This window comes from Lactuca virosa, chromosome 6, assembly GCF_052849685.1.
Source record: "Lactuca virosa cultivar CGN04683 chromosome 6, Lactuca_virosa_CGN04683_v6, whole genome shotgun sequence".
NCBI lineage: Eukaryota > Viridiplantae > Streptophyta > Magnoliopsida > Asterales > Asteraceae > Lactuca > Lactuca virosa.
Window position 1 is genome coordinate 59,774,062 of NC_136431.1, and position 71,772 is coordinate 59,845,833.

Genomic DNA, 71,772 nt, shown 5'->3' on the forward strand with positions numbered 1-71,772 from the left:
ATGATTATGAATTTAATTCCATGTCTTTGTCCACACAATATTTATAGAACATAGGGTTATATGATCACTTATCTAATTGACACATCAGAGTTCGACAACGGCTTTTGAGAGCTACGATTGCTAATCGGATTCTAAGTTACATTGGCAATTACAGTTATTATATTTATCCAAGTGGGAGATTGTTGAAAAGGTGTCTAAGCCCATAACTATAATTGGCATGTACTTGACCCGATAGTAGCATGGTCCATTTGGGTTGCATCTATCAAAGAAATATGTTAGGAATGATATTTGAGTAAGAGGTTATTTATGATTTATTAATATATTATAAGTATAATATATTAATTGAGGAATCATGTTATTTAATTAGTATTGATCAAAGAAATAATTTAGTGATCAAAAGAGACTAATTAAAATGATACATATGAGTTGGGCTAAAGATCCATGGTTTGATTTGTGATGGGCTTCTTGATTAATCCATGAAGTATTTATCCAAATCAAATGGATGGGTCATGGGCTAATGTGTATGGATTAGGGTTACACATGACCCTTGATATTCTACATGTATATATATATATATATATATATATATATATATATATATATATATATAAGTCCAAAATCAACCACTTCTGTTTTAAAAGAGTGTGAGTCCATTTTAGAGTCTCCATAACCTCTCCATATCCATCCTAATTGTTCTTGGTGTTTTGTGATTCCATTTGAGGCATCACACTTGGGGTGTTAAGCTTTCTTGAGGCCAAGTTATTCAAGCTACTACACAAGGTAATATTCTAACTTGGCTCTTTAAAAAAAAGGTAATATTCTAACTAGTTTTTATGATTCAAATATCACCTTGCATGCTAGTTTAGGCTTCATGCTTTGGAAAATGTTTATTGCATGTATAATTAGAGAAAACATAGATCCAAAGCATTAGGGTTCTATGTACACCATAGGAATGTTAGAGTACATAAAACCCAACAATGTGATAGTGGTAGTAGGGTGAATAGTCCCCGTGTCACGGTCGTAAGGACCGAAGGGAAGGTCGGGCACCCCAGAATTGCCCGGCAGTATGTTTGTTATATAGTATGAGGTATGATAGGGGAACTCACTAAGCTTTGTGCTTACAGTTTACATTTTTTGTTTCAGGTCCTTCTTCTTCGAAGGGAAAGGAGCCAGCACGGTAGCAGCGCATCGTACCACTATCTTCTGCACTATGATGTTCTTGGGATTATACTTGACATTGTTATTTGATTATGACATACTTTTGAGAATTATGATCTATGGATTTGATGATATGAAATAACTTGATGATCTTTTCTCTAAAATGTTTTATGAATCGTTATACTAAAAATGAAATTTTTGGTCATGATTTTTGGGATGTTACAAGTTGGTATGAGAGCCTTGGTTTGAGGGATTCGGACACACCTTCGGGGGTGTCTGGACTCAAATTGAGGGTTTGAAAGATTTTTACAAGAAAATAATTTCCCAAGTTTTTAAAATAAAATGGTTTTGAGAAAGAACAAGGTGTGTGATGCGTGCAACCGGCCGAGCTCAAGTAAGTTTTCCCCAAGATACCCATACATGTTATGTTATGATATGATATGATTATGAGAACTACATGCTAGATTAGGACTAAGGATCTAGGAATGATGCCTTATATGCCTATTGTATGTCTATGAGAACTGCATGCTAGATTAGGGCTAAGTATCTAGGAAGATGCCTTATGAGCTTGCTATATGTGCTTATTGAGTTACATGCTAGAACTGATTAGTCAGTAATATGATGAACTGAATAGGATATTGTCACACCCCCAAACCAGAACGGCGAAAACGTTCGGGGGCAGAGGACGTCATGTACAGTATCATAACAATGCATAATAGTAAAACAAGCAACAACATCATCCATTGCATTAATAATATAATTCAATACAAGTGTGTTCTGTATAGTTTATAAGACACCAAAATATGAATCAAAATAAAAGACGAGTCTTGAACGTGCTCCGTCTTCTCAAAACCTGGTCATCGGTACCTGTCTACTGGTGACTTGAGAATACAAGTTATTTTGAAAGCGTAGATCAGCATTAAAGCTGGTGAGTTTATAAGTATTTTAGTGTCATTGTTTGTATAAGTTTGATGAAAGTGTTTTTAAATGTTTGATGTAAATGTTTGTAAGTTTTTGTTGTAAATGTTTGAATACTTCCTAGAAAATCCTATATTTTGTACTAAAGTAGCCTTCTACCAAGACTCGACTGTTTTGTAAGTTTGTTCTTTTGTAAAAGTGAGTGTTTTTCCCAAGTATGACTATCATTACCAAAATATAGTTTACATTACCGTTTATGTGAGAAGATCACAATATGAATGTAATGGAAAAATAAGGATGTACTGTAGTATTGTATATAAGTAACTACCGATGTACTAACTACCTTAAACCTATTTGTTTAATTAAGGTATAATGTGATGAGATTATAACCATACTTGATTGACTAGTAAAACACGACGTTCGAGACGTCGAAATGGTATGACATTCGTCACCCGTAGACCTGCAAGTCCCACTGTAGCTAGCAGCAAGGTGTAGAATGGTCAATCCCGTATAGATCTATACACAAATTCATGCTCTCCCTCCAGGAGACTCTGGTTACAAAACGTGACACGGCAGTATATTGTCGTGTCATGAAGTAGTGGCTCACATAAATGTTATAGTATTCTTGTATTTGTATACTATGTTCTCTCTGTTCTAGCGTATAGTATGTTCTCTAGTGTATAGTATGTTCTCTCTGTATAGTATGTTATCTCTGTTTCTCATTATAGTATGTTTGAACTGACTCATGTATGAACTGACTCTTGTAAGTTTCATTTTTCTAGAAATAGTAAGTAGTGACTTCCTAAACTATACCTATTATAGTTTACTAGTAATGTTGTTTAAATGACTGATTTATGTTTGAACACCGTTGCTACCCAAGGGTATTGAACTGAAAGGAAGAACTTTTATATCTATATACATATACATAATATATAACAAAGATTCAAACGACCTTCGGACAAACAACCGATACCCTAAGTCCACAACCAAACAAGGAACAGGAAATAAGGCGAGTTATCAGTCCTAAGCCCTTTCAACCTTATTTATATAACTATATCTATATAGACATGATTTGGACAATACATAAGTTTAAAAAGAGTTTTGTAAAGTGATAAAGAGTTTAAAATATAAAAGATATTATAAACCGATTTGAAGCAGTTTGTTTGATAACACAGTTTTGAAGAATAAGAAATCTACTTGATTGACAGTTATTAATCACATGTGATTGATATAATAACTATAATGTTTTCTACTTGTATTCTCCCCCATAAAAGCATTTAAAATCATTGAAAAGATAAGTTAGGGGTATGAACTCACCTGTAATGAGTGATTCGAATGTAAGATCGATATAGGGTGCTAACTGTTAAGTGAAGCCTCAAGCACAAACGAATCCTATTAAGCATATAAAGACACATATATGGATATAATTAGTGTATATAACAACTAATCATGAAAGGGAAACACCTTAGGGACTAGGAAACACTTAGAATGAAGTGTTACAATCACATATGATTGCACTAAAGGGGTTTACGGCCACACACAAGGGTGTGTTTACGGCCTAGGCGTGTTTACGGCTAAGGGAGTTTACGGCCAACACAAGAAGAAGCTAGGGTTTACGGCTTATGATGTTCACGGCCATTGATGTTCTTGAGAAGGGTTTACGGCCAAAGGAGATGCTATGGCCATAAACTCTTGATGATTAAGCTAAAGGGGTTGATTTCAAGGGTGTAATTCAAGAGCTTCTAATGGGAAACTAGTACATGGAAAGGATACTTACGTTTTGAAGCTTGAAGGGGTGTTCACGGCCCAAAGAACTAGTGTGTGTCCTTGGTGTTCTTGGTGTTCTTGAAGATCTAACCCAAAAGAGATGAGTTCAAGGATGAAATCAATGGACTTTACTAGATTATGAAAGGTATCAACTAATAAATGGAAGAATCACTTACAATTTGTCGGGAAATAGACGTGATCTTGATGATACTTGAGATAGAAATGAAAGTTCTTGAGTTGAAAGTGTAAGAAATGAAGAATAATGAAGGAATATCCTACATAAGGGAGGAGTTCATGACCACCTTGAGTTTACGGCCGTACACTCATGTTTACGGCCGTAAACTCCTCTTGATGGAGTTCTTGGCTCGAAAGCAACATGATGAACTTAATTTAACTCATCCCTAAACCCAAACCTTGAATGTACTAGGCTTAGAACACTCAAAAAGACCCTAAACAATGCTAAAAGATAGCAGAAGCGAGTCTGACTGTGATTGAATTGAATGACTATACAAGATAGAAATTTCGGGTTGTCACAGATATGCTTGGTATGGTTACTCAATGGTCGAATGCTGCTTGCTTTGTGCTTTTAGGAGTTCTAGTTATCTTTAACTAACTAGTAAATGAATACGTTAAGTTACATATTGCAAGGACTAAATAATTTCAGAAGGTTAGGTATAGCCCTATTGCGCAGCTCTTGTTTGAGTCCAACCGTTATAGGGTAGGATCTCTCATTCGAAGAATTATCTGGTCTTAGTGATATGTAATGGTATTCGCAAGCTAGTTAGGTAAAGATACCAGGGATTCCTTATGCAGCTGATGGAGGAGAGTAGGTCGGAGAGTTACCCTAGGGTAAGCCTAGGATGAGAATAGTGCAGTGATCGGTAGTAGTAGAAGGGACTTGGTGAAGTCAAGGCAATCCTTAAGGAAAGTACGGATAGATGTGGAAGGTAGTATGGGCCCGTACTACTGAAAGTATAGGATCCGTACTCGAGTCATGGAGGGCTGAGATAGACCCAAGAAACTTGTAGTATGTGAGACCACTCGAGGTTATGTATGACCCTGACAATTATGTGTTTTGTTTCAGAATGGCGGTGATTACGCATCACAGAGCAGGAGGTTCAAGGTCTGTGTCAGGATCAGGTTCATGATCGGGTACCGAGCCAGTCGATGAGGGACTACGTGAGTTCATTGCTTCTGAGATCACGAGAGGCATCCTTGAGTCGACCCCGGTGATTTTCGGGTCGATCAAGGAAGGGATTATCGAGATGATGGAGGATCGCCTTAGGGCATTTTGGAGTGACATGGCGGCCACTCAGTCAGGGACACACACACTCTCCTTCCAGGACTTCAGGGGATGTGGTGCGCCAGACTTCCACGGGGTGAAGGACCCCATTGTTTGCCAGGAGGTGGATTATAGACATGGATTCTGCTCAGTTGACTAGCTTCTGCCCTGAGGGGTCGAAGGTCCGGTATGTTGCAGGTTGTTTGAGAGACCGAGCTCGAGATTAGTGGGAGGCGGTTAGTGATTCTTTGGGTACTGGGGTTTCAGGGAGAGGGAGATTGACATAGAGCACATCAGGAAGAGGAAGGCGGAGACTGAGCAGGGTACTGGGGTTTCAGGGAAGAAACCCAAGGGAGTCGACTCGAGGTCGAAGGGTCAGCCGGACCAGAGCCGCTATAGGAAATACGACAGGCCACATGAGGGGGTTTGTAGGCTAGCGTCATCGGGTTGCTATAAGTGCGGCAAAACTGGGCACTTGGGCAGGGATTGTACTGCCCCTACCCCCACCTTCCAGACATCAGACCTGATTTTATTTCATTGCAATCAGAAGGGCCATAAAAAGGCCAACTGCCTTAGATTGACAGCAGCAGCGCCAGTGGCGGCGCCAGCTCCAGCGACCCTGCGGATCACAGATGGCCGCCAGGGCAAGACAGATGCTCCAGTGGTGAGGAGCGGAGCTTTCCAGCTGACCACCGAGGAGGCGCGTTCCGCACCTGACGTGGTGACGGGTATGTTTCTTCTCCCTAGCTATTATTACACGTCGATTATGATATTTATGTACTGTGTTTATGTGTTATATTTAGGATCGTTCCATGTGAACGGCATCCCAGTTTAGGTGTTATTTGACTCGGGGGCTACCCGATCGTTTGTATCTCTTGCACTTAGCAAGAGGTTTTTTGAGTCTTCCGTCATGTTAGACTATCCGTTAGAGGTTGAGATTGCTGACGAACAATCTGTCCGAGCATCAGAGGTTTTCAGAGACTGCGCGTTGAGGTTATATGACGAGCGTTACCTCGTAGATTTGGTTCCCATTCCGCTACGTGGCAACAAGGTTATCATAGGTATGGACTGGTTGAGCCCTAATGGAGCGATGATCGAATATGCGCAACAACTGGTGTGTATCAGGACCCCAAGTGGGGGAGAGCTGGTGATTCAGGGTGAGAGGCCGCAGCGAGGACCAGCTTTGTGCTCAACAACGAGGGCTAGGTGCTACCTTCAACAGGGTTGCGCAGGGTACGTCGCCTACGTTATGGATACCCGAGAAACGGGTAAGGCGACCGTGAGTGATGTGCCAGTGGTGCGAGAGTACCTGGACATATTTCCAGAGGAGTTGCCTAGGATACCTCCGCAGAGGCAGGTGGAGTTTCGGATCGACCTAGTCCCCGTTGCGGCTCCGATAGCCAAGTCACCATATTGGTTGGCTCCTCCTGAGATGTAGAAGTTGTCTACACAGCTGCAGAAGCTGCTAGACAATGGATTTATCAGGCCGAGCAGTTCGCCTTGGGGAGCCCCGATCCTGTTTGTGAAGAAGAAGGACGGGTCACATCGGATGTGTATAGATTACCGGGAGTTGAACAAGGTAACGGTGAAGAACCGTTACCCACTACCGAGGATTGATGATCTCTTCGATTAGCTTCAGGGGGCATCTTGGTTTTCCAAGATAGATTTGCGTTCAAGCTACCACCAGATGCAAGTCAGAGAGGAGGATGTGCAGAAGACTGCTTTTCGGACTCACTATGGCCACTACGAGTTCGTGGTGATGCTCTTCGGGCTCACCAATGCTCCTGCCGCATTCATAGACCTCATGAACCGCATATGCAGACCGATGTTGGATCGGTCTGTGATAGTCTTTATTAATGATATCTTGGTTTACTCCAAGATGCAGGAGCAGCATAAGGATCACTTACGGGAGGTGTTGGATACCCTGAGGAGGGAAAACTTGTACGCCAAGTTCTCCAAGTGCGAGTTTTGGTTGCGCGAGGTGCAGTTCCTGGGGCACCTTGTCAACTAGAACAGGATTTTGGTCGACCCGGCCAAAGCGGAGGCCGTGATGAGATGGGAGGTTCCGAAGTCTCCATATGAGATTCGGAGTTTCCTAGGCTTAGCATGCTATTACCGGAGATTCATTCAGGACTTCTCCAAGATAGCAGTACCCTTGACCCGGCTGACGAAGAAGGTCGTTGTATTTCGCTGGGGGCCTGAGCAGGAGACAACGTTCGAGACACTGAGACAGAGGTTATGCGAGTCACCGATCTTAGCCCTGCCAGAGGGCGTGGAGGATGTTGTAGTATACCGCGATGCGTCTATTTCGCGTTTGGGCGCAGTATTGATGCAGAGAGGGCATGTCATCGCTTACGCCTCGATGCAGCTGAAGCCTCACGAGGCGAACTACCCGACGCACGATCTGGAGTTTGGGGCGGTTGTTTTCGCCCTCAATATTTGGCAACGTTACCTCTATGCGGTCCGTTGTACCATTTACACGGATCACAAGAGTCTGAGGTACCTTATGGATCAGCCGAATCTGAACATGAGGCAGCGTCGGTGGCTAGATGTTGTGAAGGATTACGACTATGAGATTCTCTACCACCCGGGGAAGGCCAATGTTGTGGCCGATGCTCTTAGCCGCAAGGCAGCCCCTATCAGAGATATTTGCTTGCGGATGACAGTGGTGACTCCGCTTCTGGAGCAGATCCGAGAGGCCCAGCAGGAGGCTATGAAGGAGGAACATCGGAAGAGTGAGCGTATTGTGGGTCAGGTTTCCTCCTTCGACTATGACAGTCGTGGGTTGTTGAAACTACACCGTAGAGTGTGGGTTCCATATCATGGAGGTGTGCGCCAGGTATTGATGGAGGTGGCGCATAAATCCAGATCTTCTATTCATCCCGGGGCGACGAAGATGTACAAAGATCTTCGTCGTGACTACTGGTGGCCATGCATGAAGCAGGATGTAGTCTGGTACATCGAGAGATGCCTGAACTGCAGGAAGGTCAAGGCCGAGCACCAGAGGCCTCACGGAAAGACACAACCGTTAGATATCACTATGTGGAAGTGAGAAGATATTGTTGGGTTTTGAGCATTCTAACACTCCTATGGTGTACATGCAACCCTATAAACCTTGGATCTATGTTTTCTCTATTATACATGCAAATATTAAATATTCCAAGGTTTCATCCTAACTAGCATATTATGAAGCACCTATACTACAAAGTTCTAGTTAGATGACATACCTTTTGATGTAGCTTGATGTCTTCAAGCTTTAAGAGCTTAGCCCCAATAGTGTGGAAGCCTCAAGCGGAATCACAAATCACCAAAACACCTTCGAAAACCTTTAGAGAATATGGATACTTGGCTCACACTATGAAATCGGTTATTGCCCTCTTTAGTGTATCCACACTAGCCACTAACATAATTTCATGAACCATAAGACCCTTTATATAGTGTGGAGGATTAGGGTTAAACCCTAATACCCATGACCTTTCATTTCCTAGGATCCATGGGTTAAAGCTACATGGACTATCCATGAGGACTTAGCCCAACCTAAATGAACTTGGCCCACTACACATATATATATCTAAGAGTCCATATTTAATTAGTTCCTTTTGATCACTTAATTAATTATAAATCAATTCTTGATCAATACTAAGTAAATAATATGATTATATATTAATATATTAGAACTTATAATATATTAATATAAATCATAAATATACTATTCTCAAAAGACTATCCATATAAATTGTGTCGGTGAAGTGCAACCCAAATGGACCATGCCGGGTCGGGTCAAGTACATACCAAATATAGTTATGGACTTAGACATTAATCCAACAGTCTCCCACTTGGATAAGTCTAAAACTATTATTGAGTATGACTTCAAAAACCAACTGGCAATCGTAGCTCTTAAGCCGCTGTCGAACTCTGATCTTGTCAATGAACTCTGACCTTTGTCAATGACTTGTCCATTAGATAAGGGATCATATATTCCTCCATTCTAGATATCATATGGACTGAGACATGGATTATAATCATTCTCTCTGTCCATTTGTTGTTTCCCGATTTTCGATTTATGATGACTGACTGATTGAACAAATCAAATCAGTCCTGGCTTGGCCAAGCACTCACATGTGTCATCGCTAAATCATCGAGGGGCCCACAGATATCGCTTTTATCCCGAAGGTAAAAGGAATGGATAAACTTCGACTCATATGGCTTGTTCTACTACTTGTTGAACCATACACAAAGGCACGTTTTATAACATCGAGTTACCAATGCGTTTTCGTGCAATCAATGTATAACCAACTCATAGTAGCAACTCATATCTCTAGGTTTGAAGAATATAAGATATTATCGTCTCATGATCACTCGTGATAAAATCCATGAAGTGATTCAAATGAGCGCGGGTTGAATCCAATACTCAGAACTTATGAGCACTCATGAGTGTTGTAGCACCACTTTGTCCACCAACTTGGACCTCTACAAACCAACCCATGACAGTCTTGATTCATATCTACTTCCAACATATGACCGACTGTGGATGGTTTGAATAACTTAATCATTCAGGAAGAGTGACTTAGTTATTCTGGAAGTCAAAACATGCAAAGTGAAACACAAGAATAAATGAATCAAATATGGTATCAAACCCTATGAATATAAATAAACACTTTTATTTATCACCATACTGATTACTCATTAATCATTGTTTTGGTTTTATCAACTTTATACTTGAATTAAAAACACTAGTTGTCCCATGCTCCAAGCATGTACACTATGTTTTTCTTAAACAATAGCTTTTCCATACACCAAGTATGCACTCTATGTTTGTCTATGATCCTTACTTTGTGAAATAAACCAATTGAACATAATTTCAATGATTCTAATTTCACACTCCCAAATCCTTATCGAAAAATATGAGAATTTCAAATTCCTATCATTTATCGAAATCTGTGTAGATTTTAAACTTATATGCACTGACCCTACTGTAATGAATATGTACAAAGTCACAAAGACTTGTCAACAGTCATTATAAGGTATTCCAATGGAGATCAACTCCATGGAAACTAAGTCTCATATTCAAAGTACATTGCTTTGGACATGCTTCTTGCATTAAGTTTTCTAATCTTACACATATAACTTCCACCTATGGAGACAACTCCATATTCTCATTTTGACTACCACTTCTGAATAAGAGATGCCTATTTTCAGAATATGTCAATATGGTCCTTCCAAAATTAGCACTATACTTCCAACTGTCCCTGAGCAACCAATCTTTGGTAAACCTCAGATTGTCCTCGACAATTGCTTAATCATTTTAGTCATATCCAATTCTAGACCTTTTCCCTTCTTAATGCCTCTGGGCATTTGGAAAAATTTAGAAATGACAAATATTATAGCACATGCAATCGGTCATGTACCCAAAGCAAATGGTACACGGTTCATGATGTCTCACATAAAGACATGATTCTAGACCAGTCTTTTGCTACAATATTTTTATTTGCCATGTTTTCAAAATTTGACTATGAAGAGGGATGCCGTAATCATAATCGAATTTTGAGAACGCAATATATAGAATTTCCTTAAGTTGAACCAATCCAACATGAAATTCATATATATATTCTTGACTAAGGATGATTAAGGTCTCAATCTAAGCCTTTAGAACTGAAATGAAGTATATCCTCTCCCTTAATTATAGCAAAACAACTTTTTCAATCCCTGCAGCCTCACGAATTGAAACTTTTGTTTTCTATAATTAACATTGCTAACTTGCAACACTAACAATAATTATCATGCTCCCACTAGCTTTGACATGTACTCAGAAATCAGCTGGACTTCTAGAAATCAATACTTTATTGACTTTCTTACCAAAGTTCAGATTTCTGATACGAGATGCTTTGATAAAACTTTATCAAAATCATACACCTTTCCTTAGATAGCATGCATGTGTGTCTAAACAATTTCAGAACTATGAAAAGGGATGTCGTAATCATAGTCTCAATTGTTTAGACCTTTTGCCATCTGGTTCAAATCTACTTGGTGGAAGTTTTTCCTCACCATCATTTTCATGAATCGGAGAGAAACCTTATGACCCTTAGATTTTATGGTGTATGTGTTCTTATCCATGTGAATCGTCAAAACCATAGTCACAAGACAAGGATAATGACAAATCCAAACTCATATGGACTGAACTTATGCAATCTTAACTTCTTGCCACCTGACAGTACAGGGCCTGCCATTGCTTCCAAGTTGTTATGCAACCAATTGAGAACTTTCAGAACTCCTATGCAAAGCCAACTTTAACTGGAATGGGCACAGAATATGTCAACACGATAGGTTATAAACCTCAAGTCGTGTGCTAGTGAAGAACCTCGGGTTTTATTCTTGATTAGTTCTTGAAATTCTTTTTAGGATCTTTAAGACTCCCACTATCCTCTTGACATATACTATCTTGCCAAATATTCAAGAGATAGTGCGGATTCTTTATCAAGACAAACACTTCACACAATTGGCCTTAGTTGGTCTTTGTTTTATCCAAAACATCACAACTTACCAATTTCAAATGTACAAGAGTATGACACTTTTACTCTTACATTTGACAAGTGTTTTAAACCTTTCTTTAAGATATGTCACTCAAGTTACAATCTTGGAGTATGACTCTAAGAATTGTTTTGGAACGAAGTATGACTCATCTTCCTAATCTAACCATTTCAACAATTCATGACTCCTCTTCTTAGTCATAATAATGCACTAAGATGACCTTTAGAGGACTAATTGTGATATGATTTCTAAATCATTAAGATGATCACAAACATGATACTAAAGTACTCTCCCATCTTTTCAGATTTGAGAAACTTTTATCTTTCTGCCTAATTTGATTCTTCCCATTCGTTCTGCCATACATTGAGACTTTTCCAATGTTTCAGAATTATACTTAAACTTGTAAGTATAACCATATTTACTAAACTTTAGTAAATCAAATAGTCTTAACGAGCTTTGTGGTGGACATGACCAGTGCACAAGAATGTGTACTCGATCCCTTTAGTCCTTCACTTGACTCCTACATCCATGTGAACAAGTAATTAGTCTTGATTTTCCAATGCTTGAAAGTTCTCATTCATCATACTATTCAACTTGCATGATTCCAAGTTTCTGTCCAATTGAAACTTGGGTGATGAGGAACTTTCCTGATTTGGTAAATTTAGACACTACCACAAATGAAAGAATCAAATCCATTTTCCAATATTGCTGTTAGTGGAATCATATAAGCAACAATTTTCCACAAATACCATTGTAAGGATACTTCAAATAAATAAAATTAAACAATTTTCTTTTATTTTAAAACTTTGCGGAAAAACTTATCCTTACAATCCACATGGAAAATTGTTGTTATCTATTCCTTAGCAATATATCATAACTTCTTAAGCAACTGCTCAAAATTCTGATGCGATCGAAATCCACCTTCGCGATCAGAATCAACATATACTTCCTTTAAGATTTCTCTCTATTTTTTAATTCTTAAAACATCAACATGTGACCCAGTCACATCATGTAATGAGGATCTCAGAATAGAACTTAACATAGTTAGATAATGGGCTCTACCTGATGTAGATTCAAACTTATTGACTTTAACATCCTTAGGTAAATTTGGCAGCTTTGCAATCAACGCCCCTTCCTTTGGCAAAATAAACATATGGACCCTTTGGTAATGGGACTATCTCAGACTTAGCCTTTCTCTTTACCATTTGGTCAACCGGGTTGACTATGGTCAATCCCTTTCCATTGGGAAGAGAATGTTTTTTCTGGATTTCCAGTGTCACCATTGTCACTGTCCATAAAGTTTTTGGGAAGTTGATCTTCTAATCAAATTTGCTTTACTAGTTCCAAATCATTGCTGATTCAGCAGCACCAAGCAAATAGATATGATCATTAAGGTTCATGTCATAGTCTGTTTCATAGTAGTCCCAAAGGAACTCACTATGTGACTTAGAAAGTGATTGAACATTCAACTTTCTCAAGACTTTGACACCCAACTCTCCCGGCTTGTCAATATGTGACTTCATCTCTAAGATGTGATCACACATAGACCTTGCTTGCCATTAGGGCTTGAGTGACCTTGAACTTGTGGGTTAGGGATAATAATTGGAGGAGGTGGAGGAAGAGAAGTATGACTTCCATGAGCCAAACTCGGGAAGTCATATTCATTAGGAAAGCTTGGTTTGGGAAGTTCATTGTTGTCTAAACCAGACATCAACAATGGGAGAAATTCACGTAAAGTTGATTTAAGTCCTTAATATAACACCCAATATGATATATTAAGGCTAGGACCCAACAAACTATTTTATAACTTGGAAGAGGGATGCCGTAATCCAAGCTATAAAATATTTGAAGGTAGGTGAATGACGATTCACCAATTTCCACCAAGATAAACGAAATGTATTATTAGGTTTTAATTGGTTTTGAAACTCCTAGATTCTTTTGAGATTCATTGAACTTTTCAATGGCATGTTTCAATCTCGAGTGTGCCCTTCAGGTTTTGTGACTGGGATGCCGAGGATCACAAAACAAGGTGTGAAGTAACCATGCAAATATACTTGGTACCCTTAATATTTACCCCTCAATCGATGTGCCGGTTAACCACACACGCTCCAACGATACTATGATAAACATTAAGTTACCCTTTGCCTACCTTGTTAAGTCCAGGTTAGTGTGCCGGTTAACCACACACGCTCCACTAACAGCTTAAACAAAGTGCAAAGTGTAATTTCATGGATTAGCACCTTATTCACATTTTCCTAAGTAACTAAGATTGAGAATTTATAAAAGGTTTAGTTACTTAGTATTTAGCATTAATACTTTTAATGAAGGGAGAATTATAGTCCTTGTCCTACCTGTTCGGCTAACGACCCTCCACCAGTCAAGGAAGCGGTGGGTGAGAGTGGACACCCATTAAACTGCCATTTTATAGGCAGTAACCTTATACCCCCTTATAGACTGGCTTCGTGAATGAGGCCTACTAATGGTAAGACGACTTGCTCTTATACATATAATATATTAAACTTTTAATATTATAATAGTATAAGAGTGTATTTTAGACATTTAAAATACTTGGTGGTTTAATCTATTAATTAAACTATACTATTAATTTAATTAAATTTAAACCATGTCATTATGGAATTATTAATTCTCTTTTAATTAAACACTTTAATTATCTATTAATAAAGTACATAAGAGTTAATTGAATTATTCAATAAAAACATCATAATTCCAATTATTAAATTCAAAATTAAAACCATTTAATTAATTGTTTAAGTTATGAACCCAAAAGTTTTAGAATTCAATTCTTTTTTTTATCATAAAAAAAACTTTTTCCAAATTCCAAAACTTGAGGGCAAGTTTTGTAACTCTTGAAAACTTTTGGATTCCATAACTTATGGAGTTAAATACTTGTTTTATGATGAAACTTTTCATGTTCCATAACTTAAGAACAAGTTATGGAATTCTTTAAAACATTAAGACTAAGTTTTGTAATTCCATAAAAAACTTTGAATCAATTTTTTTAAAAACCTTTTCATATCCATAACTTATGGAGGTTTCAAAAAACTCTTTAAATCAAACTTTTAAAACTAATAAAATAATCATATCATTTTATCTTTTACTAAATTTGACCCAATTCAACTCATATAGCAAATGATTCAAATTTTACAAATAATTAGTTTTTCACAAAAACAAGTAATTATCTTAAAATTTGACAAACGTCATGTTTTTTTCTTTTTTTTTTCCAACTTTGAAAATAAAACATTTGCATCAATATAACAGAAAACAACCCATGGCTCTGATACCACTGTTGGGTTTTGAGCATTCTAACACTCCTATGGTGTACATGCAACCCTATAAACCTTGGATCTATGTTTTCTCTATTATACATGCAAATATTAAATATTCCAAGGTTTCATCCTAACTAGCATATTATGAAGCACCTATACTACAAAGTTCTAGTTAGATGACATACATTTTGATGTAGCTTGATGTCTTCAAGCTTTAAGAGCTTAGCCCCAATAGTGTGGAAACCTCAAGTGGAATCACAAATCACCAAAACACCTTCGAAAACCTTTAGAGAATATGGATACTTGGCTCACACTATGAAATCGGTTATTGCCCTCTTTAGTGTATCCACACTAGCCACTAACATAATTTCATGAACCATAAGACCCTTTATATAGTGTGGAGGATTAGGGTTAAACCCTAATACCCATGACCTTTAATTTCCTAGGATCCATGGGTTAAAGCTCCATGGACTATCCATGAGGACTTAGCCCAACCTAAATGAACTTGGTCCACTACACATATATATATCTAAGAGTCCATATTTAATTAGTTCCTTTTGATCACTTAATTAATTATAAATTAATTCTTGATCAATACTAATTAAATAATATGATTATATATTAATATATTAGAACTTATAATATATTAATATAAATCATAAATATACTATTCTCAAAAGACCATCCATATAAATTGTGTCGGTGAAGTGCAACCCAAATGGACCATGTCGGGTCGGGTCAAGTACATACCAAATATGGTTATGGACTTAGACATTAATCCAACAGATATTACTATGGATTTTATCACAAAGCTTCCCAGGACCGCACGAGGGGTGGATTCGATTTGGGTCATCATGGATTGGTTAACCAAGAGTGCTCACTTCATACCGATCCAGGAGAGCATCTCGGCCGAGAAACTGGCCGATATCTACATCAGAGAGGTAGTAGCTTGACATGGAGTGCCAGTTTCCGTGATCTTTGACCGTGACGTGCGATTCACTTCCGGATTTTGGAAGAAATTCCATGACGAGTTGGGTACTCGTCTACATTTTAGCATGACTTTCCACCCTCATACGGATGGTCAGAGTGAGCGGACCATCCAGACTTTGGGGGACATGTTGCGAGCATACATATTAGACTTCGGTGGTAGATGGGATACCTACCTACCCTTGGCAGAGTTTTCCTACAATAATAGCTACCACGCGAGTATCGACCGTCCTCCCTTTGAGATGTTGTACGAAAGAAAGTGCAGGACCCCGATATGCTGGGGAGAGGTTGGACAGAGGGTCATGGGGAGTACCGAGGTGGTACTCAAGAAGACATAGAGGATTCAGCAGGTCAGGAGCAAGCTTCAGACTGCTCAGAGTCGGCAGAAGAGCTACGCCAACAGACGTCGATCAGATCTGGAGTTCCAGGTCGGAGATAGGGTCCTCCTGAAGGTGTCACCTTGGAAAGGTGTCATCCGGTTCAGGAAGCGGGGCAAGTTGGGCCCCAGATACATTAGTCCTTTCAGGGTTGCAGTCTGGGTGGACAAAGTGGCGTATAGGTTGGATCTGCCAGCCGAGCTTAGTCAGATCCACAGTACCTTTCATGTCTCCCAGCTGCGGAAAGTGCCTGGTAGACGACTTTGCAGTGGTGCCTCTAGAGGATTTCTAGGTTGATGACAGCCTGAACTACATCGAGCGACCAGTAGCCATTCTCGACAGGAAGACGAAGGATCTGAGGAACAAGAAGGTCGAGTTGGTGAAGGTGTAATGGCATCACCATAAGGGCTCAGAATGGACTTGGGAGTCGGAGGACGAGATGAGGGAGCACTGCCCCGAGCTTTTTCCGGATGCAGCAGCAGACTTCGAGGACGAAGTCTAAAATAAGTGGGGGAGATTTGTAATACCTGGTTCCTGGTACGTATTTAAATAAGAAATTATTCATATTTGCTAAGGGACTCAACGAGTTGGAGGCCCCAAACTCGTCGAGTAGGAATTGGATATGTTGTACACGGGACTTGAAGTCTACTCGACGAGTCGAGGAGCCTCGAATCGACGAGTAGATCTGCCAGAGTGAAACCCTAATTTTCAGGGTTTGCACCTTATTTAAACACCTTAACACCCCCACTATGGCCTCCCTCATCGCCTCCCTTAGTCCAGAAAACCCTAATTCGAAGCTTAAGAAGGAAGAAGAAGCTTGGGGGTTCAAGAAGAAGCAAGTAGATCCAGAGGTTGTGTTCCATTTCCAACTCATTTGCGGTATAAAGTTTATACCTTGTCCATTCATCTATTAGATCTCTTTTTGAAGTAGTTCAGGGCTTTAAGGAGCCATTTTTGGAACCATTCATGGATGCAAGCATGTTTTGGGGTTTAGACTTCAGATCCAAGGTCCTTGAGGGACTCCATGGCATAAAGGTGCCAACTTTATGGCCATGGGAGTCCCATGCATCCTAGGAACCACTTTTTAAGCCTTTTTGAGCTAAATATTCCATGCATGAACGTAAAGTTTGAAACTTTACGTGTTATATTGACCCTAGGAGGCCGGATCTATGTTTTGGATGTGTTAAGCCCGATTGAAATCGACTGTATAGTTTTGGATCATGGGGGACTCGATGAGTTGTTCTTAGGACTCGACGAGTCGGGTCGTAGTTCCCCCAACCTTTTCTGTTACTTAGCAACTTGTCGAGTCTAGAAGATGACTCGACCAACTAGATGTGTTTTGGACTTAAAGGTCAAGAACTCGACGAGTCCAAGGATGAACTCGCCGTGTCCGTGAGAAAATGTCCCGACTGAATGAAGGAGAACTCGACGAGTCCAAGGAAGGGCTCGACGAGTTCAAATGGAAAGTCCCGATTCTGTCATAAGGAGAAACTCGGCGAGTTAGAGAGTAACTCGACGAGTCAGATCGCGAATTCGAGATTCTCAGAATTATGGAACTCGACGAGTTGATGGACCAACTCGGTGAGTTGAGTCAACCAGGATGTTGACTTTGACCAGAGCGTTGACTTTGACTTTGACCATTACCCAAGGTTGACCCTTAAATGGGATATGAATATGAAGGAGTAACTAAAGGAGAATGATATATGTAGGAGTTTGAGGAGAGTTGATCCCAACACCGATGACAGTTCAGTTACTCCACCACATTGAGGTGAGTTACCTTCCAGTAGAGGTGGGTCTAAGGCACCAATGCCGACCCACCAGTAGGTGATTATGTTTGAGATGATTGTCTTTGTGATAATTGTCTGGTTTGCCACTATCTGTTATGAGTTATGTGTTAGTATGCTATGATATTATGTGATAGTAGTAGAAGGGGTGGATAGACCCCAATATCGGTTGTAAGGACCGACAGGGTAGGTTGGGCACCCAGATATGCCTGACAATATGTTATGATATGATGTTATGTGATAGTGGTAGTAGGGGGAATAGTCCCTGTGTCATGGTTGTAAGGACCGAAGGGTAGGTTGGACACCCCAGAATTGCATGGCGGGGTAGGTCGGGCATCCCAGAATGGCCTGGCAGGGTAGGTCGGGCACCCCAGAATTGCCCGACAGTATGTTTGTTATATGGTATGAGGGATGATAGGGGAACTCACTAAGCTTTGTGCTTACGGTTTATAGTTTTTGTTTCAGGTTCTTCTTCTTCGAATGGAAAGGAGTCGGCACGGTAGCAGCGCATCACACCACTATCTTCCGCACTATGATGTTCTTGGGATTGTACTCTGACATTGTTATTTGATTATGACATACTTTTGAGAATTATGATCTATGGATTTGATGATATGAAATAACTTGATGATGTTTTCTCTAAAATATTTTATGAATCATTATACTAAAAATGGAATTTTTGGTCATGATTTTTGGGATGTTACATATAGTCCATCTTTTATTTTTGGTTTGTCCCAAAATAATAGTCTACTTCTAAAAATAAATAACATTTTTACCAAAATACCCCCTCATTATTACTTAACAAACTAAGCATTTAATGAAACATTAAATGCAAAGTAAGGACAAAACTGTCATTTTATTATATAAAGTTAGTGGTAATTAATGCTTCCTTAATCTGTGTGTTTTTTGTCTGTGAACAATAATTTTGGGACGGAGGGAGTATATATTTTGGTCCTGTTAGCAACTCTTGAAAAACATTTTATTTGTATGTTGTCTTCAAAAATATGTTAATAGATTTGACTTGGCGTTACATATAAATATCCAATATTATCAAATGTATAATAGATATTATTTACGATATACCTGATTTAATAGCCAATAACCAACGTCGTAAAATATACATGGACATTTGGTTTTGAAACGAGTGCAACATATACCTAATTTTAGGATGTTACATTATTTATAATCTTTAGCTTATTTAAACAGAAGGGCATGAAAACAAAGAAAAAAAAATTCCATTTCCTACATTGGGTAAAAGGGTTTGTAGATGTTTAGTATATAGTAAATAGAAACGTGCAAATGAATTTATGTAGATTCACGCTTACTACATCAACTGATAGTAAAATCTTGTAGGTTTGGTGTAGATTATAAGAGGGTGATAAGTCTAAACTTTAAGTCTAAAAGATTTATTTCTATATTTAATAAAATTTTGGGAGAAATTTGCAAACTCATTAGTCTTTTTTTTTTTTTTTTTTTTTATTTTTATTTTTTAAATTCTAACAATTTTATTAATATTGTGGCGGTAATTGCCTACATTGCCCCCGGTGTAGGTCCACCCTTTGGCCAAGGCATCAGGTCTCCACATGAGCCAAATAAATTAAGGCTTCTTCATGTACTCATGAACAAATGGATGCGGGTTCTCTACAAAAAAAAAGCTCCAAAATAGTCTTTTTTGTTGAGAAAAAAAGTTAATACATGCTCTCTTCTTATTCCATTGATATTATTTTGATGGTGTTCTGTTTCGTTAGTCTTAAGAGGTCAGTTCACGTTCGAGATTGCTAGAGATGCAACATTTGGGTTTGTTATTGTTAGGATTAAGGAGATTTAAAACTGAAAAGAATACGACTTTAGTGGAATGTTGAAGAAAAAAACAACGAGCAAAAGAACAAGAGTGATATTTAAGTGGTTCACTCAATCTACTGATCAAGCTACGTCCACTAAGAAAACTAGATATATTTTATGATAAATAATTATGTATATTTTACAATATTTTGTGTATCAATCATGGTTATAGTCGATGAGTATTTATAGGAAGATTTCCCTTATAATCAATGCCAAAGAAGCATGAGCAACCATGATGGGTCATGTCAGAAACAACCATGCCCAATCGTACAAGACAACATGTATCTAGAAAGTCATGGAATTTAGAACATGCTAATAGATGCAAATTGGCTTAAGGTGCGGATAACACATCTCTGCCGATTCTCCCAACATTTTATGGCCAACAGTTGGACCGATAATATCTTCTATAGAACACTGTTAATTGCAAAAATTATGCTCTCTGCTAGTGGGTAACTTCGCTTAACGATATTGTTGACTCTGCTTAGCCACACTGCTAACTGCTAATTTGCTTAACATTGTGGATTGGAAATCATACTCTATACTCAACAACTATATTTTCACGTCCACATGTTTCTTGAATATCTACAGCTTAGCATTCGGTTGTTTGGGCGATTTTGATGTCTGCGTTAGTTACCATTTAAATGTCGATTCACTATAATTAAGCCACAGCTTAGAACCGAAGACCAGGCCTCACCCAAAATTTAGAGAGCGTTTTAGTGTTTTACAATTTCAAACTAAAAATATTGTATCTATTTATAGGCCTAAAAATTTCATATTGGGCCCAACATTTCACAAATCAGATCCACTTCCCATTACAACATTTAGCAAACCCGTTTTCCTTTGAGTTTTTCGGAGTCCAAATTTGATAAAATGTTTTATAGCATTTCACAAGGCTTTCTCACCACTGCAAAATGTATTTTTATTTGTGTAATATGGTTAACTAGATAAATATTTGTGTGTTGTGCCATAATCAAATTATATAGTTAATAACTGATAAATACATATTGAAAATAATGATGTTATTGATATTAACTATGAAATAATAATACATAAAATAAGTTGATATATAAAATGGTAATATTTTGAACCATATAATAAGATAAACATTTATTATAATTGTATCATTTAATGACCTCTACTTGCAAATTAGGTGTGATTAAAACTAAATATAGTTTTCCATTTAGTGTTACTTTCAATATTATGGTTAATTAATTTAGAAATTATTTATTTGACATGTTTTAATTCAATCATTATAATTATTTGAAATACTATTTGAAATACTAATCATTGGTAAGGTAAAATAATATAAATTATAAATTAATATTCCTTTTAACTATTATTATTGCTAATTAATTTAAAAAACACTTATTTTAAAACAATAAGCTATTATAAAAAACAATTTTTACCTTTTAGATATATTTTAATAGAAAGTGATCATAATAGCATTTTTCTAAAGTTTTACTACAAAATAGCCATAAAAATGGAAAAAAATGACCAAATTAGCTATAATTTTTACAGTCTATCACGTGCTAAAATGTGGTTGGCCTACGAAAATGTTATTTTTTTATTTTGAGATTTTCGCAGGTCAACACCTATAAAAATCTACGAGGCATGTGAAAATATTTTTATTTTTTCAGATTTTTGTAGGTCACCTTTGTGATTGTTATGAAGCAAAGTGATTTCTTTTTGAGATTTTTGTAGGTCACCCATTGTGATTCGGAGAACTCAAATGGTATGATGATTGTTATAAAGTTTATATGCAAAATATATGAAGTTTATTTTTTCATTATTTTCACCACATAATCTATTTTGGATCTAAAAAGGTATGATTTTCCGACATTCAAATTGAGAGTGTAATATGCCCATGAAAATCTGTTGTTATAAAAACACAATAAAAAAAATCAGTTCAAACAAAGTTTTTATGTGAAATTTATGAATGATCAAAAGTTGTTTTGTTTTGTTTTGTTTTTTTTTTCATATTTTTATTAAGTAACGTAATTTGAAGCTAAAAAGTATGACTTTTTGGCATTCAAATTTGGAGTGTAATATGTCCAATGAAAACCCTTATTATAAAGAACACAATGAAAAGAAAATAAGCTCAAATGAAGTTGGTATGAAATTAGAAGTTTAAAAAAATAATGGATAACTATAAAAATCTACATTTTTACGTATAGTCCACTTGCAAAAAGTGTCTATTTTGGACATTTTTTTATCTTCTTGCATATTTTCTAAAAACATCTTCTAGGAAATAATACTGTTATGGCCATTTTTTCTATTTTTAATTAATTTGACATTTTAAAAATTATATTAAAACATTTAAATCTTTTTAAATATTTCAAAGAAAAAAACGTAGTGTTTACTGTTTAGAACATTTTAAAGTTTACTTGAACACACTCACGTACAACACTCGCATACCCTGCATTTCTAGGGTTCACTTCCTCGTTCTTCCTCTTCAGGCTTCCGGATTCAAATACGAGGTATTAATCTGCAATTCCTTTTTTAGTTTTTGCTGTTTCCGATTATCGTTACACTGTTTTAAGCCCGTTATTCTTCAATCGTTACATTCAGTCTCATTTGTACGTCTAATACATTCAGCGACTAAAACTACTCGAAAGTACTAGGAGTTACCATTAAACCCACCCACCCCCTCCCTCCCCTCATTGTGTTACCAGTGTGTCAGTCTTCTGCATATATTAGGCTTTTTAGATTCTTGAATTATGTTTGTTAATTCAGATTATGTATGATATGCATCTTCCAAAGCTAACAAGTAACAATCCTTGTTCTATGTGGCTAGCCATGTTCCAGTTAAAGGGTTTTTTATTAGGGTTTGTTTTAGATTTTTGACTGGTTTATTCTTAATGTTAATTGGGATGAATTTTAAAACTGTGGGATATTGAGATACATGGTTGTTGTTTGTTTGATTAAAATTCTCATTTTTTTATTGTATGATACTATGATTTGGATGATTCGTTTGTTGATGTAGCTTTTGTTCTATAAGTTTTGCTTATGAGTAATTTTAAACTTTACATTCGATAAAGTTTTGATTTTTTTTTTTAAGAAGACTGCTTGCTAGATTAAATTTTTAATAGCCTAATGTAGCTGTTTTGTGTTAAAGTTCTAAAAGACCAATTCCTTTTGACTCGATGCTTAATTCTTTTACATATAATTTGTATGTTTATCTATTCAAGTGTGAATTTTGACTTACTACAAAAAGACTGACTTCATTTTTTACAAATAACATTATTCATCTGTCTGATTCTTGATTTATGACAGATGTCACAACGAGGTGTTTGGCAGCTTCAAAAGCTAACAGTGAGCTACTGTAATTGGGGTGGAAGTAGTAGGGGAATTAGGTATGATGTACACATTAGTCATTTCCCCTTATTATTATTTTTTTTGTGGTGTATATTGCATTCTAGTTTTCATCAAGTTTTTGACATATAATTCTAGGCTTATAAATTTATGCAATGTGTAGGGCATTTATGGAATCTCACTTGCAAGCATTTAAAGAAAACAACCCTCAACTAGAGGTGGTTACCGAGCTTAACCGTGGTCAACACCCATTTCTAAAGGGATCATATAGTACGACTTTCTCTCTCCATATTATTTACTGTCAGTAATAATTTGTCCTTATGTGAAGCTGTTTGATATGTCTCTTACTGGTTTGGTTGGGTCTGAGAGATTCATCAAACAAACTGTTTGATAATACAATTAGAAGTTGATTCTGACTCAATCAGCAACTATCAAACAGCTCCTTAAGTCAGCAAGATCTGTCTCGATAGTAATAGCAGATCTTGTGACGTAAAGTTTTGGACATGCTTTTGGCAACATGTTTTTTGGTTATGGATGGAAATGTGTTTGTTTGGTTAGAGAACAAGAATGAGCGCGTTGTATCTGTGATGAACATGACTCCAGAAGATGTGTTGCTTTGTGCAACAAGGCTTAGAAATTCACTTGGAAGAAAGGTGGTGAAGTTGAAGACTAGACATGTTACCAAACACCCCAGTGTACAAGGAACATGGACCACAGACTTGCAGATTTGAAGCACAAGATTTTCATTTGTCAAAAAAAAAAAAAAATGTTTCTAGTGTTTTCTTGGTTAATTTCCCTTGATGATTAAAGATTTGCAATAGATTCTTGGCAATTTGGCATGCATGTTATGTATGACTAAGTAACATAGCTTCTATTCTCTATATAAATGCTTCATTTATTGGGCACTATATTGGTACTTATTTTTGAATGAGTGTTTATTTTGTTTATATTTTTAACAATTATTCATCCATTCAAGAACATTTTTATTTTATCATTTTTAATCATGTTCTAATTTTACATCTTTAATATTTGGGATAACCAAGAATAGTCATTTAGTAAATACGTATCACAATATGACCACAAATTAATGAAAGGCAATAATAACCATATTTGAAAATTTGAAAATATTGAACTAGTTGTTTTTTCAACTTTGTTTTTGTTTCTTTGTCTTTCTCTCTGATCTTCTTCCCTCACATCATTTAATTGATCCAACTCACTTTTTCTTTCCAATGATTTTTTTAATCGAAATACATCTTCTATCCTAATAAAAGAGTACCCAATTGTCTAGTGGCAATTGCTGAGCAGCTTCCCATCGAATTTTCCCGCTCAAAAAAGCAATTTGAATTTCCAGCTTTACCCTTGCAATCTAGGATATAATTTGTTCCTTCTTTTCAACGGTTTGAAATAAGGTAATTCCATAATCTACTTCCCTGATTTTGTGGAGAAATTTGAATTCTTCTTTTGATTAGTTTCAGTTTGATACGAAACACGCATGAAATCAATAATTTATCACACCAACAAAAAATCAGGAACTCCAAATTTGAATCAATTTTGTAGACCGTCTGTGTGACTTCATATATTTTAGACCATCTTGGAAGAAAAACAAGAAGCATTCAGAGGAAGTAGAAAAACTTATGTTCATTTGGAGAGCAGATAGAGAGAGCAATTGAAATCTCTACGTGGGTGTCTACTGTCTATGGTAAAACAAAGGGGGAGAGAGGTATCGAGCAGCAGAAGGAGATCGGGAGGGGTGGGGAAAAGGATTGCCTCAACATAGTAAGGTCAGCCAATTGCTTTTCAAATCTCAATATGTATGTGTTTGATTTAGGAATTATATGCGAAAACATCACACAAATCTTCTTTAGTTGGTTGTGTGATCAGACTGCCTAGATCGTATTTTTTGTTTGAAACCCACTTTTGTAATTACGTACGACTTCGATTGTGACCGCTTCTATTCTGAAACCCTTGTCATTAATGACGTTGATGAGATGTTTTGAAGTTGCAATTTTAAACAAAGAGTTGTTTAGATATTATCAATTGTTCAAGATTTCATGGGATGAATTGTAATATTGTTCCAATAATCAAAACAGGTTTAAGGTTTTCAATTTGGATAACTTTGTTTCCCCTCTGTTGTGTCTTTGAATTAGGGCTTTACATAACACCTTCTTAAACCGTACATCCGATTTTCTTCCTCTTTAATCAATTCTTTCATCCTCGCTCAGTAAACCTGCCTTGGGCATCTTTATCTTCATTTAAAAAAAAAATAGGGCTTTAAAAGAATAAGCACAACAAGAGACGACGAAGGAGATGTTGAACCCTAACGTATGTTTTCTTTGATTCCCAGGTTCAAGCTTTTTGATTTACGATTTCCCATCTACAAATTTGGATTTTTTTTTTATATGGTAAGATGCTTTATTGTCGTCTTTTGACAATCATTAATTTTTTTTTTTTTGGAGAAGTGGCGAGAATGGTAGGGTATGTGAGAAGATGTTGAAAGTAGATATTTTTGTTAGCAGACTAGAGACAGAGATTAGGAAAATCGACTGTCTTTAAATGTTCCTATTTGCATTCTTCTCATGAATGATATTCCTCTGTTTTTTACTTTTCATTTGAGTATTATATACATCTGTTTTTTCCTTCTGTCAACAATTTAGTAAATGGATCTTTACTTCTTTTTTTTTTCGTCCGATTTGAGGTGGGTTTTTGATGTTATTCACCTTTTATGGGTTTCTGATTATTTTGTAGAACTAAAACCATCGGATTATGACTCTTAAGATGAGTTCCAACTGTTCTTTGAATTGTTTGAATGATAGTTTTTTTTTATCAGTGGGTTATAAACATCAGACTATAAGTTGGGGAACAATCAGGGAATTTCGGGGAAAAAAGGTTTGACGAATTTTTGTTCTTTTATATTTTATGTTTTGTTAATCAACTTAAGTGTTCCTTCTATATCATTAACTATTTTCGACTTACACTTTTTTTTAATGTATCAAGATAAGCTTATAAAATTGGTTTAAAGCTGAAAGTAAATCTCTTTCTGCAGATAATCTATCTGATGGATCTTTATGTAAGGTATGCATCTTTGTTATATTTTGTTTGTGTGGCTGTTAGGTTTGAATGATTTTGTATGAATTAATGTTTTTGTAGGGTGAAAACCGATTTAGTAGCTTGGGTACAATGTTTATAGCTTGCACAGTTGCACTTTTATACCCCTGTACATGTTACATCAATTTATTTAATCTTGAAACTTACAGGGCATGTAACACTTGGTGTATTTTAAAATGAGGAAAATACATATCGTAGGGTGTTGGTGTACACTCTATATTTTGATGAGCAGATGAGGTGTCAAAAGATTTTGGTTCAAGAAGATATCATATTCTCTCCATTGTCAGTTAATTTAGTATTTCTATTAATAAGTCATGTGTCTGTTTGTGTAGTTCTTTTACCTAGATGCTTTTAATACGTATGTCAAATGAAATGGATCTGTATCAGTTGTTCAAGTTGTTACCAAGGGTAGAGCTGGAAAGTTACCAATTAAAGCAAAAACGGAAAAGTTCATATGATTGTTTGTCAATCAGAAAGTGGTTGTGTTTTAAGAAATAATAAAACAACAAATAATCAGATTTACTATAAAATCATGCTGATGAGGTAATAAAACAATTTTGTTTTTTCAACTCAGTCATTTGTTATTAGACACTGAGGCTGACTCATTGGCTCGGCAGATTTTTATTAGTCAGCCAATTATTTTCATTCATTCCCTATGTCTAGTCTATTATTAGTAATCTGAATTCTTCTCATTCATTTCCTCTTATGTGTCTGACATGTTATAGGTAATATGAACCGATTGTTATGAGAAGAATTCACCATTCATTTCCTATGAATCTTCCGAGTAAAAGAAGCATAATTTCCGGTCATTAAGAATAAGCAATTCAAAAAGAATTGGGAATATATAGGACCAAGAATCGAACCAAATAGATAAAAGAAAAGGTAAGAAAAATATCAAATAAAGGCATTAGCATAAATTAGCCAATTCTTGGAATTTTGGAGCATAAGGCAACCCTTCTCAGCATTTGATTTTAATTTGGGTCTGTTTTTTTCATTACTTCATATAATCAACAAATATTATTGAAGTTAATAGAATCTAGGGCTATTTTAACGAAACTATAAATAAAATCCTAATTATTAATTTAGTAACATTGGAACCTCATTATTAAAATTAATGAAACGTATTTGTTGATTATTTATTTGGTCCTTAAAAATTAGAAATACACTTATTCATGTATGGTTCCCTTGGGCCTTCACAAACTTTATTGCTTTCAATTGCAAAAGGGTTGGCCGTGACATATTATCTCTTAGGGTAAATTAGCCAATCGTCCCTTGTACATATGCCAAAATGCACGTTTAGTCCCTATTTTCAAAAATTAACTCGGACCGTCCCTCGTTTGTTTAAATCCTGCATGCTTCATCCCTGATACACGGTTTTGTTTCGATTTTAATCCCTGTCAGATTTGAAATGACCATAATACCCTTTGTATATTTCCTTTTCAATTAATTTAATATTTTATTATTATTATTATTATTAATTATAAAAAAATATGGACCCACATAATACCCAAACCCAATCCCACCCCACTCTTCTCAGATCTATCTTCTTCATCCTCTTCTAAACCCTTAATAAAACCTTAAAATCACTCTTAAGTCACCGCCGATGGATAATCTCTCCAGCAAACCCTCTCTCCTCTTCATTCCGTTGATCCTATTCCTATCATCATCTCCGACCACCCGAAATTCCACCTTTCATCTCTGGTTTCCGAATATGAAATTTGTAACTCAGATGGTTTTAGAAATTGAGAAAGAGAGAGTGAGACGGGAAGAAGATTGGCAAAGAAGGAGGAAGGGCAGCAACATAACTGTTACTGGTGATGGTGGATTAATTCACCCGATCAGGTTACTTGTTCTCAATCGATCCATGTAATTTGTGGAGAATATATGGATATGTTTGAATCGCCACCTAGGGTTTTAAACCACCGCCTAGGATTTTAAATCGAGCTCCACCATCGCCATCGTTTACAGATCGTCACATGTGCGTTACCATCGTCATCGTCACTTGTGCGCCACCTCGGGTTTCCTCTGTTTGAAAACCTAGATCTGAAGTAGTGGTCTTCTGTGCGAGAGAGATAGAAGGGGAGATGTAAGTATGAGATCAGAAGAGGGGAAAGAGGAGACGAGAGTAAAATAAAGATTGAAATTGGCCGGTATCTTGGAGTCGATTTCCTCTGTTTGAAACCGAAGATGTCTGGGAGTTGTCGGAGCAGTGGAGTCCGTCAATGTGGGTGGTCTGAAGAAGAAGAAAAAGAAGTGGAGGGGGAAATGAGTTATCAAATGTACCGACCCATTTCTTTTTTAAATGCAATAACAATTATTTTTTTATAATAAACAAACTTACATGCTTCTATACTTTATTATAACTTTTTTTTTTCAAAGGGCTGTCTCAAGCTTGAACGAAGTGATGTAAAAGGTTGATATGGTGAAGTATGAAGAAAGAAAGAGGTGAAAGATCAGGAGAGAAAGGGAGAGGGCAATAAGCATGATATCACATACAAAAGAGTTGATGTTGCATTGCTTCTATTATAAGAATTTTATTTGTTTTAATAATTTGTTTCTACTTCTATGTGATTTGGAAAGCATGTTCATAAGTTATTGTTTTATCAACATAAATTTTCTTAAATTCAAAGGAACTGATAAGTATTACAAATGATTTTTTTGAAATTTTTTTTTTCAACCGTGATCTCGGAGGTTTAAACCTAATTATACAAATATATAAAAACACAATTCACACACACAATTAAATAATTAAATAGCATAAATAGGGTGTACTTCTGCATCAGATAAATCCCAATTCCTGCACGACCCACAGCTTGAGCTTACTTTTGACTTCCGCCTATGTCTCCGTTGTTTCTTCGATTTCAACACATAATAAGTCATCCCACCAAGAACCACCGCCATCGTCACCGTCCCAACCACCGTCACAAAAACTGCCGCCCATCTATGGTGTCTCCCCACCACTATATAAGACGAAGAAATAAACGCCACCGTCGTACAAACCGACGCCAACCACATCATCTTATTAATCACCTCAACCACCCGTCTCTCCGACTTAATCTCCCCCCTCACCACCGTAATCTGCACCACCACCACCGCCAGCGACGTAAACAAAGCAATAGCATTGAAAATAAAAAACACCTTGAAAGACGAGCTGTGTACCATCACCGCCGTCCCATCATCTGCATCGCCACCGGGGACTGTGAAAATGGCGGCGAATGCCACCGTCGCGAAGAGAACCGCCACTACAGTGACGGAGTTGGTGGCGTTGTTGATTCCTTCACGGTGGAGTTTTCTGAGCTCTTTGGCGATCCCGCTCATGTTCCGGTTAGTTTTCCGGGCTTGTTCGAGCTGATTGTGGACGTTGTTTTTGATTTCTGTGACGGTTTGCCGGAGTTCATCCCGTGGCTGGTTTAAGTCGTTGGCTTTAACAGCTCCGTAACGGGATAATGTTTCGATGATTTCTGAGGTTTCTTCTGAAAAATGGAGATCGCTTACGATGTCAAGAGCTGTTTTGTGATCTCGCGTTAAGGCGTTCACGTTTGTGTCACGTAGAAGTAATAGCTCATTAACTATCTGTAGTTAATCAAAACACATAAAACTGTTAGAATTTGAATTTGTGATAAAATTGACCATCTTATCCTTACATCAAATTTCGTAAGATAGTTAAGTGGCTAAATTGCTAATGAATAATATACAGACAAAATGTTACATACATAAAGACCTTATATGTTTTTTTTCTCGCTGAATGATGCATTCTAAAAACCAATTTCAAAATATTCATCAAATTAAAGGAAATAGAAGGAAAAAGGACAAATCCACATTACATTCTACAATATAAAGTTGACACGTTTTCTTAAAGTTGATTAGTTAATACCTCGACTCGTTTCTTTCGTGTGGCTACATGCAAAGCTGTGTTACTGAACTTATCCGGAAGCATGACAATGGTTGGATCAGCCTGAAGAAGCAATTTCACCACTTCACAACTAACTCCTTTCACAGCCATATGCAAAGCAGTCTGACCTTTCTTATCCGTTCTTCTTGCAAGTTGTGGATCTTTACCAAGCAAAGCACTCACTATCTCCACGTGTCCTTGTCGGGCAGCTAAATGTAATGCATTTTTTCCATTTGATCTCGTGACATTCACCAAGCTAGAATCTCTCGATAACAATTCATCGACTATGGATAAATGGCCTCTTACAGCTGCACTTGTAAGAGGAGTTGAATTCGAGTGGCCCACTGTTTTGCTTAGATCCGGATCGTGGTCCAAAAGGATCCGAACAATCTCTGCATATTCACTTTGATACCATGTTAGATACTTCGATTGATATACAAATTAGGCGTTTAACCTATTATTACCTTGGTGACCCTCTCTAGCGGCAATGTGCAAAGGATCAAAACCGGATCTATTCTTAAAAGAAAGTCCTTCTTTAGTTGTGTAAGGCAAAAGTTCCTTCACAACTTCAAGAAACCCTCTTTCTGCAGCTGTAAATAAAGCTGTTTCTCCAAGCTCATTCACCTCATTCACAACCGAAGCTCTGATCTCAGCTACCTCAGCATCAAAATCTGCACCTGTCATAGTCCTCAACATTTGCTCATTAATTTCATCAAGAATCTCTTTCACTGCCATAACATCACCACGTTTTGCAGCTAAGTGAAGCTCAGTGTCGTTGTGTTTTCCTGTCACTTGCTTCACATACTTTTTCTTCCCACTCTGACTCGTTAATGACTTCCCTGAAAGTGACTTTCCTGAACTGGAAAACCCCCATGTATTTGTTGAGCTCGAGTATGCTAGTGACTTGCTTGAACCTGGTCCGTACATTGGAGTACCCATTTTACCAGTATTTGATGATGAATATGATAACTTACCGGAATTGGATACCACTAATGCAGGTGTTCTAGGAGAAGGAGGAGGGAACGAAGGGGAAGGAGAGGGAGACCTTTGAAGAAATGGATTTGTACATGTGCCTGAATCTGAACCCATTTCTAGATCCATTTCATCTCCTTCTAAGCATCATAATTAAACAATATATTTCAGTAATAGAATATACAATCGACATTGATTGATTCTATAATAAGTTCCATAATATATAGCAATTAGACTTTCGACTGATTCAATTTAATACGGATCTATATGTTCTTTGACAGCATCATAGCCGAACTAAATCAGATCTCGAAGAACATATAATAACACGTTCAGGTGAGTGCATGTGTGTGTAAGTGTATATGAAACGAAATTGGAGAAATCAGGATTACCTTCGAATACGGTGTTCATCGTTGGTTAATTTTATTGAGGTTAAAGAAAATATGAGATCATATATTATAGGTGTGCATGGAGGATAGCAGGTAAGATTAGGGTTTATAGGAATGAAAGAGCTCCTGGAGACGGGAAGAATGCGGTGGTTTTCCGGTGATCAATGGCGCTACCGTATTTCCACATCGATTTAGTTTTGCATTTACGATTCGCTTAAGACTCTGTCGTGTATTTAAAGGTTTCGCAACGAGGTTCATAACATAGGTTATATTCACCCCCTTAGACTTTTCGATAATTACCATATCATCCTTATCAATGAGTATGTATACCGTGGTAATTGGTGTAGACACGTTTGGTGAAACCAAATTAGATATCAATCATTAGTCAAATGTAAAATTTATTCTAAAATTGTCAAAATCCGTTATAAATCCATCACAAATCCGTCACAAAATCCTAATAAAGTGTAAATCTGTCGTGAAACCTTTTTAGTCACGGATTATGGCGGAAACTGTCCTCGAATATAAGTTTTATTTTCTAGTAGTAAGCCCTTAACAAATTATACTACCCCTGGTATTTCTTTCTACGTCCGCTACAATAAACAATAGTGATATGGACTAGATCTAGTAGTTAACAACAAATTTATGAATTATTGAAAGCATGAAAAACAGAAGAAAGTAAACGAACTTCGGTCATACATACAATAGCGAGGAACATTGGCTTGAACGTTTACATAAGTTTTACTTCGCTTCTTGAAATAAACAATATTTTCAGTGATGATATTCGCCAAAATGACTATTTTTCATAATTAGAGGTAACAAATTAACCACAATTTTAACAAAATGCCAAAATATGACCACTTGCTATGAAACTTGGCCAATTCCAACCTACATGATTAGTTTTGAACTCCATTATCGCGACCACCTATTTAAAGTTGTAACATTTTCATAAACCGTACTTAATTTCATAACTCATATAAATAATTTCGAAATCTAACAAAATGTTTGAATGTTGTTTGTACTTGTTATTTTTTGATGTTTTGTTCATAAAATTTTTTAGGTTGTTTGAGTTCAAGTGACCATCAAACCAAAAGGAATGACATCCAAACAATGATAAATTGCAAGGTGTCTGTGTTTTGCAATCGGCTATATCGAGTACATAATTAAGAAGGGATGATGAAAATATCATATTGTGTATTCATGATAAAAAAAGCATCACTCTGATTGTCCACTTCAATAGCTTTCAAGAGTCTCTTTCATACATTGTTTCAGAGTCTCCGTTCCTTTTTGCGGGCTTTCTTTCTTCTGCTTCCTTATGCTTCTAAGACCACTAGCAATCATCCATTCAAAGGAAATCCCTCAAAATAGAGCATCACTCGATGATTGAAGATGGCTAATGAGGTCTTCACTCCCTCTTATACACTTTGTTGGAGGTCCTAAAAAAGGGACATGAGTTGAAGTTGGAAATATTTAGGCCTAAAAAACAGCAAATATGGTTGTGTCATTCGGTTCAAACATTAAGTAATTGACATCTAGTTCTTGGTTTGATAGCATTTCGGATGGAATGTATTAAAGACTAATCTTTCAATATGAGTTGTTGTCGACAGATAACCAGATATCTCCATTCATAGTTTTTTTTTAATATAACGAAGAGATGGTAAGGAAATATGTTGCTTTTTCATAACTTAATTTTGTTAATTAATAAATTTAGAAGTTAATGTCAATCAATAACATATCTGATTAATCCAACCTTTTTAGCATTGATGACTTCTAACGTGGCGTGAATGACAATTTAGAGTTTCAGCATATATGTGTAGCACATTAAAACATATATTTGTTCGGTTTTTTTGTTTGTAAAATACTATATAATATGCAAAGTGAAAACCATATTTATATAATAGGTTCAAAGGTTGTTAAAATTGAGATTTTACTTAAAATTGTTTTACATTTTACAAGATTGTGATCGTAAGATCCTACCAAAATGAACTCATATTCAAATTTGCTCGCAAGATAGTGTAATTAAATTTAACTTCTGAAACGTCACCCATAATTTTTGTTGTTACAAGTTGTAAACATTAAGAAATAATCATTTTAATTAGAAATAATACCATTTTGATCATGTACAAGTAAGACATAAGATCACAAATGAATTATTATAATTGTGTTATGCCTAACTCGAGATGAATTAATAAAATGATGATGTTTTAGAAGACTTTTTTGTAACTTGTGACACTCGGTTTCAAGTTGAATAGATGAATTTTTGATAATCAGTTATATAATAAAACTAAAGAGGTGAGATCGGGATCGTAATTTGATTGAAATTGTTTTTCACTTGTAAAATCTTAAAATCGTAAGATCGTGAGATCAAAATCGAGATTTTAACAACCTTGATAGGTGTTGGTGATTTTGTATCATCAATGTGTATTTAAGTGTAATAGATTGACTTGTTAACCAAAATCAATCTTGATGAACATTAAACAAGTAAGGAAGATGCGAAGTGCACACTTGTTTAAGTTTATTCAAGATTCAATGTAGACTATCATTTAGGGGCGAAACCCCTAAACGAACGGGGGTTTGAGGGTAGCGCCCCTGGGAGCGGGGTCCAAGGGGCAGAGCCCCTGGCTGAGGTCGAGTTGTTTTGACCTGGGTTTTTAAATCTGAATTTTTGGAAATAAACCTGGTTTTTGACTTTGTTTTGACCCTTGTAGAAAGAACCCGAATTAGTGACAGTTTTCAGACATCAAACTGTTTCAGTGACAGTTTTTTAGACATAAAACTATCTTGTGACATTTTTCCGATGGAAAAGATACTTAACCAATTTTGGTCTTCATTTTGATGGTACATTCGAAATTCATAACAATCAGATTCTCTTGCTCTCATATTCTGAATATTATCCAATTAAAGATTGAAAGTACCACCTAAATACTTTAATCTGATATCACAATTCTTAAAATTTTCAGCATTTCTATTCCCCAAATTTCTAACATTAGGTACTATTTTATAACAAATCCTATTTGCAACCGCTTTACCTGATGTTTAAGAAAGGAATAACGGTCAGTTGAGTTAACTCGGGTGTCGGTGAAACAGAAATCGACAAAACCGGTTTTGGATCAAAACTCACAATCATTAATGGGGAACCATAACTCCGGCGGGCGCCACCACCTACGAAACCGTAGAAATGGTGAAACTGTAGTTCAAGTCCCTCAATATCAATACGGACCTCCATCACATCAAGTACCACAAATCCCGTCAAGCTCAATTACGCATAACCAAATGGCACTAGTATCACTCCCTTACTCTCAAGTCGACTGTAACTTGCGAGCTCTCGCCGGACAAGCAGAGGGCTTCGGTCGCTTCGCCGTCGGTGGACTTAACGGACCGCTCTACCATGTCACTACTCTATCAGGTTTAGTCTCGCTAATTAATGATCGTTTTCGACTCTCGTTATCGTTTTGTTGGATAATTAGGGTTTTGCTATCAATGTACCGTTTCTGAAATCGATTAATTTGCCAAATCTAATTCAATCGATTCATTTTCAGATCATTGATGTTATACATTAAAAAAGCTTTTACCTTGTTGTTGTGTAGATGATGGACCTGGTTCACTTCGTGCTGGATGTCGCAAGAAAGAACCTTTATGGATCGTATTTGAAGTTTCGGGTTCCATTGAACTCTCATCTTATCTAAATGTATCATCTTACAAGACCATTGATGGACGTGGACAGAGGATTAAGCTTACTGGAAAGGGCTTGAGGCTGAAAGAATGCGAACATGTGATCATCTGCAACTTGGAATTTGAAGGAGGTAGAGGACATGATATAGATGGCATTCAAATCAAGCCTAATTCAAAGCATATATGGATTGATCGTTGTAGCCTCAAGGATTATGATGATGGGTTGATTGATATTACCCGCCAAAGCACAAATATTACCATTTCCCGGTAATTACTTAAGAAGTATTAACAGCTAATTTTAATTCCAATGTGGATTCGACTATTTGTTAGTTCAGGTTGCTGAAAAAATAACTTTTTGTATTTTAACTTTCTTTTTTGTGTATTTAGTTGTCACTTTTCAAACCATGACAAGACAATACTAATTGGAGGCGATGCTTCACACCATGGGGACAGATGCATGTGTGTCACCATTCACCATTGTTTCTTTGATGGGACCCGCCAAAGGCATCCACGTGTCAGGTTTGCCAAAGTACATTTGTATAACAATTACACAAGAAACTGGGGAATATATGCTGTCTGCGCTAGTGTTGAATCACAGGTACACAAAAAACAATTTTCTTTTTCTTTTTTTGATCTTTAAGCATATGTATATAACTTATTGATCGTTTACTTCAGATATACTCTCAATGCAATATATATGAAGCAGGACAGAAGAAGGTGGCTTTTAAGTATCTAACTGAGAAGGTAAACTACATACATTTTATGGTTGAATGGTACCATATGCAGTGATGGTTGTACTTTGTGCAGGCAGGTGACAAAGAGGAGGCATGCACAGGCTGCATTGTCTCTGAGGGTGATCTGTTTGTGGCTGGAACTCAGGCGGGCTTATTGGCTTCAGATGCAACTTTTCATCCAAGCCAACACTATGAGACATGGACTGTTGAACCTGCAACAATGGAACTCAAATCCCTGCTGCAACATTGTACAGGCTGGCAACAAGTTCCACGCCCAGCTGGCGAGTAATCGGTTGCATATTCTATTCTTGCATGAATATATATATATATATATATATATATATATATATATATATATATATATATATTGCTGTATACAGGATAAGTTAATATGTAATTGCCAGTTTGTGTTTAAGATTTTAGGACTTTATAAGAGACTGAATAAACCAATAAACCATCCGAACGAAATGACTATTTTACTTTTTCATTCCAAAAAACAAATTTCACGTTATTTAACTCTTGCAATTAGCAAAGTGTCATGAACAATGTTATTATTATTATTTTATTATCGTCTTAGGCATTCTTTATAAAGAGTCCGTGCCATATTTCTAACATAACCGGGTTACCTGTCCCCTATGGTTTTAGGCATGCTTTATAAAGACTATACCCCATCAACATGTTTAAAAAGAATGGTGTTCTCCATTGACAAAATATTACTTGCAAATGTGGAAAATAACAATGTTTAGGCATACAATATGGTTTCGCAACAGTGGTGATGACATCACTGTTCATATTATGAAGTTCTTCTTTTATTTGTCAATTTTTTTTCAAAGTATTTCTAGGTATATCCGAAATGTCTATTTGGAGGTGTTTAAATGAGCACTTAGTCCTGAATAATGCATTTCAGATTTGATTTTTAAATTTCAGAGTTATTTTTTTGGGTTTTTTCAAAATTTCTTGAAAAAATATCTTTATTTATGTATGAAATATCTATTTTAAAATGTTTAATGTCACCGTTTTTCAATGGAAGTGTTGGTCTGGATTTCTATAATATCAGTCTGAAAAATATTTTTTTATCAGAAAGAAAATATTTTTTCTTGACCCGAAATTCTCATTACAGACCAAATAATTATTTTTGTTAAAACATTTTTTTATAATTATTTTCTTCTAATACACATCAAATTGTGTTTCGATTACTTAATTTTCCCCATATGCCTTTAGATTACTTAATTTCCCCAATAATAATCATTAATTTCCCCGATATGCGTTTGTTTGGATTACTTAATTTCCCTAATAATAATCATGTCTTAATACCCTGTTAAGTTAACTGTTCTTTTCCTTCTTCCCCAAAACAAGTAGCCAAGGAGGATCCACCTCCCAACCACTCTCTTGCTTCGAAGAACGCCAAACCTTTGTTCGTTCACTGGAAATCGTTACAGGCGAATCGTACTTTCACCCATCTTTCTCAATTCTCATGAACCAAAGTTAACCATCAATCTCTTCAAAACCAGAGAAAAAACAATGAACAATATGAAGCAATTACACAAACATCCAAGCGCAAACCATAGAAGAGATGAAGAGATGATGTCTACCCATGAAATCCCACCTTACTCCCCCAAATCCCTCAAACACACATCAGCAGTTAGATCTATTTCACGATCCGTTAATTACATCCTCAAAGAACAACGCCTTCTCTTCACCCTAGTCGGAATCCTCATCGGCTCCGTCTTCTTCATCTATCAACCATCATTATCTACCGTTTCCTCAATCGACACTGTTACTAGCAAGGAATTACCCTCAATGCGAGCAGTTTCATTCTCCCAACGCGACACCAACACCCACTACAGCCGGCCAGCTACCCACGGTGCAACAGGCCGGATTCCGGTTGGGATTGGGCGGAAGAGGATGCGGGTGGTGGTGACTGGTGGATCAGGGTTCGTAGGAAGTCATTTGGTTGATAAATTGATTGCGAGAGGTGATGAAGTGATTGTGATCGATAATTTCTTTACAGGTAGAAAAGAGAATGTGGAACATCATTTCGTTAACCCTCGATTCGAATTGATTAGACACGATGTCGTTGAACCCATTTTGTTGGAAGTTGATCAGATCTATCATCTTGCTTGCCCTGCTTCCCCTGTTCATTACAAGTATAATCCCGTCAAAACCATCATATCCTTCTATTTCCCAACACTTTATTTATGCTTATTTCGTTGCTTTCATGTATTCAGTTCATCTGTTCAGCTAATGCTAGATTCAAAATCATACATTTTGACTTTTGAGGTCAAACTTGGTGTTTTTGGATTCAAACTTGGTGTTTTTGGATTCAAAATCATACATTTTGACTTTTGAGGTCATACACTGATCTTATACTAATCCGAACATGGTTAACTACATTTATTGAAAATTTGAAGAACTAGTTATAAATTTTGAAGTTGAAATTTAGCTCGGTCGACCTCATAAGAGTCATATCATGATTCATGATTATATGAATTTGAAAATCTTTGACTTTGTGTGATCACAAGACGAATGTAATGGGAACCCTAAACATGTTGGGACTTGCAAAGAGAATTGGCGCCAGGTTTTTGCTTACAAGCACAAGTGAGGTTTATGGAGACCCTCTTGAGCATCCTCAAAAGGAAACATATTGGGGTCATGTGAATCCAATAGGTACACCAAAAAAATACTTTTTTTTTATTTACTTTTAAACCCTTTATAATCATTTGTGTTTATAAAATTTGTTGGTAATCTTGAACTACATAGGTGTTAGAAGTTGTTATGATGAAGGGAAAAGAACAGCCGAAACATTGACCATGGATTATCACCGAGGTGATGGTGTTGAGGTATGTTTTTATTAGGGCTATATGCCTATTATCAATGAAGAGGATATTGAGGGCATTTATGTCATTTGCATTACAGGTCAGGATTGCACGTATCTTCAACACATACGGGCCTCGGATGTGTCTAGATGATGGTCGTGTTGTTAGCAACTTTGTTTCACAGGTAAAATTGCTTAATTTCATTTTTTTCTTGAACGTCTATAATCAAATAATCATCTCAAGCCTTTTTTTTAGTTTTAATTAATTACGATTTCATAGTAAAATTGATATGTTTTGTAGGCCATTCGCAAACAACCAATGACAGTTTATGGAGATGGAAAGCAAACACGAAGCTTTCAGTATGTCTCTGACTTGGTAAGGGCATCTACGTCTTTTGCACAGTTCACAAATTTTGTCCTATTCACATCAGTCTTAGTCAAATAAATATCAAATACAGTACAACCTCTTCTGTGTAAAAAAAATGTACCAAAAGTGACATGCGTTGATTTTAGGTTGATGGATTAATGGCACTAATGGAAGGCGAGCATATCGGACCTTTTAACTTGGGAAATCCCGGGGAGTTTACCATGTTAGAGCTTGCACAGGTTTGTTCTCTTTGCAATAAAATTCAATCAATTTACAAAAATAATTTTTTAACATTTAATTTTTTTCATTTTTAGGTGGTGAAAGAAACTATTGACTCGAGTGCAACGATAGAATTCAGAGAAAACACAGCTGATGATCCTCAAAAAAGGAAACCAGATATTAGTAAAGCTAAAGAACTACTAAATTGGGAGCCCAAGGTGCCACTACACGAAGGTCTGCCAAAAATGGCGTCTGATTTCAGAAATCGCATCTTGAATGAAGATGAAGGAAAAGGCTAACAAATAATAGAATAATAGATACACATCCTATATATCTATATATATTAGTGCTCGGTTTTTATGTATCTTTTTTGACACGAGTTTTGTTTTGTTAGTGTAATCTGTGTAACGGATTGATTTAGCTAAATGGATTTTGGCGTATTATCGAGAAATTTGAAGAACTTGTTCTTTTTGCAATTTTTTTATTATAGTTAGATATCTTTAAAATTTTGTTATTGAAGTGTACTATGAATTTAACTGTTAACAAACAATCAATACTGACTCAAACTCTTTTACATGATCATAAACACAACTCAAAATCTTCCGGATTTCATATGGGTCACCCGATTCACGATCCCCATTAACAAAAACATGAATCTTGAATCCAACTTCAATCCAACTACACCCAGGAACCCTCTTCATCCTCTTCTCTTTCATCTCCCTTCTCACATCCAAAACATTCTGCCATCTTCCCGCAACCGAATGCGCATTCGACAACATAACATAAGAAGACACATCACTTGGATCCAAATCCAAAATCTTTCTACCCGCCACCTCACCCAACTCCATGTTCATATGAATCTGACAACCACCTAACAAAGCCTTCCAAAACCCAACCCCAGGATCAAACGGTAAATCCTGAATAAATCTCTCTGCTTCCAAGAACCTCCCTGATCGAGCCAGCAGATCCACCATACACGCGTAATGTGCTGGCTCGATCAGACTCGGGTTCTTCATTCTGGTCTCGTGGAAGTATTCTAATCCGTCTTCCACCAGACCAGAATGGTTACAAGCAGATAACAAACCAAGAAAAGTGACAGCGTTAGGGTTTACACCTTTCGCTTTCATTTCATTATAAAACCCAATCGCTTCTTCCCCTCTACCATTTTGAGCATACCCGTTTATTAAAGCGTTCCAAGAAACGATATTTTTGTCAGAAATTTTATGAAAAGCTAACAAACTGTCTTCCATGTTTCCACATTTTGAATAGAATGTGATTAATGAATTGCCTATAAACACACCGATTTTGCCTAAATTTTTTATAGCTGATGCGTGTATACTCTTTCCAATTCCTAAAGCTGCTATATTTCCAGCTGATGAAAACACACAAGGGAATGTGTTTTGTGTAGGAACGATTCCTTCTCTCAACATCTTGATGAAAAGATTCACAGCCTCCTCGTTATGCCCTTTTTGGCTATAACCTCCAATCATTGAGTTCCATGTTACAACGTTTTTTTCAGGCATTGTTTTGAAGATTCTTACAGCATCGTTGAATCTCTCCTTTTTTATGTACCCAGATACCAAAGCTGTGTAAGAAACGACATTTGGATCATGGGTTTCGTCAAACACCATTTGGGCTTCCTCGATTGTGTTTAATTTCGCGTAGAGATCTGTAACAGCAGTGCCTACAAACACATTTGGATTGAAGCTTGTCTTGATTGCGTTACAATGGAGTTGTTTACCTAAATTAAGGTTTTTGAGAGATGTGGAGGCGTGAATGAGAGCAGCTAATGTGTACTCGTTTGGTGTGATTTCCATCTGAAGCATCTTGGAGAAGATATAGAATGCTTCGTTTTGTCTGTTTTGGCGGGCTAACTGGCTGATTAAAGTTGTGACTGATATCACATCCCATTGAGGCAATTCGTCGAACAGTTTAGAAGCGTCCAAAAAACAACTTCTCTTTGAAGATGAAGCTACTGATTTGGTTGCAGTTTTATTAGATTTCTGGGTTTCTGTCACATCTGTATGAAGAACACTGTGCAATAGTCTAATTGATTTGAAGTTCGGTAGTGAGAAAAGTTGTTTACATTCTACTACACGTCTCATGAATAACTGAAAAACAAGAGGATGCTTCGTGTAGGCTATTTGGTTGAAAATTAAAATATAAATGGTGTTCCTTTTATTACAAACGGATCCCCAAGAATGGTTTTTGTTACACAAATGGTCGCCCACATAATAAATTGATTTTTTTTTACCTAAAGTTATAATTTTTCATCGAACAATTTCCCAAAATTCATTATGTAACTTTTTAAAAAAAAGTTATTACTATATTTTCTTGTTATTTCATTAAAACCATGACATTTTCCAACTTATTAGAAAAATCGTAAGTTACCATTAAACTAAGGGGTCGTTTGATAGTTGCTAACTGAATTAGAGCTGACTGAGTTAGAACCAGACTGAGTTAGAAGTTCGAACTGAGTCCACATCTGACTGAGTTTATGCTGTTTGATTATTTTTCTGACCGACTATGGTGAATGATGAAAAAATGACTATATTACCCTTATGACCACATATGACTGAGTTTTTTTTTTTTTTAATGGATGCATGTTAAATTGTTAAGTAATAACAAATACAAACAAATGGATTGTTCATTTCACCAATGTGTGTTACATTATACAACTGCAACTCTGTTTTCCTCCTTCAAAGAATTAAAAATGACATCAAAATATGTATGAGAAGCCTAAGGAGGTTAAAACTTAAAAGTTTACATGGTTTCCACAAACTTAACATTATGAGACACAAATAATCTTCCATCCAAAGGCTTCAATCGACCCACTAATCTCTCTAATCCAACCCATACAAGCTTATCAGGCATATGGAGAAACACAGCACTTACATACACTAAATCATACATAAATCCAGACCTAAATCTAACAAACTCCATATCTTCACCTTTCAAGATTAAAGGATGTTTATAAAGCAACCCTTGTGCAGGAAGTTCATACCTAAATGCAGCCATGAGAGAGAGCTCGTCTCTTTCTAAACAATGGAAATGTTCTGGATTCAAGTATCAGATGAAATGTAAGCCAACTCGAAGTGTACCACATCCGATTTCAAGAACACGTGATTCTGGAATTAAGTGAGAGGATTCTACAAGGAATTCGAATACATCTCTCCCACCAGCCCCAAGGTTCTCCATAGTTACTGTGGTGTTGTTCTACTAGGAGTTCACCTGGACATGGAAAGGCTGTGTGGTTCTTTGCTTCTTCCTCTTGTTCATAATGTGATATCCCTTTGTACCTGTAATTGTGATGAAACAAGTCAAGGATAGATCTATTAATTCATATCATCGTACCATAAGATTAAGCACCACTGATTTCAATTTGTTATAGTACACAACTGTTCAATTCGGTTTTAAAATTGCAGCAATTGCAAAGCGAGATGAAAAACAAGACAGATAGCTGAGTAATTTACTGGATCAAATCGTGAAGCTGTTGGGCGCGAGTACGAGGATTGATACCCTTGCGGAGCACATTATCCTGCATATGCAGTCCATTCATTTCGATCTGAGTCTTCACCCAATCGATTTCATTCTAATAATCAAACTTTTTCAATAAAATCATTAAATTTTTCAATAGAAGGCTTATCAAACAGGCCCTAAAAATCAAATTTTTTCAATAAAATCATTAAATTTTATTCTATTTTCGAAAAAAAGCTATTATTATTTATTCTAATAAACTAGTAACAATAAATAATAATATATTAGTTATTATTATTGTTGTTGTTTTAGTATTATATATACTTCTTGTTCATGATGTTTTTTCTGACTTTTTAAAATGATTAGATTTTCAATTATATCATATTGTCGTAAACCAACACCACCGGATATGTCGTACCACCGCCGTTGCCGCCATGCAGAACCACCACCAAACTAATGGATTTGGTTCTGATGAGAAATGATGAAAACTCGCAACCCAACCACCACCTCCCTCATCTAATAATCCATACATGATGAAAAGTCCACTCTCCTCTACCAGATCTACGAAGTTTTGGCAAGGATTCATCACAACCACTTCTAGATCTAAAAGTTTCGACGATGATCCACCACAACCAACACCGCCACCTTTGGATTGACGAAGCTTCAACGATGATCTACCATAATTGCCACCAGATCTACAATTTTCAACATCACTGCCTCCAGATCTACAAAGTTCTGTTGAGGTACCACCACAATCACCTTTACCAAACACCATCGTCAAGCACCATCAACTCTGCTACCTAACACCACCAAATTCGTTTCACTATGTGGTGTAAAAATGTGTTTGATGAAATATCTCAATGAAATTTGGTAAATGATTAAGCTCTTAATGATTGTCTAAAAGTGGTGCAAAAAAGTGTTTGATGAAATGTCTCAATGAAATTTGGTAAATGATTAAGCTCTTAATGATTGTCTACACTAGAGTATTCAAATGTGAATGAGTTTCTGATGTTGTTTTAAAATGTGAATGAGAGTCTAGAACTATTGTATTAAAGTGTGAATTGTAAACAAATTAATATATTAAACTGTAAATTCTGAAATTTTTTTTTATCAAAATCTGATTTTTAGAGCTTGATAGAATGTAAGGAGGTTTTGTCTCCCACTTGTAAGGCCATCTCCAATGCATTGAACTCTTAAGAGTTTAATGGATTGTCACATCAACAATCCACTAACTTTATCATTTTACCTATTAAACTCTACACTCCATTAAACTCTTAAAAGTTCAATGAATTTCCACATGAACATTTTATTATATATTTTTATAAATAATATTGTAAAACTATAATGTTACATTAATTATAAATTAAAAGTTACAAATTACAAATTATTAATTAAAGATTGTTGTATATGTTATCGTTTTAAAATATTTATAAGATTTAAATATTTTTGTTTAGAATAGTATAATATAAATTAACTTGATGATCTAAATTATTGAATATAAAATAAAATAAATTATAAATCAAAAAATAATGACATACACCTTGTTTATGTGTGTACGGTGTAATTATTTAAATACAAAGTTTTATTGGTGAAATAGTTTAAGAAAAAAAAAATCCATAACACCGTTTAATGGGGATTAAACCACGATTCATTGAACTTCACCCACAATGGTGAATTTATTGTATTGAACTCCATCTTATCAATTTTTTGTCCATTAAACTCATCATTAAATCATCATTGGGGATGGCCTAAGTTGCATGGATAACTTACCGAGCTTTTGGTCATTTTATTAAATAAAGAAAATGAAAGGTTAGGATCAAATATATAAAGCCAGTATATGGTATTTTAGTGAAAAAAAAAACTTGTTCACCCTACATTTGTTAAATCAAGTATTTATTAAGATCTAATAAATTAGCAATCAACGTCAACAAACTGAAATATAGAAGGTAAATGAAGGCTAACTTTGACCAACTCATTGTATCCTTCCATTTCTGAAAAAAGCACAAAATAGTACTCCCAAAAATACAAACACAAGACGGCATAACTTTACCAATTTAAAAAGAAAAGAAAGTATATAAAATGATTAAATTGATTCATATATATATTGTAATACTTATTTCGAACAAAAAAGTCTATATTTGACTTTGAAGCCTACAATTGACAGGCATGCAATTATCTCCTTATTTTCATTCCAGTTTTTGGCTCAATAGAAGCCATACCTTATAAAACCTCAATATTCATTTCATTTTCTTGATCAATCCAAATCCAGCACTCAAATTTGAAGCATAATGAAAACAACAATGGCTGAAAACAAAGAAAACCCCATTTCAATCGATAACATTCCATACGAAATCTTGTATCGAATCGTCTCGTTGATTCCTTTGAAAGAGGCTGCAAGAACCATCATTCTTTCTTCTTCATGGAAGCACTTATGGGCACCAGTCAACGTGTTAGTAAACATGGATTTTGATCGAATAACAACTCAAGATTCTGGTCAACAGATGAACCAGCTCATCTCTTCTTTCTTAAACACTTACGAAACAAGTTACCAGATCCTCAATCTTTCTTTTCTCGAACCAAAAACAGTTAGCGAAGAAACCCTGTTCTTCAAAGCCATTAAAGGAGTAGACAAAGAGCTTCACATATGCTTCAATGGAGAAACCCCCACAGATTTCGGTCTAACTATTGAATTGCCTTTGTGTAAGAATTCCCATTTTTGTTCTCTAAAGACCCTCCACCTTAGATCCATCACCAGCCTGGCCGGAAGCTTCCTACCGGAGTTGTTTTCCAGTTGCTGGAATCTTGAAACCCTAACTCTTGAAAAATGCAGTGGCTTGCAGGATATTGACCTAAAAGCACATGGGTTTTTGCAGAAGTTTGTGATTTTGGACTGTGAAAACATGGAAAATGTTACCATTTTATCAGCTCCAAACCTTAAATCTTTCTGCTATCGAGGAACCCTGGTTAAAACTGAACTTACAGACGTACCAGCGTTGTGTGATGTTACCCTAAACTTTAAGGGCTCTACTGCCGTACGTGATCACAGTGAGTTTGATAGTGAAGATATTGTCTCTCTTCTTGCGTCTCTCAAGGATGTTGAGGTACTCACTGTAAGTGGGTGGCTACTTGAGGTAAGTTTTACTTGAAAAGATATTAATTGCGATGCTTTTAGGATCTGCCGAGCGTGTTAAACACTTCAGCAAATACATATAAACCATACATATAAATATGACACCGTTTGTCTAACCATTCGTTAGTTAGCAATATGTAAATTACTTAATTATCATTTTGTAATCAGATGGTTAATTTGTCTATAAAGAAAAACCAAATATAAATGTTAAAATCCAATATAACTTAATTTGTCGTGTCACAAAATATTAAAATAGATTTTCAAATATAAGATTATTTTGTTTCAATATTAGGCATTTTGGATACTTGTGTCTTTCTCTATCATCGTCTCAGTCTTACTTTGAATATAACTAATTTATTTTATTTCGTTTTCTGGTTGGACAAAAAGTGGTTATGTACAAGAGGAGTAATATTTGATGACTTTGACTTCATGTTCAACGAGTTAAAAGAGCTTTCATGGATCGATTGTTGCATGACCAAACAAAGGAGAGATTCACTTGTTTGCTTCTTAAGCATCACGCCATCCTTGGAGAACTTATTCATCAAGGTACCCTCGATCCAAATCTAATGTACAGCTAAAGCTTCACCTTCAAATACGTATGGTTGAAACTAGTTCCTTAAAAACTGACCCAAAAATAAATTTCTTGCTCGTAAAGCAGATTGACAAAAAATGGAGTACGAAACCATGTTCACATTTTCACCAATCTTGGCCACAAGCTCGGACCAATGAGGCAACCACGCCTAATGATTGGCAACTTAAGCATATGAAGGTGGTGAAGTTTTTGGGGTTCAAGATCGAAGAACAGAACCGAATGTTGGTTTCCTTGATAGATGTTTTGCTGAAAAAGGCCATTGTGATGAATAAAATGAGTGTTACGGAACCTGAAAACAAGCTTTCATGGTCTGTAGCTAAAGTCCCTCGAAGTCATTTGAACAAGATGGAAAAAGCATCAACAACAACTTGTCACCCTTCTAAATCTTCTCTACTCTTGTCGTCATTGGGCAACAATTGTTGTTTTCGGTTAACGCCCACAAGTGAAAATGAAATTGTTCCAAGATTTCTGTAAGGCTATGAGTAGTGGGACTTCAAACCACTCGTCACCACCCTCGCTATGGACTCGCTACACCACTCCCTAACCTTCGCTAGATGACTTGCCGCCGATGGGTCGCTACACCCATAGCGAGAAAAGAGAGAAAGAGTATTGGGCTATGATTGGTTGTGGACATTTTGTATTTATTTTTAACAAAACAAAACCTATTAAAATCATATATTATCGCTTCCTACATTTTTCAACCTATATACATGTTAAACTTATATGGCAATAAAAAACCTACGTAGCAATGTGTTAGGAGTGATACCACTCCCACCAGCCGATACATAAACATGGAATAATGAAAAATAATTATTTAAAGGGTTTAAAACATCCTATTATAGGCTTTATTGGTACACACTTACTGAAAGCTTCTATCTATTAGCTTTTAAGAAAAAAACTCTGAAAAAAAAAAAAAAAAACTTTGTTGGACAACATGAACTTTTAGCTTTGGGTTTAAACAAAGAGCTACAAATTCCAAAACTACTTCAACTAATGTTAACAAAAATTTCTTTTAGATTTTAACAAATTGACTAAAATTTCTTTTAGATTTTAACAAATTGACTTAAATACGCTTTATAATAAATAGAGTAATTACACGAATGGTCCTTATGGTTTGGGGTAATTTACGCGCTAGGTCCCTAACTTATTTTTTTAACTCGGAAGATCCCTACTGTTTTTCTTGTTACAAGTTTGGTCCCTACTGTTTGTTTTTGTTACGCGTTTGGTCCCTATCTCACCTAAAAAAACTATTATTTAAATATAGAAAAATTGTGGGGTAGGTAAGGTAAGGTGATCGGGGTGGGATTGGGGTGTGTTTATTTAAATAAATTAAATAATCAAGGGCAAAATAGTCCTTTTAGGTAAGACAGGGACCAAACGTGTAACAAAAACAAACAGTAAGGACCTTCCAAGTTAAAAAAAATAAGTTAAGGACCAAACGTGCAAATTACCCTAAACCATAGGGATCATTCATGTAATTACTCAAATAAAAACGTCTAATAGTTATGACGTCTTTATTTGAACCAATCATATCAACGGATTTTATAATTTATTAATGGGCTAATCTCTTAAAAGACTTTATATTTTGTTTTTTTTTCCGGATTAAACATCAATTTTATTTTTTATCTAAAAAAATACATTTTATTTTTTCATTTTTTCCAAAGAAACCCTCAAAAAAAAATTTCCAAATAAACCCTCAACCTTCTAAATGTTTCTAAATAAACCCTCGACTTTTCATAGTTTTCTAGAAAAAACCCGAACATTTTACAGTTTTTTCTAGAAAAAAAAATGAATAAAAGGGCCGGATCGGAAAAAATGAAAAAAAATATAAGGTCTTTTTCAAGCAAAAAAAAAAATTGAGTTCAATCTGGAAAAAACATAAATTATAAAGCTTTTTATGAAATTAACCAATTTATTAATTTTTATCTAACAAAATAATAAATATTTATTATATGAATTTATAAACCAAAATTAATATCATACAACAATATAGTTTTTTTAGATTGCGAAAACTTATAATATGCAAAGAATGTTTGGTATGGGTTCTTATAAATTAAAAACTCTTCTTAATTTTATTTATAAAAAATCGCCCATTTACATATAATAGGCATAACTTTTTTTTACCATAACCGATGCATTTAGGGGGTGTTTGACTTATCTTTTTAAGAGGCAAAAGTCCTTTTTGGAAAAGTTACAAAAAGTCAGGTTTTCCTGACTTTTCCAAAAAGTCAGTTTTTCTTATATCAAAAATCCAAAAGTAGCTTTTAAAATCCTTTTACCAAACATCTTTTACCTTTTATCTTTTCCAAAAAGGGACTTTTGCCTCTAAAAAAGATAAGCCAAACACCCCCTTAGTATTAAAATTTGGATGGTTTTTAAGTTCTAATAATTATAGTTTAAAAAATCAATTTATCCTTATTATATTCTAGTTTTACTTTATATCCATATGTCATTTTATGTAATTTTACATACTTTAAAATATTTCAGCTACTTGTGCCGAATACTGTAACATCCCAAAAATTTCAACAAATTTAAACTTTTCAAAACAACCAATTTACTAATAAAAGTGTTTATAAAACCATTGTTTCCAAAATATGATTTAAAATTAGAGTCTCCCAGGATCCAATCAGTTGTAAAACCAAGGATGTGTGCGGTCACACCTTCGCCTTGCCACGGTCCTCTGAAGAACCTGAAACCATAAACAAAACTGTAAGCACGAAGCTTAGTGAGTTTCCCCAAAGTACCAACACACAACATATAACATATTCAAATAACAACATGCACTGGGTCCACATCTATAGACTGGATTACCCCTGAGCTCACAGTATGAGTCTGGCTTGCCTATCGGGCCATCCACTCAAATCTGGCTTGCTCCGGTGCCCACAACATAAGTCTGGCTTGCTCTCGGGGCCCACAACTTATGTCTGGCTTGTTCCCTGACCCAATTAGTCATCGGACTGGAATACCAATGTTCAGCCCTCAGTACGAGTCTAGCATACCAACCGGTCCTCAGCTCGTATCTGGAATGCTATTGAGCCCTCAATATGAGTATGACATGCCCTACCCGGTCCTGAGCTCATATTTGGAATGTTCTAATACCCTCAAGCCCTCAGTACGTGTCTGGCATACCACCCGGTCCTCAGCTCGTACCTAGAATGCATCTGAGTCCTTAGTATGAGTCTGTCATACCACCTGGTCCTCAGCTCATATCTGGAATGCTCTAGGGTTTGTTGGCTACAGCACGAAGCAGTACAACCTCAACCCAACACAATATGTCGACAAATAACAACATATACAAATAATGATGCAGACAGAGTCATAGGTAGTCCTACAGATCTACCAGACTAGCATATAAATAACTAGCATAATCATGCATATCTATTCCATACTCAGCATATCAGTGAATATCAGGATATCAAACCAATGGGTCGGCCTTGGTGCCTTCGACCCGTAAGTACAGTGAGGAAAACTCACCTCGATCCGCTGATAACCAAATAACTGCTCGGACCGCCGAACCGGATAACCTCATGCTAACTAACAATAAATAAATCTTAATCAATAATTAACCCGATAACCCAAAATACCTTTAGTTCAAACTTGGTCAACCCCGGTCAAAGTCAAAGTCAACGGTCAAGGTCCAAAAGTCAATATTTCTTCCCAATAGAGTATGCCCTGCGTACCAAGAGAGTACGCCCAACGTACTCTGATGTTGACCAATAGCGGGGCGCTGACCGCATACGCGCAACGTACCACCAGGTACGCCCAGCGTACTCAACCCAGCTCCAAAACTCCATTAAGAGCTTATTTCATTAAGTTCTTACATCCAAAACTCAGATCCAAGCCCAAAATGATGCCCTAAGTCATAAAGCTTCCAACTTTAAGACTTTGCATGGCTATAAAGTGCTTAATGTCCAAAACCCTAAGTTCTTAACCCAATAAGACATCACAACTCTTACATGGAAGGGATAGAAGGGCCAAGATTACATTTTTATAGTTCATAATAGCTTTATAGTGGATAAAGTTTCCAACTTTATCCATTAGAATGGTCCCAACAAACAAGATCTAGCCTTTAAGTCTCAAAGGGACCCAAAAGTTCATCTTTTTCAACCTAATCCATTAAGTACAAGTCTCCAACTTTCAGATCTGAATCAAAATGATGATTAGATGGATAAAGTTTCAAACTTTATCCATACAAGGTCACAAACTTTCAAGATCTAAACTTTATTCACTAAAATGACCAAAAGCTCATAACATCCAAAACTAGTTAGATCTAACAAATGCATCATCAAAATTCAAAATTTATACCTCTAGAAGATAGATCAAGGTGAACAAAGTCCAGATCTACAAGCTCCAATGCAACCAACACTTCTCCAAGAAGTTCATTCTTCTCCAAAGTGCACCATGCATACTCCAAAACACTCAAAAACACCTTCTTTTATCAAAAAAGGCTCAACTAGGGTTAGGGTATCATGGAAGGGGTGTTGGAGGGGTGGAGGCTGAGAATGGAGTGGGTTTGGGGGAGTTAAGGAGCTTAAATAGGGCTCAAAACACGAAAATAGGGTTTGGTCATTGATTGCGTATGCCCAGCCTACGTCTGGTACACCCAACGTACTCAGGGTGGCTCAGTACGCCCAACATAGTCCCCTTTATACGCCCAGCGTACTCAGCACAACCCAAAACCGACCAAACTTCAAACGGGCATAACTTCTTCGTTCTAACTCTGATTTTGACGTTCGTTATATCCACGGAAAGGCAACGAGAAGTTCTACACTTTTATAAAACCATCCTTGCCTTAAAACTTTCCGAACAGAAATCCAAAATCCATAAAAGCCTGAACTGACACTTTACCGAATTACCCATTGGCGCCAAAACACAAATCGAACTCCCGTATCATCCAAATTACATTACCTACACCCAAATGGGTATAAATCTCTTTTCCTCAAAGGCCCTAAGCCTGATGATACTTGGTCTTCGGGTCACCACCCCTACATAGGAAACGTTTCGGAACAGGGCGTTACAACTCTCCCCCACTTAAATTAGATTTCGTCCTCGAAATCATTCCTTACCACCCTCCTGAGAACCAACGTTCCTTAAAAAAACCTTCTAGTGTTGAACAAGTCACTGAACCCATAATTGTCGATCCAAAACGCTACTTCTATCATTCTGAAGCCCCATAACTTGCCTGATGAAAACACCTGATACAAAAAATATCATGACGAATCCCAATGCGAATCTCATCTATATAACCGCTACAAAGAAGCACGAGCAATGCCAGCATATTCTACAATTTCCTAAATATAAGACCGAATCAATCAATCAATATGCTTCCCTAGACCGGGAACCCATCAGATCAAAACTTCAGAACGCATATTCCATAACCGATATTCATCCTTTCATTGAACCCACCCTTTGTCTTTGACTAAGAACACCACCAAACACGCGAAATGAAGCACTCAAAACACATCGATCGCGAATTTTAACCAATTCCAAATCCATAAGTTGTACTTAAAACCTTAAACTAACCCTTGATTACTTAGCACACCATTCGCAACCACTACTCCTATGAGTAAAGATGAGAAATCTAGGAATTTTCACATTTGCCTACAATCCTTATCAACTCAGGTGTACCCCTACCTGGAAAATCACTCGAGACATTCACAATGAACTTCATGATTCTGGACTCCATAACCGATACCCAACCTTGGTACCCAACCCCTAATAATAGCTCACGAACCAACATGATTTATAATGTAAACACTCCGCAAGAGACTTTCTGATGCACGACTGATACTACCAACAACCCTTAACTCCTTAATTTATCTAAACCAGCTGATTCTTGGGTCTCCCAACTTCCATCAACGCACCAACACCAAAAGTACTACAAGCAGAAGAAATGAACAATCATGATCACTAGGCCAATAGCCTATGTCTGGAATACCCCTACAAGGTCCTCAACATAGGTCTGGATTGCCTCCGAGCCCACAACATGAGTCTGGAATGCCCTACCCGAACCTCAACCCATTTCTGGAATGCTCCTGATATTACACCGATCTTGTTGACATTACAACATTCACCCAGCACCCCGGGCCTAAAGATACTCATCTCATTACATTGCCTTGCAGGGACCTAAACAACGTCCCTCTCAACGCCAACCAAGCACAACAATTCCGAAATCTTACCACGCACAATTCCTTTCACAGAACAAGCTGCTAACAATGCAAAACCCTACCAAAACATGGTCGTACACGACCCGAGAATAGGATAAATGGTCGTACTCTTGATCCAATTCAAAGGCTATAACCCAAAAATAACCATGCACATAATTCGAACCAAGTGCTCCAATGCTATCTTGTCCAGCTCACATATACCCCTCTCGACAATATAATGAATTTACAAAAATGCACATCCTTAGGGAACCCATAACCTCATCCAAAAGGGAAGAAATACCATAGTTCTATTGAAACGACACCTCAATCAATAACATAAGACATCCTCATGATCGGTCGAAACAAGATCCCATACTTGATTGAGACTAAACAAATTCCACCAATATGTAACTAGCTCGAGAAGACTTCCAAGGTGATCCTGAATGCTACCAAAACTTGAGCCTGATATGAACTAAAATTCCACACTACCATTGAGGGTAAACATGCCCAAAGATCAAATGGGCATAAAACATATTGAACTTGATGATAGGTTGACACGTCCATTGAACTTCAACTGTCACAACTTGAAATTTCGGAGAACCTCCGTTGAATGATGAACGAAAAGACCAACGATCGATACTTCATTGACAACTAACCCAATAACCCAATACACCGCTTGTGTAATACCCCTGACTTAACCAAGTCTTAAACCGAAATCTCTCATACCCGCATTGCAAACCCCTATGAACCATTCTTCCAACACCACAAACTCAAACAGATCAATGATCCTCCAGGTAGAATACCTAGTTCTCCCCCACTTAGGGTTCGAACTACCAGTCTACCACCTACTGGTGTTCTGAACAAACCATATCTTAAACCAACTTAATCAGGTACAACCACCCCTGACTCATGGAGTGTAAAAATGTGCAAGATGATCTTCCAGATAAGGATCAAATAAATCCTAAGAGAATCCTAAATTTCAGCTGAAGACCTCCTTAATTTTCCAATCATGCAAATACCTAAGCAAATACGGACTTACGATCCAAAACATATCCTCCTTGCCTGCAATCCCAACCGTCAATCTGGTACCTGACCTGCCTATAACCCAAGAACACGAACCCTTGATTGCATCATAAAGCATCCATACCACATCCATCCACCTGCGTACTTTCACGCCGACATATTGTTGCCAAATACCGCGGCCAACAGACCCCATGTTGGGTTTACATCCCAACTCTGACAGTCACAAGCTTGCTCACTTCTTCTCCGAACTCGGAAAACTGAAAGGGCATAATCCTTGCCGCATATAGCGACAATCCAATCCATCAATCCACCACTCAATTTCCAGGTGCAATTCCCAAGCCGATCATAACAATCGTTTCCTACTTGAGTCCAGCGACTCAATGCACGACCTCGAGAAAAAATCTCGAGACCTCAAAACCAACAAACTCATCGAGGTCTGAACCAATCAACCCAAACCGCTATCAGCACTGGGGCTCAAAACAATTACCAAACCTATCCTTATGCCTGAGCATCCATAACCAAAAGGTTGACCGATACAGGACCACTGCCATGAATCATGGTATCAAACCATGCTATATATGCCAACGAGTCCTTAGAACCCCTAAAATATTCCTCGATTCGAGTATGGATCATGTGCTTCCAGTAGTACGGGCCCAATAATACATTCCACACCTATGCATACTTTCCTCAAGAATAATCTCAGGTCCTCTAAGATCTATTCATAAAATACTCCCGAAACCTGCTCAATAGCGAAACAACCGCACTAAAATACTCCCTAGGCTCTCCCAGGATTCCCCACCTCCCCTGCCATAAGCTGTCGAAGGGCTCCGATCAATGCCGGCCAACCACTTCATGAATATAATTACATGAAACAAAACTTAAATAATCTTTCGACAAAAGGACCCAACCCTACAACGGTTAGACTCAAATGAGAGCTGCGTAATAGGGCCAAATTCTTCACTATAGGATTATTTAACCTCCATAGCATGTAACTTAATGTATTCATTTGATAGTTAGCTCCCATCAATGTGAGTCCCACAAAGCACAAGGCAAGCAACATTCAAGCAGTGGAGTCGACTGGCACTAAAACACAATAAAATCAGATAGATCCGCATACGAAATCCTCGATCTCTATCTCCCAACATCTCGGATGCACCTTCGCCCTGCCCTCACTCTCTTAAGAGTGGCTAATAATCCTCATGTTGACCCGCTATATACTGCACCCACTAATGAAACTTCCACCAACCCTGCAACACTCGTGTATGCTAATCATACATAACACTAGATCCTATAGACGGTCGAATACTTGATTCTAACCTAAGCCCTTCATCAAACAAGAACAGGAAATAACGCTAAACCAAACATTCTAAGGCTATAAAATATTAGTTATGTACAACTATGTTGCATACACTAAGCAACTACAATAATGATGTCAATTTCATATAAGAAAGAAACTTAGGCTATCAAGCATCATATAACCAGGAAATTCTATCATGCAATTCCTGAAGATCCTTAGCCTATCACTAGCATGCTGTTCTAACATATCACATTATCACAAGGCCGACCGTGAGGGTGTGCAAGGTGTGCCACCGCACAGGGCCCCGAAAAAAATAGGGTCCGATTTTAGCCAAATTATATACTAAATATGTTAATATATAGTCATTTACCCAAAATATTTTCAAAAGAGCATTTGGTTCAATTGGTTAAGAGCGCCGCATATCCTCTTTTCCTTTTAAATGATCTAGGTTCGATTCCTGCTTTAAGCACTATTCTTCCTTTTTATATTAATTCACGTTTTAGTAATTAATAACCACGGTTTAATTCTGGTTATCCAACCTTAAACTTGTTTTTATTGACTAGTTCTTTTTTTTACCCCATCTTCAAAGTGTTTACTATTAATTGGAATTTTATTCTTCATTTCCACTTTTCTTTATTAATGATTTTTTTATTCCTCGTTTCTATATAGTTTTTTTTTAATTAACCAACTTTTTCTTTCTTTTTAAATCGTCTACACTAGGGATGAGCATACGACCCGTGAGACAGGACCGGACCGGACCGGAAAAAAACTAGGACCATACCCCGACCGAACCGGATTATCATATTAGTGGGCCGGTTTTCGGGTTTGGTTGTTATCAATAATCAAATTTCGGGTTTGGACCGGACCGTACCCGAATTAAAGGATTTAACCCGGACCGGACCGGAAAACCAAAAGTCAATATTTCTTCGCAACAGTAAGCGAGAATTACCAAAATAAAAAGAAATTTGTCCGATTGAATTGATTCGGCCTCTCTTGTGGATCACATTATAGTGTCAATTTTTTTTGGTTTCGGTCTCTTCTCTTGGTCGCATTATAGTCTCAATTTTTTTTTCTCGAAAAACCAAATGTTATTTCCTAGTACAATTTCTTTTAATAAAAATAGTGCAGTTCTTTTTTTAAAAACATAAATAAATAATGTAGTATTTTTCAATAAAAATAATGTTGTTAAGTGTAATTTTTTTTAAAAAAATAGTGCAGTTTTTTTTTAAAATAGTGATTTTAAGTGCAGATTTTTTATATAAAAATAGTGCAGTTTTTTTTTTAATTATAAAAATAGTGTAGTTTTTTAATAACGTTTGTATTTGTTTGCATACACCTTATTTGCACGTGCAGGGGCGGAACTAGCATAGAGCCAGGGTAGCACGGGCTACCCCTCAGATTTGTTCAAGAACTGCAAATTTTTTTGGATGATGCTCAGGATAATACAAGGTGCTACTCCCAGATGATATAAGGTGCTACTCCTAATCTGAATTTGGAGATATTGGTCTCTATCAATGGTCAATTCCAGACCAGCGATTCAGGAATATGTCGATTAAGAACTGCAACTTCCATTAAAACCACAAGCTGAACCAAATAATCTCAAATCAATGCATCCAAATGGTAACAAAAAACTGAATTGAATATCAATTGAAATGTATGTAGTTGTTTTTTTTCTTCATTTTCTTTGTGTTCTGATTTCCAATACTAGTAAGAACTTTGCTATTTGACAAAATCTGTGCATATCAAGTGTTTGATGGAATGTCTGAATGAACTTCTTTCTATTATTGAGTTTGTTTGTTATTTGGCAACATGTGGGCTTAGATTCTCATTGAACATTGAACTGTCTTAATAAAAATTACATGAACTAATTATAAAAAGAACTTTGAATCTAATGTTTTCCTTTCATTTAGTTTTGGTAAACCAACTTCTTTATATGATATTTATTAACAAATCTACTTATTGTTTATGTATTATGAGGGGCATTACATGAAAAAAAATCATTGAATTTTTGTCCAGTCACTTATGTGGGATCTAAATTGATTTCTTTGCTTTATGATATTCAGCTTTCATATCAATGACCAATATTTTACTCTGGATACCTATTAGGGAATGATAAAAAATTCCAAGTAATAATGACCATAGAATGTGATCTTCCAGTCACATTGGAACTTCATGCTTTCTTTTGCACATGTTTTCTCCACCTTGCGGTCTGACTGATATGATAGTCAAGTTAACCGGTTTGTTGATGGTCGGTGCAGATTTAGATACAATTGCATTAGCAATTAAAGAGGTAAATCTGAGGTTTTTTTTTTCTAAAGTTATCTTAAATCCAATTTGATATTTAGTATTTTTTTTAACAAATTTTAATATGACTATGGGTTTCATGCACATATTTATGCCTAGACTCGTATTTGAGGCATCCTTTTCATGCAAATGCATCCTCTTTTCTTGATGCTTTACTGCAGGCAAGAGCCAAAAAGGGATTCAGGTAGACTTGGTCTTTTTGAATCACATTATTAAATTCATTAAGAATTTATAGGATTTTATAGTTGAAAACTTTGAAACACATATTTATATCCTCATGTACAAAAAGAGCATGTTGTTGCGTTCAAAATTAATAGCTTTTTTTGTAAGAAAAAGTGGGTAGCTCTTCATGAGAAGATCAGAACATAAAATCTACAAGGTATCACTTTTCTTTTTAGGTCATCTATCTATATTTGTCTCCTCATAACTAGTGAAATTTTTGTGGTTAATTTGGTATTACACTTTATATTTTATCGTGAAAAAAAAACTGTGCTACCCCTAACAAAAATTTCTGGTTCCGCCCCTGTGCACGTGTTCTTATTAGATTTCTGAAGCGTACCGTTGTATTCATCTTCTTTTATGTATTTTTTTAGTCGAAATGTGCAACCAACAAAGATACGAATAATAGATGTTACGTAATAAGATTATAATTTGAAATAGTATGTTAGAGAGTAACATGACAAACAAAACTTGAAACCGTAAACAACAAACATATGAAACCCAATTTGGTATCAAGAACAAGATTGGACCGCAACCGTAAACAACACTCCCAAAGTCTAATTCGGTCCAAAACCCAAAACCCAGTTTAATACCCGGAACCGGACCGGACCAAACCCGGACCCGCTACACCAAAAAACGGTCCGGTTTTCGGGAAAGGTAATTCACGATTTTCGGTCTTCGGGTCGGTCCGGTCCGGGTTCGGCCCGTTGCTCATCCCTAGTCTACACCCACCTTAATTGGTCATTTTTTGATCAATCGGTTATATTATTTTTTTCCTAGTTCACTATCATCCAGTTTAATTGATTAGTATTATTAAAATTTGTATATATACATAAAAAAATATATTGAAGGCCGTTTTATTTTTCGTTTTTTTCCAGTTCACTATCATCCATATTAATCGATTAGAACATCTTAGTAGTATTAACAACTTTTTATATGTACATAAAAAAAATTAAATTAAGGGCCTATTTTTATTTTTCGCACATGGCCTTCGAAATCAAAGGACCGGCGCTGCATTATCAAATAACAGTGTGGTAAATTCTGGTCTACTTACTGGCTCCGGCTGATCATACACATCGCATCCTTTCTTGATTATTTTGAAAATCATTTTTAAAACCTTTGTATCTCCTTAGTTTGAGACTGGATTCACACGAGTGTTCCTCCATTTCAATCAAACCAAGGTTCTGATACCAACTAGTAACATCCCAAAAATTTCAACAAATTTAAACTTTTCAAAACAACTCATTTACTAATAAAAGTGTTTACAAAACCATTGTTTCCAAAACATTATTTAAAATCAGAGTCTCCTAAGATCCAATCAGTTCTAAAACCAAGGATGTGTACGGTCACACCTTCGCCTTGCCACAGTCCTCTGAAGAACCTGAAACCATAAACAAAAGTATAAGCACGAAGCTTAGTGAGTTCCCCCAAAGTACCAACACACAACAAATAACATATTCAAATAACAACATGTACTGGGTCCACATCTAAAGACTGGATTAACCCTGAGCCCACAGTATGATTCTAGCTTGCCTATCGGGCCCACAACTCATATATGGCTTGCTCCGGAGCCCACATCATAAGCCTAGCTTGCTCTCGGGGCCCACAACTTATGTATGGCTTGCTCCCTGACCTAGTTAGTCATCGGACTGGAATACCAATGTTCAGCCCTCATTACGAGTCTGGCATACCAACCGGTCCTCAGCTCGTATCTGGAATGCTACTAAGCCCCCAGTATGAGTCTGGCATGCCCTACCCGGTCCTCAAATCATATCTAGAATGCTCCAATACCCTCAAGCCCTCAGTACATGTCTGGCATACCACCCGATCCTCAGCTCATATCTGGAATGCATCTGAGCCCTCAGTATGAGTCTGGCATACCACCCGGTTCTCATCTCATATCTGGAATGCTCGAGGGTTTGGTGGCTACAACATGAAGCAGTACAACCTCAACCCAACACAATATGTCTACAAATAACAACATATACAAATAATCATGCAGACAGAGTCATAGGTAGTCCTACAGATCTACCAGACTAACATATCAATAACTAGCATAATCATGCATATCTATTCCATACTCAGCACATCAGTGAATATCAGGATATCAAACCAATGGGTCGGCCTTGGAGCCTTCGACCCGTAAGTACAGTGAGGAAAAGTCACCTCGATCCGCCGATAATCAAATAACTGCTCGGACCGCCGAACCGGATAACCTCGTGCCAACTAACAATAAATACAATCTTAATTAATAATTAACCCGATAACCAAAAATACCTTTAGTTCAAACTTGGTCAACCCCGGTCAAAGTCAAAGTCAACGGTCAAGGTCCAAAAGTCAATATTCCTTCCCAACAGAGTACGCCCTGCGTACCAAGAGAGTACGCCCAACGTACTCTGATGTTGACCAATAGCGGGGTGCTGACCGCGTATGCGCAACATACCAACAGGTACGCCCAGCGTACTCAGCTCAGCTCTAAAACTCCATTAAGAGCTTATTCCATTAAGTTCTTACATCCAAAACTCAGATCCAAGCCCAAAATGATGTCCTAAGTCATAAAGTTTCCAACTTTAAGACTTTGCATGGCTATAAAGTGCTTAATTTCCAAACCCTAAGTTCTTAACCCAATAAGACATCACAACTCTTGCATGGAAGGGATAGAAGGGCCAAGATCACATTTTTTTATAGTTCATAATAGCTTTATAATGGATAAAGTTTCCAAGTTTATCCATTAGAATGGTCCTAACTGTTGGATTAGGTGTCTAAGCCCATAACTATATTTGGTATGTACTTGACTTGATAGTAGCATGGTCCTTTTGGGTTACCTTCACCAAAGAAACTTGACTGGATGAATAATAGAGAAAGAGGTTATTATGGTTTATTAATATATTATATGAATAATATATTAAAGGAGAAATTATATCTGTTTAATTAATATTGGTCAAGAATTAATTAGTAATTAATTTTGTGATCAAAAGATATTAATTAAAGCTAAGGGACTAATATTGTAATTATTGGATAGTTGCAAAGTAGGGCAAGGAAACCCTAGAGATAGGGTGGATGAGTTCTTGGGGATAAGGCCTTAGAATTCGTCGAAGGTAGGGATTCCAGAATATTCTTATGGGTTGCTTAGAGCCTAAGCAACCGGATAAGTGTTTGACTGAAACCCTAACTCCTCACCTATATAAAGGGACCCTTGGCCACCTAAAATCGGCTACACATAACCCTAAGAGTTCTAGGAGCCGATCTTTAGCCTTCCCCTCTCTCTCTTGCATTCTCCAATTGTTTTGGTGTTTGTGATCTATTAGAGGCACAACATTTGAGGTGCTAAGGTTCTCAAAGGCTCAAGTTCTTCAAGCAACAATCAAGGTAACTTTCTAACTAGTTTATTATATATGATTTCGATTTTTACGATATGCTAGATTAGGGTTTTGCAAGTCTTGGACAATTATGTGTGACATCCCCAAATTTCTCGGCTAGAAAAGACCGATTTAATTTATGCTTTTTAAAATAAAATCAGAGTAATCCTTTTAAAAGATGTTGTGGAATTTGTTCCCATAAAAACATGATAATTATATTATCAAATCATTTCTGAAGAAATGTATTTTATTCATTTAAACCATTGGGATGTCATCATCAATACAGAAACATAAGCATAAACAGAACTTACATTCACTTACACTAGTGATCTACATCTCTTTTAATCTCTCGGTGTAAAGTAGCTTCGTATCGATACCTGTGATACAAAAAAACTGGGTGGGTCAGGCTTGGGAGCCTGGTGAGCATATAGGGTTTTCAACCAACAATAAATAAATTTATTATGCTTAAACATCAAACATTCAACCAAATTACCCAACTCCATTATCTTATTTATTTCTTAAGGATTTACCCTAAGAATCAACTATCACTCATTCCTAAGGATTCATCCTAAGGAATAGGCACGAAGTCACATTGTCGCCAGGGTTTATACAACAGGCACTAAGTCCATAGCTGCCAAGGTTTATACAACATGTGCTAAGTCCATAGCTCTTATTTATCGACAGTATTATTCACGGGAATCCCCCTGCAATACATGTCAATGGGTTTTTAGAGTACAACTGATGAACATATAGTTCACACACTTACAGGTTGTGAGTCTGCTAGTGTTCCACAGATCATCTAGAATAGTCCATGGTTGTCATCCATACTCTGTTGAATGACGGGGGCCAACGTTTGGGTAAGTGCTTCTCTCATATTTCACCACTCACCCTCATCTCATGATCTATATCACCGATCATCTCATTTATCCAACTCATCTTTCATCACATACCAACTATTTCATCTACCCATGTTTTACCCAACATTTTTTTTGTAGATAAAAAAATACATATACAGTTTAAATTATTTAAAAACCTGTATAAATCATTCCTTCAACATAAACAAACAGTATATATATATTCACATAACACGTATTTTATATAAAATACTTCATATCTATGTGTAAGGTGAAAGTGACTATACACTCACTTGATAAGACGACGATTGGACAACACCTCGTCTCTTAAAACAATCGTTTCCAATAAAACCGGGCCCTGCAAGGGTGGAGCTTCAAACCAAAAAGATAAATTTCTCGGGCTTCTCGGGTACTTCGGGACGTATTTCGGGTGTTTGGTATGATACCGGGGCTTTGGGGGAAGTGGAAATAGCTAAAATATGAAATTAGGGGTGAAAAATGGCAAATTTCCAAAGTTACCCGGGAGGTCTCGCACCCTTCTATTTATAGGGGCGAGCTTCGGACCGAGGGGGAGGGTAAGCGAACACGCGGCTCGCATGCGAGGCTCCAGGTGGCTCGCTTCGCAGGTCAACACGGGGAAGGGCAGGTGGCGACTTCTGATTGGACCGAAGCCTCGGATGCGAGGGTTGCGACACGCGATGGAGAGCTGGCTTCGGACGGCTCTCCGGATCGAACACGCGTCTGATGAGTCACCGAGATCGGACACGGGGCAGCTCCGCAGGCGAGGTGACGTGGCCTATTCCGGACCATGCGAAATTTCTCGGATTTCGTGTTTTCTCGATTTTTGAGCCAAAACTTCTAAAATCCATAACTTTCGCATACATGCTTCGTTTTTTACGTTCTTTATATGCACGCGTAGGTAACATTACGCTCTACAACTTTCATTTAGACTTCGTCGGCTAAGTTTGAATTTAATTTTAATATTATTATTTTTAACAGACCGGGACAGGAAAATCCGTTAAAAATTCATAACTTCTTCATCCGATGTCCGTTTTCGTCTGTCTTTTTACCGTTGTTCTACTATTGACGAGACCTTCGATTCTTGTTTAGGTTCTGTCGGCTAAAAATCACTCGATCTAAAATTCGAGTTTTTAGCTGTCTACAGCTAAGCTGAAACTTAGAAAAATCATAACTTCCTCATACGAAGTCAGATTTGGGCGTTCTTTTTATGCATACTCTCGGTTTAACGAACACTACGACTTTCATTTAGATAACCAAGGCTAAAAAGTAGTTTATCAAAAACTCACTTTTTACGTCATTCGGCGCCGTGCCGGTTTTGTCGCGGAACTTCGACAGGTCATAACTTCGTCGTTATAACTCGGATTTCGGTATTCTTTATATATCCGGAATCCTTGTCACGACCACTACAACTTTCTTAATAGATATCAGCTTTATCTAATATTTATTTTCGATGCTCATTTTTATTCTTAATTAATTAAATCCTAATAATTAAGCATAAAACACATAATTCACATAATAATCACATAATTCCTTTTTCATTTCTTCAAAATAAGTTACAAAGGTTGACCTAGAATATTACATCATCACTAATGCCTATCTTAGAAACACGGGTGTTACAATTCTCTCCCCCTTAGGATGATTCCATCCCCGGAATCACACATCAGCAAACAAATGCGGGTAGCGACTCATCATGTCACTCTCCGTTTCCCAGGTGAGATTTGGCCCATTCGTATGTTTCCATCGCACAAGCACTAAATCGACCATCTTGCGTCGCAATTTCATAGTCTTACGGTCAACGATTGCCTCTGGTTCTTCAATTAACCTCTTGTTTTAATCCAACCTTAATTCATAAATTAGAATTATGTCGGGTACATCTCCCGTGAACTTCCTCAAATAACACGCATGGAAGGTGTTATGAATACCATCTAGTTATTCTGGTATTTCTAGCTTGTAAGCTTAATTCCCGATCCTCTAAAGAACTTTAAACGGTCCAATAAACCATGGACTCAATTTTTCCCCTTTTACCAAATCTTATAAGTCCCTTCCACGGCGAGACTTTAAGTAAAACCGAATCTCAAACTTCGAATGTTATCGGTTGTTATTTTCTTGTCAGCATAGCTCTTTTGACGATCTTGAGCAGCTAACATCCTTTCCCTAATCACTTTCAACTTTTCAGCAGTATGATGGACTATTTCAGGTCCCATAAACTGTTTTTCCCCAGCTTCCAGCCAACATGATGGCGTTTGACACTTTTCTCCATACAAAGCTGTTGGATTAGTGTCTAAGTCCATAACTATATTTGGTATGTACTTGACCCGACTTGGCATGGTCCATTTGGGTTGCATGGCATCGGGACAATTGGATGGACAAGATGAGGAAAAATAAGGATACTAGTGATTTATATTAATATATTATAAGTTCTAATATATTAATATATAATCATATTATTTAATTAGTATTGATCAAGGATTAATTTATAATTAATTAAGTGATCAAAAGGAACTAATTAAATATGGACTCTTAGATATATATATATATATATATATATATATATATATATATATATATATATATATGTGTGTGTGTGTGTGTGTAGTGGGCCAAGTTCATTTAGGTTGGGCTAAGCTTTCATGGATAGTCCATGGAGCTTTAACCCATGGATCCTATGGAAATGAAAGGTCATGGGTATTAGGGTTTAACCCTAATCCTCCACACTATATAAAGAGTCCAATGGTGCATAAAATGGTGGCTAAGAAGATGACTAGTTCATAGTAGTGAGGGCATAACCGATTTTATGAGGTGTAAACCAAGTATCCTTTATTCCTTAGTTATTCTAAATGTTCATGGTGTTGTGTGAACCATTTGAGGTGTCACACTTGGGGCACTCGTCTCTTAAGCATCAAGGAATCAAGCTATATAAAAAGGTATGTCTTCTAACTTGTTTTATTACCCCAAGTATCAAAGAATGTATGCTAGATAGGGTAATACCTTGGAATATTCATATTTGCATGTATAATAGAGAAAACATAGATCCAAGGTATTTAGGGTTGCATGTACACTTAGGAGTGTTAGAATGCTCAAAACCCTTCAGTAGTATCACAGCCTAGGTTTGTTTTCAATTATACTTGATGCTATTTGCAAGAAAAAATCGTTTATTTGGAATCTGCCAGTTCACCACGAGGTGGTAAAATTTACCACAAGTTAGTGAAAAAAAAATTTAGTTTTTTGGCCCTGTTTTGGATTAGAATCATTACCACAAAGTGTTTTTGTTCATAAAACTTGATTTTGATGTTATGGTAATGTTTATTCTCATCCAAATAAATGATAATTGTCAAAGTTTCAAGACTTTTTTTTTGTTTAGGTGGTTAGCTAAGTTCTTGAAAATTGTTGATATGAATTATCTTGTTCTTATGAGTTGTTTTAGACTAATAGAAAAGTTATGTGATAATATGTTTTCAATCTAAATTTGTCTAAAAGTTGTTCATAATATGTGTTTTTGTAACTTGTCCTTAATTTATATGAAAAGTCACATTTATGATTATTAAAACTCATAAGATTTCCATAAGTTATAAAAAAATGAAGAGTCTCATTTTGTAAATGCTTTAAAGTCTTCCATAACTTGTCATCAAGTTATGGAACTTGAAGAGTTTTTTTATTAAAAACTACTTTAAACAAATAAGTTATGGAATAGAAAAGTTTTTGAATTATTCAAAACTTGCCCTCAAGTTTTGGAATTTGTAAAGTTTCCCTCATGAATACTTTAATTCCAAATTAAGCCCTTAGAATTTTAAAAGTTAAAATTCTACCCTTATACTTTATAATATTATAAGTTAATAATATATATATATATATATATATATATATATATATATATATATATATATATATAAGAGCAAGTCGTCTTACCATTAGTAGGCCTCATTCACGAAACCGGTCTATAAGGGGAGTATAAGGTTACTACCTATAAAATGGCAGTTTAATGGGTGTCCACTCTCACCCACCGCTTCCTTGAATGGTGGAGGGTCGTTAGCCGAACAGGTAGGACAAGGACTATAATTCTCCCTTCATTAAAAGTATTAATGATAAATACTAAATAACTAAACACTTATAAATTCCCAATCTTAGTTACTTAAGAAAAATGTGAATAAGGTGCTAACCCATGAAATTACACTTTGCACTTTGCTTAAGTCGTTAGTGGAGCGTGTGTATGTAACGGCACACTAAATTGGATTTAACAAGGTAGGCAAAGGGTTTCTTAAAATTTATCATAGGCCGGTGGAGCGTGTGTGGTTAACTGGCACATCGGTTGAGTGATAAACATTCAAGAGTACCAAGTAATTTGCATGGTTACTTCACACCTTGTTTTGTGATCCTCGGCATCCCAGTCACAAAACCTGAAGGGCACACTCGAGATTGAAACATGCCATTGAAAAGTTCAATGAATCTCAAAATAATCTAGGAGTTTCAAAAACCAATTAAAGCCTAATAATACATTTCGTTTATCTTGGTGGAAATTAGTGAATCGTCATTCACCTACCTTCAAATATTTTATAGCTTGGATTACGGCATCCCTCTTCCAAGTTATAAAAATAGTTTGTTGGGTCGTAGCCTTAATATTTCATATTGGGTGTTATATTAAGGACTTTAAATCAACTACCTTAAATATCTCCCAAAAGATGTCTAGTTCAGACATCTATGATCTTCCCAAATCTCTTGGAACTTCACTTCCTCCACCTCCTCCAATTATTCTCCCTAACCCACAAGTTCAAGGTCACTCAAGCCCTATTGGCAAGCAAGGTCTATGTGTGATTGCATCTTGGAGATGAAGTCACATATTGACAAGTCGGGAGAGTTGGGTGTCATAGTCTTAAGAAAGTTGGATGTTCAATCACTTTCTGAGTCACATAGTCAGTTGACTTGGGACTACTATGAAATATACTGTGACATGAACCTTAATGATCTTATCTATTTGCTTGGTGCTGTTGAATCAATTGAGGACTAGTAAAGCAAATTTGATTAGAAGACCAACTTCCCAAACCTTCAATGGACATTGACAATGGTAACATTGGATACCCAGTAAAAGCTTTCTCTTCCCAATGGAAAGGGATCGGCCACAGTCAACTCGGTTGACCAAATGGTAAAGAGAATGGCTAAGTCTGAGATAGTCCCATGTACCATTACCAAAGAGTCCATATGTGTCTATTGCCAAAGGAATGGGCATTGATTGCGAAGCTGCCTATTTACCTGAAAGATCATAAGGTTGATCAAGTCAAGAAGTTTGACTCTACTTCAGGTAAAGTCCACTATCTAAATCTGTTAAGGTTCTATTCTGAGATTCTTATTACATGATGTGACTGGGTCACATGTTGATGTTTTAAGAATCAAAGAAAAGTGAAGAAACTTAAAGGAAGTATATGCTGATTCTGATCACGAAGATGGATTTCGATCGCATGGTTCGGTGATCAAAATTTTTGAGATGTTGCTTAAGAGTTATGATATATTGCTTAGGAATAGATAACAACAAGCTTTTTATATGCTTTTGCAGTGTAAGGATAAATTTTTCCGCAAAGTTTTAAAATAAAAGGAAAAATTTTTGATTTTATTTATTTTAAAATATCCTTACAATGGCATTTGTGAAGAATTGTTGTTTATATGATTCCATTGATAGCAATATTGGAAAATGGATTTGATTCTTTATTTGTGGTAGTGTCTAAACTTACCAAACAAGGAAAGATTTTCATCACCCAAGTTTCAATTGGACCGAAACTTGGAATCATGCAAGTTGTATAGTATGATGAATGAGAACTATCAGCTTTGGAAAATTAAGACTAATTCCCTGTTCACATGTATATATGAGTCAAGGAAAGGACTAAGGGATCGAGTACACATTCTTGTGCACTGGTCAAGTTCACCACAAAAGATCCATAAGACTATTCGTCATGATTTACTATAGCTTAGTAAATATGATTATACTTACAAGTTTAAGTATAATTCTGAAACATTGAAAAAGATTCGATGTATGGCAGAACGAATAAGAAGAATCAAATTTGGCAGAAAGATAAAAGTTTCTCAAATCTGAAGAGATGGGAGAGTACTTTAGTATCATGTTTTGTGATCATCTTAATGATTAAGAAACCATATCACAATTGGTCTTCTAAGGACATCTTAGTGCATTCTTATGGCTAAGAAGAGGAGTGATGAATTGTTGAAATGTTTAAATCAAGAAGATGAGTCATACTTCGTTTCAAAACAAATCTTAGAGTCATACTCCAAGATTGTAAGTTGAGTGACATATCTTAAAGAAAGGTTTATAACACTTGTCTAATGTAAGAGTAAAAGTGTCATACTCTTGTACATTTGAAATTGGTAAGTTGTGATGTTTTGGATAAAACAAAGACCAACTAAGGCCAATTGTGTGAAGTGTTTGTCTTGATAAAGAATCTGCACTATCTCTTGAATATTTGGCAAGATAGTCTTATATGTCAAGAGGACAGTGGGAGTCTTAAAGATCCTGAAAGAATTTCAAAGATCTAGTCAAGAATAAAAAACCTGTAGTTTGACACTAGCACACGACGTGAGGTTTATAACCTATCGTGTTGACATATTTTTCTGTGCCCATTCCAGTTAAAGTTGGATTTGCATATGAGTTCTGAGAGTTCTCAATTGGCTGTATAACAACTTGGAAGCAATGGCAGGCCCTTGTGCTACCAGGTGGCAAGAAATTAAGATTAAGTTCAATCCATATGAGTTTGGATTTTTCATTATCCTTGTCTTGTGATTATGGTTTTGACAAATTCACATGGATAAGAACACATACACCATAAAATCTAAGTGTCATAAGGTTTCTCTCTGATTCATGAAAATGATGGTGAGGAAACATTTTCACTAAGTAGATTTTAAGTAGATAACAGTTGTGATATTTTCATTCTCAAAGTTGTTAGTGGAGCGTGTGTGGTTAACCGGCACACTAACATGGACTTGTGAGAAATGGCAAAGGTCTAAACAATTAAGACTATGATTACGGCATCCCTTTTCATAGTTCTAAAAAATTGTTTAGACACACATGTGAGCTATCTAAGAAAAGGTGTATGATTTTGATAAAGTCTTATCAAAGAAATCTCGTATCAGAAATCTGAACTTTAGTAAGGAAGTCAATAAAGTATTGATTTCTAGAAGTCCAACTTTTTCTGGATACATGTCAAAGCTAGTGGGAGCATAAGTGTTATGCTAATAATCATCATGTTAGTGGGAGCATGATAATTATGATAAGTATTGCAAATTAGCAATGTTAATTATAGAAAACAAAAGTTTCAATTCGTGAGGTTGCAGGGGTTGAAAAAGTTGTTTTTCTATAATTAAGGGAGAGGAAATTATACTTCATTTCAATTCTAAAAGGCTTAGATTGAGATTTTAATCATTTTTCAAATCTAAAAGGCTTAGATTGAGTTTTTAATCATCTTTAGTCAAGAATATATATATATATATATATATATATATATATATATATATATATATATATATATATATATATATATATGAATTTCATGTTGGATTGGTTCAACTTAAGGAAACTCTATATATTGCGTTCTCAAAATTTGATTATGATTACGACATCCCTCTTCATAGTCAAATTTTTGAAAACATGGCAAATAAAAAATATTGTAGCAAAAAGACTGGTCTAGAATCATGTTTTTATGTGAGACATCATGAATCTTGTCCCATTTGCTTTGGGTACAGGATCGATTGCATGTGCTATAATATTTATCCTTTTTAAATCTTCCAAATGCCTGGGGCATTAAGAAGGGGAAAAGGTCTAGAATTGGATATGACTAAAATGATTAAGAAATTGTCGAGAATAATCTAATGTTTACCAAAGATTGGTTGCTCAGGGACAGTTGGAAGTATAGTGTTAAATTTTGGAAGGACCATATTGACATACTCTGAAAGGAGGCAACTCTTGTTCAGAAGTGACAGTCAAAATGGGAATATGGAAATGTTCATAGTTGGAAGTTATTCAATATGTGTAAGATTAGAAAAACTTAATGCAAGAAACATGTTGAAAGCAATGTACTTTGAATATGAGACTTAGTTTTCATGGAGTTGATCTCCTTTAGAATACCCTGTAATGACTGTCGACAAGTCTTTGTGACTTTGTACATATTCATTACAAGAGGGTCAGTGCATATGAGTTTAAAATCTAAACAGATTTCGATGAATAATAAGAATTTGGAATTCTTACATTTACGTTAAGGATTTGGGAGTGTGAAAAGAGAATCATTGAAATTATGTTCAATCGATCTAGTTCACAAAGTAAAGATCATAGACAAACATAGAGTGCTTACTTGGTGTATGGCAAAACTATTGTTTAGAAAAACATAGTGTACATGCTTGGAGCATGGGACAACTAGTGTTTTTAATTCAAGTATAAAGTTGATAAAACTGAAATAATGAATAATGAGTAATCAGTATGGTGATAAATAAAAGTGTTCTATTTATATTCATAGGTTTTGATACTGTAACGACGTAAGTCTTAAAACAATTTTTCATTTTTCAAACGCAATAAAACTCATATAATATTCTCAAAATCTCATGTGTATCAATGTCATCACAGTAAAACATATCCCAGAATCTCAAAAACATAATCCTCTGCCAGTGTGTACAAATCATGCTGGTGCCTTCCCGCGATCCTCGGTAGTACCTGAAACACATATCACATAACACGATAAGCATAAATGCTTAGTGAGTTCCCCAAAATACCACATACAACACATACGCCACTCGAGGCTATAACTCGGTACGACCCTCCGGTCGATGTGTCTCAGCGGGACCCTCCAGCCCCGTAGCTCGTTGGACTCTCCGGTCCGGTCTAGCTCGTTGGACCCTTCGGCCCGGTCTAAATCGGTGGACCCTCTGGTCCGGTCTAAATCGTTGGACCCTCCGGTCCGGTCTAATCGAGGACCCTCTGGCCTCGTACGTCATTGGACCCTCCGGTCCGGTCTAAACAACACATAGCATACACATAACACAATGCACATAATCTCAATCATACACATAACACATAAGACCCTCCGGTCTGCAGACAAATACCACTCTAGTTAATGTATAGTGAGAAGACTCACCTGGCAAGATGTCTAGTAAACTCTCGTGCTCGATATCCTCGATCTCCTCCGCCTAGCACATAGGATTAATATCTCTAATTAATACTCTTTTCACGACTCAAGTAACCGAAGGCTACTCTTTCTCTCTCTAACTCTTTGAAGTGGATAAAAGACCATTTTACCCCTCCATGGTCTCTATTACTCATGTTGACCAAAACCCCAAAGTCAACAGAAGTCAACTTGAGTCAACAGTCCATGTTTGACCCGACTCGTCGAGTGCACTCCTGCGACTCGTCGAGTCCCCTCGTATCCTCAGAAGTCTCAAAAGTCCAGCTTAACTCGTCGAGTTGACCCCCAACTCGCTGATTTATCGCACAATCAATCCATCAGGACAAACCCTCGCCGACTCGTCGAGTCAGTTCATGGACTCGGCGAGTCCATTTGATCTGATTTCTCATTCAGACAATTTAATGCAGATCTATCACTCCAATCACTAGATCTACTATTCTAAGGCTCGAATAGCACGTAAAGCTGCAAGCTTTACGTTCATGCATGGCATGTAAGGCTCATAATGCCAAAACATGCTCCAATAAGGGCTAGATGTACAATAGCTTGCTTCCAACTCAATAAAGCTCGGGTTTCTGGACTCACAAGGCCACTCATAGTCCAGATCTGAGGTCCCAACCTCAAACCATACACAAATCACTCCATGACACAAGATAAATGGAAGAATGCCCTAAAAGTTCCCTTAAAACAAGATCTCATAAGGAAATGATCAAGATAGCATCTTTTTACCTTCAACTGAAGCAGAACTCTGAAGAATCTCTGGATCCAAAGCCTTCTCTTGATCC

At 36.5% G+C, this 71,772-nt stretch overlaps 6 protein-coding genes, 2 long non-coding RNA genes and 1 pseudogene across 10 annotated transcripts; 6 read left to right on the top strand and 3 right to left on the bottom strand.

Annotated features, from left to right (window-relative positions):
• Positions 1 to 22,287: 22,287 nt before the first annotated feature.
• Positions 22,288 to 24,150, top strand: LOC145118655 (large ribosomal subunit protein mL43-like). The gene is made up of 4 exons (XM_079054349.1): positions 22,288 to 22,407; positions 23,204 to 23,283; positions 23,406 to 23,512; positions 23,801 to 24,150. Exons 2-4 carry the CDS (start codon positions 23,204 to 23,206, stop codon positions 23,971 to 23,973), a joined length of 360 nt encoding a protein of 119 aa, XP_078910475.1. The 5' UTR covers positions 22,288 to 22,407; the 3' UTR covers positions 23,974 to 24,150.
• Positions 24,151 to 24,470: 320 nt separating this feature from the next.
• On the top strand, positions 24,471 to 26,785 carry LOC145118657 (uncharacterized). Of its 3 annotated transcripts, none has more exons than XR_013713394.1 (4): positions 24,471 to 25,023; positions 25,587 to 25,644; positions 25,988 to 26,314; positions 26,390 to 26,785. It is a non-coding gene; the product is annotated as an uncharacterized LOC145118657 (long non-coding RNA). The 3 variants fall into 3 exon arrangements; XR_013713395.1 differs by having other exon boundaries at positions 26,497 to 26,785; XR_013713393.1 differs by having other exon boundaries at positions 25,988 to 26,785.
• Positions 26,786 to 27,875: 1,090 nt separating this feature from the next.
• Positions 27,876 to 28,897, top strand: LOC145118658 (uncharacterized). Its single transcript, XR_013713396.1, has 2 exons — positions 27,876 to 28,626; positions 28,727 to 28,897. It is a non-coding gene; the product is annotated as an uncharacterized LOC145118658 (long non-coding RNA).
• An 89-nt stretch (positions 28,898 to 28,986) lies between these two features.
• LOC145118652 (ankyrin repeat-containing protein ITN1-like) lies at positions 28,987 to 31,301 on the bottom strand. The gene is made up of 3 exons (XM_079054346.1): positions 30,704 to 31,301; positions 30,222 to 30,631; positions 28,987 to 29,920 (listed from the first exon to the last, which is right to left on the bottom strand). Exons 1-3 carry the CDS (start codon positions 31,176 to 31,178, stop codon positions 29,096 to 29,098), a joined length of 1,710 nt encoding a protein of 569 aa, XP_078910472.1. The 5' UTR covers positions 31,179 to 31,301; the 3' UTR covers positions 28,987 to 29,095.
• A 3,356-nt stretch (positions 31,302 to 34,657) lies between these two features.
• Positions 34,658 to 36,511, top strand: LOC145118654 (putative pectate lyase 4). The gene is made up of 5 exons (XM_079054348.1): positions 34,658 to 35,000; positions 35,182 to 35,533; positions 35,654 to 35,864; positions 35,942 to 36,010; positions 36,074 to 36,511. The coding sequence occupies exons 1-5, from the start codon at positions 34,724 to 34,726 to the stop codon at positions 36,287 to 36,289; spliced, it is 1,125 nt and encodes a 374-aa protein (XP_078910474.1). The 5' UTR covers positions 34,658 to 34,723; the 3' UTR covers positions 36,290 to 36,511.
• Positions 36,512 to 37,126: 615 nt separating this feature from the next.
• On the top strand, positions 37,127 to 39,877 carry LOC145118656 (UDP-glucuronic acid decarboxylase 1-like). Its single transcript, XM_079054350.1, has 7 exons — positions 37,127 to 38,220; positions 38,523 to 38,667; positions 38,761 to 38,840; positions 38,917 to 39,000; positions 39,117 to 39,191; positions 39,329 to 39,421; positions 39,497 to 39,877. The coding sequence occupies exons 1-7, from the start codon at positions 37,522 to 37,524 to the stop codon at positions 39,698 to 39,700; spliced, it is 1,380 nt and encodes a 459-aa protein (XP_078910476.1). The 5' UTR covers positions 37,127 to 37,521; the 3' UTR covers positions 39,701 to 39,877.
• A 21-nt stretch (positions 39,878 to 39,898) lies between these two features.
• On the bottom strand, positions 39,899 to 41,526 carry LOC145118653 (Pentatricopeptide repeat (PPR) superfamily protein). Its single transcript, XM_079054347.1, has one exon. The coding sequence runs from the start codon at positions 41,504 to 41,506 to the stop codon at positions 39,941 to 39,943; it is 1,566 nt and encodes a 521-aa protein (XP_078910473.1). The 5' UTR covers positions 41,507 to 41,526; the 3' UTR covers positions 39,899 to 39,940.
• Positions 41,527 to 42,164: 638 nt separating this feature from the next.
• Positions 42,165 to 43,653, bottom strand: LOC145121570 (uncharacterized; annotated as a pseudogene).
• Positions 43,654 to 45,124: 1,471 nt separating this feature from the next.
• LOC145121273 (F-box protein At2g39490-like) lies at positions 45,125 to 47,274 on the top strand. The gene is made up of 3 exons (XM_079057050.1): positions 45,125 to 46,009; positions 46,396 to 46,554; positions 46,667 to 47,274. The coding sequence occupies exons 1-3, from the start codon at positions 45,167 to 45,169 to the stop codon at positions 47,072 to 47,074; spliced, it is 1,410 nt and encodes a 469-aa protein (XP_078913176.1). The 5' UTR covers positions 45,125 to 45,166; the 3' UTR covers positions 47,075 to 47,274.
• Positions 47,275 to 71,772: the final 24,498 nt, after the last annotated feature.

Bases quoted from the DNA above. Each gene is read 5' to 3' on its own strand.
- LOC145118656 (XM_079054350.1), top strand. From the start codon at position 37,522: ATGAACAATATGAAGCAATTACACAAACATCCAAGCGCAAACCATAGA. The intron at 38,668-38,760 runs GTACACCAAAAA...TGAACTACATAG, and splicing joins GGGTCATGTGAATCCAATAG to GTGTTAGAAGTTGTTATGAT. The intron at 39,422-39,496 runs GTTTGTTCTCTT...TTTCATTTTTAG, and splicing joins CCATGTTAGAGCTTGCACAG to GTGGTGAAAGAAACTATTGA.
- LOC145118653 (XM_079054347.1), bottom strand. From the start codon at position 41,506: ATGAGACGTGTAGTAGAATGTAAACAACTTTTCTCACTACCGAACTTC.
- LOC145118652 (XM_079054346.1), bottom strand. From the start codon at position 31,178: ATGGGTACTCCAATGTACGGACCAGGTTCAAGCAAGTCACTAGCATAC. The intron at 30,632-30,703 runs GTAATAATAGGT...GTGAATATGCAG, and splicing joins CGCTAGAGAGGGTCACCAAG to AGATTGTTCGGATCCTTTTG. The intron at 29,921-30,221 runs GTATTAACTAAT...GATTAACTACAG, and splicing joins CACGAAAGAAACGAGTCGAG to ATAGTTAATGAGCTATTACT.
- LOC145118654 (XM_079054348.1), top strand. From the start codon at position 34,724: ATGGGGAACCATAACTCCGGCGGGCGCCACCACCTACGAAACCGTAGA. The intron at 35,534-35,653 runs GTAATTACTTAA...TTGTGTATTTAG, and splicing joins ACAAATATTACCATTTCCCG to TTGTCACTTTTCAAACCATG. The intron at 35,865-35,941 runs GTACACAAAAAA...CGTTTACTTCAG, and splicing joins GCGCTAGTGTTGAATCACAG to ATATACTCTCAATGCAATAT.
- LOC145121273 (XM_079057050.1), top strand. From the start codon at position 45,167: ATGAAAACAACAATGGCTGAAAACAAAGAAAACCCCATTTCAATCGAT. The intron at 46,010-46,395 runs GTAAGTTTTACT...TTGGACAAAAAG, and splicing joins TAAGTGGGTGGCTACTTGAG to TGGTTATGTACAAGAGGAGT. The intron at 46,555-46,666 runs GTACCCTCGATC...CTCGTAAAGCAG, and splicing joins TGGAGAACTTATTCATCAAG to ATTGACAAAAAATGGAGTAC.
- LOC145118655 (XM_079054349.1), top strand. From the start codon at position 23,204: ATGTCACAACGAGGTGTTTGGCAGCTTCAAAAGCTAACAGTGAGCTAC. The intron at 23,284-23,405 runs GTATGATGTACA...TGCAATGTGTAG, and splicing joins GGAAGTAGTAGGGGAATTAG to GGCATTTATGGAATCTCACT. The intron at 23,513-23,800 runs GTACGACTTTCT...TTGTTTGGTTAG, and splicing joins ATTTCTAAAGGGATCATATA to AGAACAAGAATGAGCGCGTT.